This window comes from Syngnathus acus, chromosome 3 (genome assembly GCF_901709675.1).
Source record: "Syngnathus acus chromosome 3, fSynAcu1.2, whole genome shotgun sequence".
In the NCBI taxonomy this organism is placed as follows: domain Eukaryota; kingdom Metazoa; phylum Chordata; class Actinopteri; order Syngnathiformes; family Syngnathidae; genus Syngnathus; species Syngnathus acus.
In genome coordinates this window covers 12,920,197-12,992,285 of record NC_051089.1, presented here as the reverse complement: position 1 = coordinate 12,992,285, position 72,089 = coordinate 12,920,197, and the positions used below count along the sequence as shown (strand labels likewise).

The 72,089-nt window shown below is 39.6% G+C and overlaps 1 protein-coding gene across 2 annotated transcripts; it reads right to left on the bottom strand.

The window, feature by feature from the left end:
• Window positions 1-26,175: 26,175 nt before the first annotated feature.
• lrrc4cb (leucine rich repeat containing 4C, genome duplicate b) lies at window positions 26,176-66,468 on the bottom strand. 2 transcript variants are annotated; one of them, XM_037247572.1, is made up of 3 exons: window positions 65,818-66,468; window positions 65,538-65,714; window positions 26,176-30,908 (listed from the first exon to the last, which is right to left on the bottom strand). In XM_037247572.1, exon 3 carries the CDS (start codon window positions 30,879-30,881, stop codon window positions 28,986-28,988), a length of 1,896 nt encoding a protein of 631 aa, XP_037103467.1. In that variant the 5' UTR covers window positions 30,882-30,908; window positions 65,538-65,714; window positions 65,818-66,468; the 3' UTR covers window positions 26,176-28,985. The 2 variants fall into 2 exon arrangements, with proteins under 2 accessions (XP_037103467.1, XP_037103466.1); XM_037247571.1 differs by having other exon boundaries at window positions 65,538-66,468.
• Window positions 66,469-72,089: the final 5,621 nt, after the last annotated feature.

Sequence of the window (72,089 nt, the reverse complement as noted above, 5' to 3'; positions counted from 1 at the left end):
ATTCAAACTAAGGCAAGAAAACTTCTCGGAGGAATGTTGATGTATTTGATGATTAATACTATTAAGTTTGTATAGTGCTATTAATTTAATAGCACTATACAAAGCCTATCAGTGGCAGGTGTTAAATACTGGAATAACTTAACCACAGAAATAAAAATGTCTGCAACTCTGAAATTCCCTGGGAGCTGATCTGTGAGGGCGGGAATAGGCACTAGCCCTGCCGAACAATCCCTCAATGCAGGACCTTCACACAATTGATCAGACCTTCTCTCTGGCAGGCTACATAATGGATGAGTATAGCAAATGGTGTGTCTTGTGTCTTGGTGTGCTGTAAACAGAAGATGTGGAAGATGTATATGTCTTCCCTATTATCATTTTTTGGATGGCTCTCTTTGACCCTCACGGTGCTGTAAGTATACAGAAAACAGGAAAAAATAGTGACTGGTTTCCTTGGCAACGAGGATCTTCTGGCCTTGATGAAAAAGTTAAAGACTGACAATAGCGAGACCAGAGTAATGATGTCCACGCTTCATCAGGAGATATATGAACTTAAAAAGAGAATGGACAAACAATGTGTGGCAGGCATGGAGGAGGATGAGCTGTGAGCAGTTGGGGTCCTCGCAGGCCACGACTGAACCCTGAACTAAATGAACCCTTACTAATCTAGACTTCGTGACTGAAAAGACAAAAGACACTGACAATCTCATAACCTTCAAGAACATTCAATACTGGGAAAGACAAAGGAAAATCTCATCAAAGTGTTCTTATTGTGTCAGGCATTGTAAATCCTTGGATGAAATTGTGGCGGGACTAGATAAGCAGAATTGCTTCAAACTATTCCCATTTTGACAAGTCAGGTGAAAGCCATACATGAAATGAAATCATAATGAATGGTGATTATTTACTGGCAAAAATAAAAACATAAAAAAATGCAAAAATGGTTAAAAAAATCCTTCTATCAATAAATTTGAAAAAACACATGCATATTTAGCCCTTGAGGCCTAATATGTTGCCTGACTTGCAGTTAATCTATTCTTGTGACTAGATATCGAAACCCACCAGACAAGTAGATACTTAAAACTCAAACACAATCATAATCCCACATTGTAACTGAGTCAAGATACGACACCAAGTTGCATTTAATGAAGGATAGTTGTGATGTAACGTTCCCCTATAACAACGCCAGGTCTGATATTGTGCTTGGGCATCCTATTTGGAATGCCTTCCTTACAGTGCAAATAGCTTTATGTTCACTGTTGGTACATCCAGTCTTTTGATAGAAAATGAGTAGTCGTCTAGTTCACTGACATTTCATAAAAGCAGAGACCTCGCCTCCACACTGAGCCCGGTGAAAACTAGAGTGATGCCCTGGGGGATGCTTTTGGCTTTTTTTGTGATCTTGTCTCACATTCTCTGCACACAATGCCGGTAAATGTTGACGTTGGCACGCCCTTGCGAGCAACACAAACAAATGCACCAACATTTTTTTCCTCTGGTGACGGAGCACTCAAAAACGCAAGTGCTAAGATTGGAAACTCAGCGAGTAATGATCAATCTGTGTGGGACAGAGCGACTGACGCGTTTTACCAGGGGTGTCCAAACTGCGGGCAATTATGGTCCATGCAGCATACATTCCATTAGGCCATCTTTGATTCTTCTGGGGCACATTCAGCTTCTGCATAGATAAACAGCAAACAAGCTTAGTGGGTATGAAATAACAAGCACAAAAAACACACTTCCGGCGATGTTCACAAAACAACTGGTGACGTGAATATACTTTTGAGGTCAAGTGAGGGAGCCAAAATATGAGCCCAAGTATTTTAAAGTTCCATGTTGACCAGGAAATACAGTAAAAATCAATAAGTTTGTCCTTTTACTCATCCATAGCATGATAATGCGCAGTTTGATGCACTTGGTGTATATATCAATGTCCAATAAAAGAGATTTTGAATTTACTACATTTGTATGTAATTATGTGTCGGGTTATTACATTGCTTATTAAGCTCAGGTCTACTTCCAAGAGAAATCTGACTAAAGCACAAAAAAAGCTTGCCCAGGTAATTTTAAATTCACATCCTTGCAGGAAATCAGTGGTCTATCCTTAAACAAGCTGTAAAAATGCTGTATAGGCTACTGCAAATGCCCTTAAGGAGTGACTTGTATTGTATTTTTAAAAAGCTGCTGAATATGTTTACTTATATAATAAGCCATCCTGATAGAGTTGAGCCAAAAATGATTAAAAAAAACACACACACAATGTAATTGAAACCAATGGTCATTATAGGACAAAGGAGAATACGGTATCATTCAATAAATCTGTTTCATTACACAAAAGGAGATTCAAACTTGACTTAACACGACTTTGAAATTCAGGCAATGACAGTGACAATCATCCTGATAGCTATATTATGAAGTCTGATTTAAAATAACTTGATAATTCCACCTGAGGAGTTTTGTCTGCATCTCTTGTTAGTTTCCTCTTGTGTAACCTCACCGTTTCAAAAATGACAGCTACAGTATTTAGAACGAATAATTCAGCGGAATAAAATGACACCACAGAGAAAATAGCATAATAAAGGCACAAGTAAGGTTGGTGTAGTAGTTTCCTCCAGAAGCAGAAGTATAACGCTGAGTGTACAGTCCGTGTATTTAACATGACTCATGGCTGTAGAGCAGAGATGGGCAACTTAAAAGCTTCGGGGTGAGGCCCACATCCTTGCTCGAGAGGAACATGCGATCATCAGAATACCAACTCTTGCATAACCACAGTATGAATATGAATGTCGGTGTGCACAAAAGTACTAAAACAAGAAACCTAACCACTGCTTATTCTCGGCTCCAGTTGAAGGATTTGAGCAATCGCTAGTTATTAATGCCCTTCTTTGTTTGTTTGTTAGCTGGGCTGCGTCCGAACAAAGTAAACAATTTATATAAAACATGAATCCATTTGTCACTGTTTTTGCAATGCAATTGTTTGACAGTAGAATTGTGGTGGTCACACACCTTTTTTTTTTTTTTATACCCCAAAAAATTGTCGTAGGTCAAATATTCTTACCATTATAGCAACTCTGAATGAATTGCAATAAAGATGAGAACAGTAAGACGCGTGTCCATGCCAGGACACTTAGCATTCCCAGCCCCTCATATGAATATCCCTGTGCTGTCTGTCCCTCTTCATCATGAGTCGCCTGGAGATGTTTGCTGCTAAGGCTCCACGGCCACCTGGGCCCTGAGCACTCATGTTCTATTATTACTGCTGCTGTGAGTACAGGGCACTGCAGCCAAACAGTTCTTCGCTTTTCACATGTTGAAGCCTCACGCCCTTGTGACTTTTTTCCTCTCTTGGCGCATTAGTGCCCTTTGTTGTCAACTCTCTGCATCACTGTTATCTGACCCTCAAGATCGATGAACAAGAGGTTAGGCTAACGCTCGTGGGACAAATAGGCATGTTGGACTTTGTTCAGTGAAATCCCTGTGGTCTGGCCACGTTGCAGACGTAGCACTTTTGTACAGCAGTGACATCTTTTACAAGCCTTGGTCTGATGCTGAGATTTATCTGTTGTCATGGAGGACATGTAAGATGACAGAGAGGAAAGACTGGGAAGGATAGATTCTCAGGGAGTCGCTGTGGCCAAATTTATTTCAACAAAGCGTTGAGAAACCTCTCAGCCTGAAAGAAATCAAAGACTTAATTTAAAAGCACATATTTAGGCGACACGCAGCTCACATTTTGCAACCTGTCAACACTTTGTTAGCTCTCTACACGATTTATGAGTAGTTAGGACAAAAGGAAACACAGCAGTGATTGCACAAACATAGTCAAAGCCACATAGTATGTCATGGGTTCATTTCAGTGTCATTTTATATATATATATATTTGGAGCATGGTGAAATGACTGGGATGAATAATATTGCTGTTAATTGATTTTATTATGATGATCCAACGCTTTCCCTCTAGTAGGCACCATCAAACAACACACACTTATTCACTCTACGCTCCTACCCTCACCTATGGTCACAAGCTATGGGTCGTGACCGAAAGAACAAGATCCCGAATACAAGCGGTCGAAATGAGGTTCCCCGCAGGGTGTCCGGGCTCTCCCTTAGAAGTAGGGTGAGAAGCTCGGTCATCCGGGAGGGACTCGGAGTTGAGCCGCTTCTCCTCCACGTTGAGAGGATCCAGATGAGGTGGCTCGGGCATCTTATCAGGATGAATTGAATTGAATTCCTGTATTGTCACTGTTAACGCAGTGTTAAGTGTGAAAATCAGTTTGGCAGCTCCACATGCCAGGTCATGCACATACATATATATATATATATAACAGTATAAAATATAGATAAAATGCAATACAAAAATAAAATACTAAATAATAAACACTAATCAAGTCTCTACGTTTGAGCGGTCAAAGTGCAATGTGCGTGTGTGAGATCAGTACTGATGTTTCTGGCTTTCTTATTGAGTCGACCAGTGTATGCCTCCTGGACGCCTCCCCGGGGAGGTGTTCCGGGCATGTCCCACCGGCAGGAGACCCTGGGGACAACCCAGGACGCGCTTTGGGATCCTCCGGGATGAGCTGGATGAAGTGGCTGGGGAGAGGGAAGTCTGGCCGTCCCCCTTCAAGCTGCTGACCCCGCGACCCGACTCTGTTGCATTCATTGCGCTGCCTCATCTGCATGTTTGTATCTGATTAGTATTCTACACTATGACTCTGGTACTATGTGCGCTTTTATTTTAGCCAGAATACACGTTGTTATAGTTCCTTTGCTGCAGTAGTACAAAAGTGACTCCTTTTTGAGGATGATTCTAATCCTCTAACAACTCTGTGGTAGCTTCAGCTCAGTGAAGCAATTAGTGTACTTTTAACCAACAGGATCACAGGCAGAAATGCAATCCACCCACAACTAATTGCATGCTGAAAAACTCTTCAGAAAACAGCTGTTTGTGAGGAGACTTATGTACATAGCCTGCACGAACCAAGCACCATGGCCACTGCTGAAAATGGTGATGATGGAGCACTGAACTGGAAGAGGATGCTTCCCTCGGGTCACCAGCAATCCCCTTTTGCTGTGAGTTATTATAAACAACATGTGTTGTGCACATGCACTATGAAGAGTTAAGACTACAGTTAAAATAAGGCATCAGAGGTGGTTCACAACAACAGCTTATGACTCACCCGCAATATAACCCCAGGATATTAAATGGATTTTTATTTGTAGTCTTAATTCTATATTTTCTGTTTGTTCCTCTGACAGTAGGATTCATCTTCATATGTTTTAGCAGCATCGGGCCAGAAGAGACAGAATGCTTTGTTCAGTGGTTGACTATATAGCTAAGTTTGCAGCTCTAGATTTTCTTTTTCTTGTCATTGCTTCAACCAATTCTCTGTCACATGTAATGACAGGGATAGTGTGTGCAGGCAATTTTCCACCATCCATCTTCTTTTTCTCTTGTGCTTGAGAACTGTGCTGCTCCTCATTCTTACTACCCAGCAGTGATTAGTATTCAAAGATGTTACACGTTTTTGGCTGTGTGAGGAGGTTGGAAGTTTGTGGGGGAAAAAATGATTTTACAAAAATTGCACACAGAGAGGTCAGAGCTGAGATTCTAATTGAGAAAGCTCAAGCTGTGAGTTGGCGTCAAGCTTCTAACGATGTCAATTAACATGTGCATCTTTACCACTTTAAAATTATATTCGCCATAGCTGTTTAAAGCACTAGGGTAAGTGCTAAAACAAACAAAAATATTTCTTTTGAACACAGAATAGACAAACGCTAAACTACGTGTGGATTAAAAAAAAAAAAGAAGACAAGCACAAGAACACGCTTCTCAAGTATGCAAAGACAGAAAATGTTGGAGGGAAAAGTGAATCAATAAAAACACCATGAAAAACTTTGAGAGCTATTGCTGCTCATTGGCTCATTGAAAAGGGCTTTAACTCTACTAAAGAGCAAATGGATGGAGGCTGATTATGGGCTCTCTGCTTTAAAAAAGTATTTATTTATTTATCTATCAATTATTTTTTAATTTTTAATATTTAAATCAGCTCAACCTCTGCCACGCTTTTGCTCTCATATTTTTTAAAAATGTGCATCAAGTTGCGATAATCAAGCTACGATCAACATCAAAACTTTTATGTTTCCTTTGAGTAATTTAAATCCACTCAATGCAGTGGGGCGGCGGAATGTGGATTAGCATGTCCACCTCACAATTCTGAGATGGAAGGTTCTATTCCAGCCCTGGCCATCCTGTGTGGAGTTTTCATGTTCTTCCCATGCATTTCAAAAATATGCCCGGTAGTCCATGTGATTGCAAGACACGACTGATTGGCTTCACAAGCCGATGACATCATGTTTTATCAACATATCCACGTGATGATAAAATTGAGGAGCAAGCTTCTCATTTCTACAAACATTCGACCTTTCTCTCTCCTTTGTTGTTTTCCTCGACTTTGCGATGGCATCTCTGGTAAGTGGAAATAATGTGAATCGAAGACCAAGGAGCAAGGACCAAGGAGGTTGGTTGCAACAATGTTAAAAAACAAGTTCATTATTAACTACATACGGTAGCTAGTTGTAGCAATAGACACTAGTCCTTATTTTCTCTGGCATTATGATGTAAACTAGGGAGCTTTATGTCAGCCAATAAGAAGAAGAGGAAGTGAGGCTAATATCAATTTGTGGACTGATAGGGCTGCCGGAACAATTTAGAGGAAGACTCAAGCCAAATAGCAAGAGTTGTTGAAATACCTGTCACTGACAATGACAACGCTCTAACTTCAATTAATGCTGTGCTCAAATGCTAATAGCCATGCCTTCTAACGAGTAGAACATCTATTACGCAACCAAATTAGATATGTTATTCTTCTAATGTAGTGACACAATTTAATGAATGCACTGGTGAAAATACAAAATATGTAAAATATCTATTGATGGCATTTTTCAAGAGGTGTTCATTGACTTTGTACATGTAAATGGCCTACTACTCAAGGTCACTCGTAAGGTAATTCTTTCCCCCCACAAATTCCTTTGAGAAAGCACCAAAAGAAAAATAGACACACACTTGGCAAGTCTGTCACATCCATTATGGACAACCATGAAAAAGAGTAACCTACATAGTGCTAATTTGACAAGCAGCCAGTATGAGTCAGTCAGGGGTGTGAGTGAGATCATCCTTTCTCTCCTTTCTGTCAGCCCTGCTTCTTTAGTCTTCATTTCAATAAAAAAGTGTGATCAGTTCTGATGCTTTTGCAGACCCTTTGCGTACTAATTCCCTGATTGCATACGATGAGAAAGTCCTCTCTCATTTATGCCACATCTAAAGCATGTCAAGAGCTTTTGTTTGTACCTACTGAAAGGACATTGATTCACAAATCACACACGCAGTAGTGATGTGCATTCCAGTTCTTTTAAGTGAACTGAATCCTTAGAATCAGTTCACTCAAAAGATTCAAAATAACTAATCACTTTAGGAAGTCATTCGTTCACTCTTGTTCGCTGAGAAGATTCGTTCTTTTGAACGAGTCGGTAGCCAACACTACCGTCAATGTGCCCAACCGCTCGGCCATCGGTGCTTTGATTTAACTTCGTTCTATGGCTTCACATGTCCTCAGCGCTGCAAACCTTTGTGCCGGTACACCATATGACGTAAATGACGGGATTTTTTTTTTTTACCTCATCTAATATGTATCAAGCATACGAGCTGGTGTTTTAGATTAGCATAGACAGGTAAATAAAAAAAAAAAAAATAAATTGCTAAACTTCTAAGAAGTTAATGCCTTCTTTTTTTCCCTGTTGAGAGAAGAGCGCAATGCAATGCGGATTGTGCTGCGGGAAGAAGTTTGACATCAATGCTTAGCACATTTCGCAGGGGTGGGGAGTCGAACCCTAAATCTGAGGTGTTCGAGCGTAGATTTACGATTTGCCAAGGAAAGAAAGAACCACTCACTGAAACAGCACTTCTTTTATGCACGTTTTCTCCAAGTTAACCGCTAACTTTATTGCATGAAGGGATGCGCCGTTATGCAACAAGGGGGAGATTATGATTCTCTTTGGGTAATCTTGATTTTATAACACTTATAGTAGTTTTTCAATAACGTGTATGCATATATACGCCTAAATATTGTTATATATCTACTGCAATTTAACATTAGATTGATGGTTTGAAATTTACTTTTATTATTATTATTGTTATTATTATTATTATTTTAATAAACATTAAAACCTGTTAAAACTTGTCTGGTGTTTTATTCCTTGTTTTTATTTTTTTGGGCATGAAAACAAAAAAATGACATTTGGTTAACTGCTTTATATGACAATATGTATATGTGTTTTACGTTGTGTAATATGTGTGAGTGTCCCCCAAAATAAAGAGCAAGTAGTCAAATACACATTCTTGACACATACAAAAAATGCATAAAGTTATTAGGTGCACCTGAAAATGGTGGTGTACCTAATGGAGTGTCCGTGTGACGTCACAGACCAACCAGCCAATCAGGAGATGGGGGTGAGGGTGGGTGTGGTACTTTTCACTTTCAGTTCAGCTTTGGCCATGATTTTTCCCTAATGAAGTGGCCTGTTATTAGGTACACCTGAAAATGGCGGCGTACCTAAAGGAGTATCCGTGTGATGTCACAGATCAACCAGCCAATCAGAAAGTGGGGGTGAGGGCGGGTGTGGCACTTTTCACTTTCAGTTAAGCTTTGGCCATGATTTTTCCCTAATGAACTGGCCTGTTATTAGGTAAACCTGAAAATGGCGGTGTACCTAATGGAGTGTCCGAGTGATGTCACAGATCAACCAGCCAATCAGAAAGTGGGGGTGAGGGCGGGTGTGGCACTTTTCACTGAAACCAGCGGTGTCGACCTCCAGTCCTCGAGGGGCCGCGTTCCAATATGTTTTCCAAGTTACCCTCGTTAAACACACCTGCGTGAAAAGTTTTAGCTCCTTTCACGTTCCGCAGGAGCTAAAACTTTTCACGCAGGTGCACTTAACGAGGGAATCTTGGAAAACATGTTGGAATGCGGCCCCGAGGACTAGAGCTTGACACCTGTGACCTTTGACCATGATATTTCCCTAATAAAGTGGCCTGTTATTAGGTACACTTGAAAATGGCGGTGTACCTAATGGAGTGTCCAAGTGACGTCACAGATCAAACAGCCAATCAGAAAGTGGGGGTGAGGGCGGGTGTGGCACTTTTCACTTAAACCAGGGGTGTCAACCTCCAGTCCTCGAGGGGCCGCGTTCCAATATGTTTTCCAAGTTACCCTCGTTAAACACACCTGCGTGAAAAGTTCAGTTCATTTTTACGTTCTGCAGGAGCCCAACTTTTCACACAGGTGCACTTAACGAGGGAATCTTGGAAAACATGTTGGAATGCGGCCCGAGGACTAGATCTTGACACCTGTGACCTTTGACCATGATATTTCCCTAATAAAGTAGCCTGTTATTAGGTACACTTGAACATGGCGGTGTACTTCAATAGGTACACTACACGAGGTAAAAAATAAATAAATAAATACGAAAGTGTAGCGATGCACGCATACAAAGCGAAGTTTCAATTCTAAAAGCACGTTCAAGTATATGCTAGCCCCTGGGATCGAACCAGTGTCTTTCTGAGTAAGAGCCCTTGTCAATTACCAGTCGGCTATTTCGACCTGACAGACCCTTGGCCGTCTGCACTGTTTTGTACTAGTGATGTGCAATCCAAATTGAATCTTTAGAATCGCTTCACTCAAAAGATTTGTTCAAAAGAATCGTTCACCGAATCGTTCGCTACACTTTCTTATTTATTTATTTTTTGTTTGTAACAACGTAAAACACATATTGTCATATAAAGCAGTTAACCAAATGTCAGATTTTTATGTTTAAATAGGCGAATATAAAAACAAGGAATAAAACACCAGACAAGTTTTAACATAAATGTTTATTTAAAAAAAAAAAATAATAATAATAAAAGTAAATTTCAAACCAGCAATCTAATGTGAAATTGCAGTAGATATATAACAATATTTAGGCGTATATATGCATACACGTTATTGAAAAACTACGATAAGTGAAGAGAAGCATAATCTCCCAGTTGTTGCATAACGGCGCATCCCTTCATGCAATAAAGTTAGCGGTTAACTTGGAGAAAACGTGCATAAAAGAAGTGCTGTTTCAGTGAGTGATTCCTTCTTTCCTTGCCAAATCGTAAATCTACATTCTGGTTTACATAGTTCACGCCAGGAGGGAGACGCAACACGTTCACTGACTGATCCGTTAATTTACTCCTTCGGGAAAGTCACTGATCCGTTGTCGCGATGAACTGGAAATGCAAACCACTCACTCACTGACTCGTTCACTCACTGTGGCATTCAGTTGGTGAACGGGAAATGCAATTCACGACTCGTTCGTGAACGGGAAGTTACGTCATTTTCTTCTTCGTTTTGTTTTACGGCGAGGTGGCACCAGCTTCAATGCGCACTACCGACATCTACTGGTTAATGTCATATGAAATGAAAAAAGAACCAATCACTTTAGGAAGCGATTCGTTCACTCTCGTTCACTGAAAGAAATCGTTCTTTTGAACGAATCGTTCACTCACGAGCCAACACTAACACGCAGTTGAAGTATTCTTGTGAATCCAACCGCCTCAAGATTAGGAGAATAATTTCATAAGAGCTTTCATCAGTATGATTAGAGAGAGCATGAATTTACAGTGGTGCTAAGGTGCCACTCACACCTTTTCCCGCCACCAAATAATTTCTGTCAGACTCCGGCAGCAAGAGCACACAAACTTGACATTAGCGGTGTTTGATTACATCTTGTCATCAAATCACTCATGCAATTAACAATAATTAACTGCAGTTGACATCACATGCCACCAGCAACACTTGTCAATTTAATCATTCAAACAAACAATTCACTCAAAACACACGTGCACACACACGACACACAAACATACATCAGGAGCGCACTGCAGAAGGTTTTAAGACTCCGAGGAAAAACAGGATATTCTCAGAGATATGTACTATAAACCAATTAACATCTGTGACTGCAAACGCCACAAAATCTCCACTACAATTACTTACGCAGTGGTGATAACGATGCCAAAGGCAGCACTTGTGAGTGGATGTGTTAAAAGGTCATACGTTATGTGATAATGGGGAAGAAATGGGTGGAATGACATTTCTAGATAACCTGGAATTAAATAAAAATTATATTAATAATGAGCTATGATTAAAAGTTAGGAACGGTGGAAGACTCATTCGTTTAACACAATTGGTAAATACTAGTATTCACCTAAATTGTGTGGTAATATTCCCAAAAATGTAAGAAAATATATCGTCATATATTTGAAGTGTTTCAATGACAACAAATAGATGGCAGGACAAATGAAAATTAAAAGAAATAATCTAAGACAATGACTTTTTGTCATAGTAAGTTATTAATGGCTGTTCACTTTTGGAGTATTGTTTGAACAAGTGCAGTACTTAGTAGGAGGGATAAATATTATAGCCCACCAAGTTAGGTGACCTTGGCATTAGGAAAAATGATACCCATCATTACGAGCCATCATACCAACATAAGAAAGCAAGACATAAAACCAAATAAACCAAAAGTAAAACAGAAGCCAAAAACGAAACAATTGAGACACAAAGTAAAGGATGCTATTTGCAATCCTGTATGCTTAAGGTGTCTCACATATTAGGGTAAAATGGGTAAGTAAATAAATAAAGGAAATTAAATAACAGCAATGGTCAGATTTAGTAGGGCAGATAATTTCAAACTTTGCAAGCTAATGGCATGACCTTACTTTTTTTTTACTTTTGGGGGCAATGGATCAGCTGACATTGATGGGGAGGGGTTCTGCCAGTTTGTACCAGTCCATTCAAAACTGGTAATGATGCAAATTCATACTTTCATCAAACTTCAAATGAACATGGTTTAACTCAGGAATCCATTGATAAAGACAGTGAAACTACAACTGGGCCATATTTGACATTGAAGTTAGTGTTTCATACCTTTTCCTGTTTTGATTTACGTCTTTAAAAAAGCCATGTTCATTAAAATAGGAGAAAGAAATCATAGGATGAAAATCCCTGAGTAGACATGATAAATCTCTGACAAATTACACTCCAGGAAACCTTTCATTCATCCATTTTCTATAGCGCTATTCCTCATTCGGGCTGCATGCAATCTGAAATCTATCCCAGTTGATTTACCCAGTCCAAGGTCCATTCTGGACCGGTTGCCAGGCAATCGCTGTCCAGCACACCTTCTCCCCGTAAAGATATTGCATTTCAATTATAAGCCTATAAACAATACAAGCTCAAAGAGATGAAACGTGAACAGTGCATCACTTGACAAAAATGAGTCATGATGACAGTAAATCAGTCTGACGGATATGAGTAATAACACCTCAGACACATTCATCACGGCACATAACATCTTTATTAGCTTTTTCCTTAGGACATACATATGTAAAATATGTGTGCAATGAGAGTGAGAGAGAGCAGTGCACAGAAAACAGAGTGTCCCCGGGGACTGTGCTCACTCCTGCTAGAGCGACCTGTCTTAAATAAATCATTCCATTTCCATGACTAACTTCTCTATCTCCCTTTAATCCAGTGTGGGAGAGAGTGAAGCAAGATAGGGGGGGGTAAGCTGTTTGCCTTCCTATTTGCTTGTGTGTCGCTTTAAGCCTTTGGTAACTTGAGTTCTCAAACTTTTTGTGTTGACCCACTTAAATATAACAATTTGTACAGTAGCAGCAGTGGAGAGAGGTACTTTGCCAATCAGCAATGTTGTTAGTCAGTAAATCAGATAATCTCTACAGCCAAAAGGTTACCAAGGTCAATTACATAAAACTATTCTTCTTAATTGATGTGTCAACTGTCAAGATGGTGAATGTGCATTAGGATGGGCAGGTAGGTGCACATATACATTTGTTCTTTGGCATCCCCAATGAGCTCTTATGGGATACAAGTGTTGCAGGCATGGCACCCGGGTTGGGAATTACTAGGTATATTGAGTACAGAGCAATCTTTCAATGTAATTAGTATGTATAAATAACTGTGTCTCATAATTGGTGTTGTGGCAATAATTTTCTGTGTGGGTGTCTATTGTGCTTGCAATGAATTCTCCAAATGAAATGGCATTCAAATAGCTAAGTGGGTGAGACTGACGGTACTTTTTTTCCATTGGACTATGAGGAATAGGTGTATGAAATTCCAGAATCAGGGGCATTGTAGACCTGCTAGGCTGCCGTCGAACCAAACGTAAGCGAAACATTTTAATGTTAACGACAGTCAACTTTCAATAGCTGCTGGGACTGAGCAAAAGAAGTTGGATGATGGTGAGTGCATTGACCTCTTTTCAGCTGCTGAACTGTCAACAAAGATAGTCATAACACAACCACTGGTAAACAGACTGACTAATGATGTCAAATCTCTTTTTTTTCTTCTGTTGGAGAATACTCTCCTTTTCTGCGCTCCAGGCAACGCTCGAGGGATTGCATAGCAAACAAAAGCAAAGCATGCACCCGATATTTTGACTTTTCTCTATTGAGTACGCAGACAAAGTACAGTAAGAATGCCAAGTGACATTCAGGGGTCACAGGCAGGTCCTGTGAACAGTTAGGCGGTTTGCACTAATGGCACATCCTGTGTGAGTCTGCAGCATCAAAAGTGCACATACTGCATAAGACGTCAGTTGACCCTGTCAGACACTCCTCAAAACGATTGACACTGCACTCCTGGAATGCTGCACTTTTGAAGACTTTAATTAGTGCTGACAAGACAACATTTCCCGCCTGGCACAAGTTCCCCTAGCTCACAGAGCCTGGAGAGCCTTCACTCTATCATGTTGTGATCAAGTGCAGGAGATATTTGTCAAACGTGATGGATAAACTCTTCATCCCTCAGTGAACAAAACAATCTGAATCACTCTTCAGACAAAGTAGACAGGATGGAGAAAAAATGTAAATTTGATACGTTTTGCACCACTCACTCACGTGAACATAATAAATCTTGCCTTGATGGAAGCGCTCTCGACAAGTTTCTGAAGATTGGTGAGCCCTGATTGGTTGAGACCAGGCAACTGTGATGTCATTTTCAGATGACAGCAAGTGGCAAAATGGATGAAAACGGTTGGATTTTGCACTGAACCGCACAGAACATATTACAAACAAAATATCGGGGTTGACGTTCCCTCTAACATTAAGCTACTATGTGAAAGTCATATTTGATAGGATGCAGGTGGCTCCAATGACACAAAATAAATAAATAAGAGAAAATCAAGCAGCTAATCTTCTTCCAACCCAACAGATGTTGTCAGATGACCGGAACGTGTGCAATGATGAACAAGAAAACATTGGCAAACTGGCGAACAGCCTTTAAATAGACAGTGGTAATGTCGCTGCCACTCTAATTAGGCAGCAGGTATGTCTGGCTCTTCAAACTTCAACTACCTGCCAAAGGTGTTTGATATCACACTGCCACTTTGTCAATGTGCTTCCTATTACATTCTTGGAATGTCCAAACCAGTAAAACCTAATTGAGCTATTATGAGTGGTGCCAGTTCAGTTCTAGCAGAGGCAACATGCGATTGTGAAGAAACTTTAGTGGCACTACATTTGGTAAATATTCACTTAAATGAGCGTTGATGTTGAAAAGTTGTTAACTTATTACCGTATTGGCCCGAATATAAGACGACCCCCTTTTTCAAGACTCAAGTTTGAAAAAAGCCTTTGTGTAGACCCCAAATGTAAGACGACCCCACCTTTTTAAGTTTTATTTCAATGAAAAAAACCTCGTCTTATATTCGGGCCAATACGGTAATTGGAACCAATACTTATCCGACTGTAGCTGTTTCACTTACATACATGCTTGCGACTGATATTTTATTTTGATTGCAGTCTTGCTTTGGAACTAATCCCTAACACGATTCAAGGAGAGGTTAAAAAGCATTCAGGTAGCAACATTTAGGAGCTTGTCTGTCATCAATTATACAAGTGAACTGCTTACTTCAATTATGGACATGGTGACATAATTAACAACCAAGTTGGAGTGTGGCAAGAGGTTCAGGTTAGGGCAGACAGAATGATCAAAAAGTTTATGTTTGAATATTGTTGAAAGTCTCCTTGTACATAATTAACTTAAACAAGCATTTTAAATAAATACATTCATTATGAAATCAGTGTTAAATAATACAGAAGACATTAACTGTGACAACATGTATTATTTATTTATTTATTTATTTTTTTTTCAGAGATGGGAGCCCGTTCTGTTCGGGTCATGACCATCTGTCCATCTGGCTTTAAAACAACAACAAAAACGCTCAACTCACTCTTTCGTCGTGTTTCAGTTTAATGCTACTCATGAGAATTTCAGCTCGCACAAACATTCTATTTTTATTTTTCACCTTTAGTGAGGTGAGCTGCTGCCTAATGTTTGCTTCTTTTAGAGTACACATTTTTCCATCGCACTCAATATTGTCTTGTACTTTTGTAAATGTCAAGACAGTGCTCATTTACATTGGACATATTGCGCACCAAATGCAAATATTCTTTACTTTGCTTCCAGCTATTAGAAACAAAATATATATTTTGTGCCACTTTAAGATGAAAAAGTGCTGCAGAGGGATGAGGTTTATGTTGGAGAAGCCGTGTGATGTAATCACACCATGGATATGTACACGTATGCTACATGTAACACATGCTACGAAATATTAATATTCACAATCTCGAGTAAGATAGCCTCAATAACATCATTGATACATTTTCTTGTAAATTTTGTGTGTCCTTTCTAAAGCGTCTTCCCTTATGTTGAAAAGAAATGCCATCAAATAGCAAACATTCCTGATTTTACTACAAACTAAAGTCCTCATTCACCTGGTGCACCACGGTTCTCAAAAATCAACGTGTTTGCGAATTGCAAACCAGGTTAGCGTTAATTTATAAAAGACTCAATTGTGACTTTTCCAACCAGATAAATGACTGAAACGAGGCTAGCTTTAATTTATATGATCCAGAGTTATTCAGGGTGAAATTCATTATTTGTTCAAATGTTTTATGCATCTTAGTGTCTCACCAGTTCATGATGTGTGTGGTTCAGAGAGCACAATAAATAAAATAGAAAAGTACTTTGCAGAGTCTTGTGGATAGTTTTATAGGACTGCGCCACATCTAATAAATTTCAACAAACCTCTGGGTATTATTTAATGCAACGACAACAACAACAAAAGTATCAAGAATGCATTACTTCCTTGCAGTTAAATATTTACAGATGATGTTCTTACAACGGTAAATAAAGCAGTAAATGACTCTGACAAACACATCTGGACATCTTGTTTTTATCACACGCATAGGCCAAGTCAGTAAAACACTATAACATTCAATAGTTTATTTACAGAGATGCCTTAATGAAACTTGTTTAGTTCTTGGTGGAGAACCAACAGGGACATACAATCTGAATAAGTACACATGACGAGCTTTTAAAAACAAGGACAGGAGACTCAACTCTACTACCATAACTCAATGTGATTTAGAACATCTTAATTTTAGTTATAGATGTGTGGTGGAATATAATGAGCAGAGATTTGAGAAAAACAACAACACATTTGTTAGTTGTATGTGTTGGTGTGTATGGAAGGCTTTTCACTAGCTGTGGTCCTTTGTGCATTATTTCATCTGAAAGTCATTCCAAAAAATCGATTTTGGACAGGGAGCCTTTATTTACTGCTATTCAAGTCTCTATTTGTATACACACTTAATTATAAAACCCTAAAGGGGATAAACAGTTGAATTGGGAATCTCATTAATGGCCACAAAGAGTCCAAAAACAAATATTAGAAGAACAAAAATAAATAAAACGTACTTGCCAGTCTTGCTGCTGGCAAGAAAATGTAATTATCCTTGTCTACAGTTTATTATTTCGATTCTTCGCACATCAGCAGGAAAACAGCGTGTGAGATTGTTTTAGTTACACCAACGATATGACCCCTGATGTGTGCAGCATGCTAAGAAATAATTATCTCACTAAGAAGGCTTTAAACTCCATTGTATTCACCATCATTTTTAGGAAAATTAGCATCCAAATAATCTTTAAACAGGCCACTTTGCCACTGATCTACAATAACTGGATAACAACTGTTGGCCAACGTATCTTAAATTACATTTGGTGCGCCACTGTGCGCAGCGCACATGCCGTCCACATGTCAATGTAATGCGAAACAGATTAAACTGCTGAACCTGCACGCACCTTCATCTAATACAAGCACACACATGTCCAATCATTTTCTGCAGTCCAATATTAAGTGCAGAACACTGGTCTGTTAGCTGAGTCCAACACCTCGTTATGTGAAGGCTATCTTGTGCAGCGTGGTGGAATATCTGATTGATGGTGGTGGGAGGGGTGGGCTTAGAAGACCAGATCCAAGTCTCTTAATTAAATGGCAGCATCATCCAGACCAAACAGAGCCTTCTTTCGGTCAAGCACGTGGCGTCTATTTTCCAAATTTCAGACAAACTCCAAACAAAAAGAGACCCTTAAGACATTGCAACTACTGGAGGAAATCAAACGAGTGCACTAAAACCACAATTTGTTACCCTCATACAGTAATGGAAACATGGCTGAATTCTATTTTAGGAAACGTTAATGGCTGCACAGATAATATTTTGCTTCTAGGCTTGGCCCAGATGTAAGAGTAGTGCTGTGAGTACATTGGCGATCTTAGGAAAGCGTCAGCTGGTATTTCATTTGCCAGGGAACAAACCTACTAAGAAAGCAAGGGAGATGCAATTTTTTTCCCCATGAATACAAGTGTCAAAATGTCAAGGCATGTAATCCTTTTAATAGGTGAGACGGTCTTTGGCTAGAGTTTGGCAGGACTCCAGAATCTAAAGCAAGGAAAGTGCTTACTTCAAGTTCTGGAGGTGAATGCTGAGTTCTGATCCCACTCTCCTCCTCCGTTACTGCGGCTCTCCGGTATACTCACTCTCCTTCTATCTGCCCCACGTAGAGGATTATCGTGGTATCAGTATGGATTTGCAGCACTGTACACTATATCCTCAGTGGCATGTTCCATTTTACTTAATGCAGCACACTTTAAAGCACGTTGCCAAGGGTGTCGAGGGGGCAGAGGGTGTAATTAAGAACAAAAGCATCTTAAGGTGACTACAAATCCTCACTCAGCCCTATCCCTGGTGATGTATTTCCGCTCTAATAAAAGCCATCCCATTCACATAGGCCAGGGCATCCAAATTTGTGGTCCACAGATATGTGGACTTGTGTGGTCTTTTTGTGAGATGAAAAATTGAAATTACATGAGACAGACAGACAGACCGACAGACCGACCGACAGACCGACAGACAGACAGACAGACAGACCGACAGACCGACAGACAGACAGACAGACAGACAGACAGACAGACAGACAGACAGACAGACAGACAGACAGACAGACAGACAGACAGACAGACAGACAGACAGACAGACAGACAGACAGAGATGGGTTCACTAAAGACAAGTTGTTGCTTGTGTTTGTTTGCACTGCTGACTTACAATAAAATCAGGCCATAGAGAATTGGCAAGCCCTACTTTTCTTGGATTTGCTGTAAGTCTTTAAATTCATTCCATGAAGTCGATGGGTCAAGAAATAAATGTGACTCAAAACAACAACCTCTGGTGCTCTTTCAAGAACCACTCCAAAATCGTTATGTTCTCCCCAGGCTATATAAAGCCCCTTTTCCATTGTACCAGTTCTACTTCAAATTGCTTTTCCATTAAACTGTTTGAGGCCATGTGGTTACAACTTTTCCTCACAACCAGGTTTAGGTTGTATTTAGAATAACATGCAGGACAAAGTGAGTAATATTAAAATTTTGAGTGGAATAATTCTCGTGAAAAAATGCACAAAACAGAGTGAGTTCTTGCACTTAATGTTGGGTCGCTGTTCAAAGGCTCTGTATTCTTTGTGAATGGTAATTTATGATTTATGGTTTTTTGCTTCTAAACCTTTGTTGTTGGATATCTTTTATATGTGCAATGATTTTTATACCTGCTTTAGGAACTGTATTTGGAAAAATAAAATATATTAAATGCACTCATTTATTTTAAATTTTTGTCATACATCTGGTCAAGTTGGCGAATAGCCTTGATGAAAAATGGAGGCATCGTCCATCATTTAAATTCCCTTTGGTGGACTATAATTTGTGACGTTGCTGCAAAACCAGTGGCTGAGACTTGGCCATTCGTGGACTCTTGTGACAGACCCCAGCACAGTGTGAGTGTTCAGTGGAGGCTCGAAGGGTTCATTTGATTCCGCCCCAAATGATGGATGGATGGATGTCAAATCTTCTATTATCTTATCTTAATATTTTAATTAGCAGAATATCAGTGTGATAGAGGTGGTATTAAGAAGTTGATTGGGTCAATGAAGGCCAAGGTCTGAAATGCACCACTAACCTTTTTTTCTAATTTTATTATTATAATATGCATCGATTTTTTATTTTTGTATTGAATTTATAAAAATGTTCCATTGTATCATGTTAACATTGGCCAGCTAAACATTATTCATCATCATTGTTGTATCCTTAGCACATGCAAAAATGGTGAAATCGCCCTCAGGACTACTGACTAATGCACTTATGTACTTCAGACTTCAGAGTACTTTTCATGCCTTTCATTTTACATCCATCTTATCATTTTCTAAAACAAAACCAATGTTGTTAGCCGTGTAAAAAAATACAGGAAGAAATATAATGTGCTTAATATTGCATAGATTCCATCCATGTACTTTAAAAAGAAAAACTGTTCAACAGATGTTCTCCATTACTTCCTCCACTCACACCATGTGTTGCTAGGCAACAGCTCATTTCTGAATCAGAATATTAGTATTCACATAAAAACCATTTTCTATACAGTGTTTTTTGTAGGATTTCTCCCCAACTCGTTTCTGTAACATACTGGTTAGAGTTGTTTTCTAGGTTTTAAGTCAGATCTCAGTTGACATTAGAAGCTACAGTCGATTAAGCTAAAAGCTGTCGCTGCCAATTTATGTTTTTAAACAGCAAGGATGCACCACTGCAAGGATGAATTCTGCTTTTCACTGTTGAACTTCCGATCAGGCTTTATTTAATCTTGTCTTCCTTAATCCTCTGTTCATCATCCCACCTGCTGTGGTATGACTTAAAACTAAAGAATTCACGCTAAATGCATCATATTACCATTCTACACTAAATCACCTTTTGTGCAGGTGCCAGCAAGTTTTAAGATGATTTTGTAGATTACTTTTGCTGTTCTTTGCAAGAAAATACTTGAATCACTGAAATTGCAAAGGATGTTAAAAGATTAAGACACAACATATTTATGTCATTGTTGTTTCTTTGTATGCCTTTATAATAATAATACATTTCACTTGATGGCGCCTTTCTAACACTCAAGGTTAACTTACATGGGTTAATATAAAACAATATAGCAATAAAATAAGAACATTGGGAGATCGTATAAAATAAAACAAGATCAAATAAAATAAAATGAAGGTGAATAAACATTTGTTATTTGTTTGGAGACCCGAATTAAATGTAAAATAGCGTCAGAATTTCTTAAATCAGGAGGTAGTGCATTCCATCTAGAGCCACTGAGCGCCCGACCCCCCCATGGTACTAAGGGTGTGACGGGAACAGACAGGTGTATGGAGGCAGATGGGTCTCAGTGATCGTGAGTGAGAAGTGATATTGATAAGGTCTGATATATATGGTTATGACTTGCTTTGAAAGTGAGGAGTGAAATTTTCTACTGTATGCATGGCTTAACCAGGAGCCAATGCAGACTTTCTAGTAGGTAGGGCGATCATGGGTCATGTCAAATCCAAGGCCGGTTCTAAGCTGGCATACGTGAGGGGGCAGGCGAAAATGTGAAGGGGGCATCATGCTACCATTTTGTTGTTGTTAATGATTCTTCATGAGAGGGGGTTGTTAGTGGTGCCAAACACAAAGAAACTAAGCAAATTGGCAAAAGCCCACAAATAGCCTTCGCCATTAGATGAATTTATCCTTTCAGAGTATTGGGCATCATTTTAATGATGTTTTTAAATTACAAAAACATGCAAAACATTGTGATGCCAGAATCAGTGTGGCCTCATTATACCATTCTCATTTGAGTTAGGGTTAGAAAAAGGTTGGATATGATGGGTCAAATCAAACTACAGCAGCTATTTTGTTATCATCTTGAGAACAAACAAGTCTACTGAATTCACGAGAATGTGTAGCAATAATTAAATTTTGATTGATTACAATATATATCATGCCTTTTCACTCCATTTCAGTAGTCCCAAAGAACAAGAGTGACTCAAATGCAGGCATCATCAAGTGAAGCAGCCTACTTTTTGAGCCAGTCAACAGAAAAGTGGTGTTAAAAAATGCAAAGAGAATGTGATTGGAGTGCTTCACTGTTTCAATCATTCTCTCTGAAATCTTCCATGTGATGCCATGATCCCTTTTTACCGCGCTAATAGTTTTGCATTCATTATGCATGCAAGTGCAGTAGTGCTGATCGATAATTCATTCAGGCTTTGCCATCATGATCACATCAACAATCAAAATGATCTGCAAGTTATTGCTTGCTAAACTGGAGCTCTCGCATAAAATAGGCTAGTCTGCTACTGCTATTGCAGTTCCTCGCCTGCCAGCTCATCAAAGCCAAGAAAGGGGCAGAGCAGACTGCTGCCACTGCCAAGCATGGCTGCCAACGCAGGTAGCCACCTGTTTAGCAAAAGACACGCTAGTGGATCTGAGCTCACAGTGGATATCGCTACAGCAAAATAACACTCCTACAAGCTGTGCATGGTGCGGTATAATACACAGTCGATCTATAACACTGGTCTGTTTGAACCTTTGCCAGCATGGAATAATTATCTTTTTTTTATTTATGCAATAGCCTTAACTCCACATCTGAGTTCATGAGTTTCATATAATTTTTAAAACATTTACAAACAGAAATTTACATACACTTTTTAATTAAAATTACAGTAAATATTGAATCATTAAATGATGCCCTACTTTTAGCGCATTTTATCTAGTTGATATCATTGCATTTTATTTGCTCATCATGTTAGTTGAGACGAATAGAACTGATTGTGTTTCTTGTTTACCAACCACACAGGCCATCACTGAGGAAGTAAAACAGTGAGCTGCTCTCGCCTAAAGGGCAACATTAGCTGACGTCAGCATGTTGTTTTTAAGCATCATCTATTGTAAGAACAGTTTTCTACAGCTGCTGTTGCCATTTAGTCCATATTGCACATATTAGTCGAGTACTCTCTAATGTGTACATCTTTCAGGCAAGACCAGCAGCCTCTGTTTGTGTCAAGGCGACATGTAGTGTGTATGTTTTATGGAACTGCAGGCTACTTCTATATTGGTCTCTTGTACTTGGCCGTTTATAGTTAAGAGTGTTCTGTCCTTGAGCATTATAGTAGAGCGATCAGCAGCTGCAAAGATTGCTTTATGACTGAATGTGTTGAGCTCTTAGCTTCAACATTTCAAATCCAATCAAACTCTTAGGCATGCACACAGCCAAAAGGTTGGCACGACTGCATCACAGTTCTGAGGTTTGACGCTCCAATCCAGAGGGGTCACCAACTATATTTGCTTTATAAACTCTTTGTTAGACACCGTTAATCTGACATATGGACTCCACCATTTTAATCAAATTTGGTTTTTCATCTGTTGGACTATGACTTGTTTTTATGGATTGACGATGGAGGGACGGATTGATGACGGAAGTGATGACAGAAGCGATGACGGACGTGATGGCGGAAGTGATGACAGAAGCGCTTATAAAAAAAAAAAACACAGGGAGGGATGATTACACTACGAATAAGGACGGACCAACAATGACGGAATGGTGCCCAGGTCGTGGGTGGAGGATGAAAGATGGACAAGCAAAAATTGGTAAATTGCTCACCTCTGATTAGAACTGTGCCGAGCCATGGGGTCGATTACAACATTCCACGTCTAGTATGTCAGATTACATCATGTGCTATCTGTTTGTGTTCCACGGGCATTTTCCACTCCATTTATTAGTAGACACTTGAAGCTAGTTTTCATAGCAGTTTGAACACCCTAGGTCAAAGAGCTCAAAGTTAGAGATAGAAATGTCAAAAATATTACAGTTTTTCCCAGTCTCCCACACTCAAAAACAACCGTTCTGTCAAGTTGAATTTTGTGTTCATACGTGGAAGAGTGCTTTCCCCCCTCCTGCTCCTTTTAAATGTCCACAAACCTTTCTACAAAGAGAAAAACAGAACTTAAATGTGTCGATCAAACTGCAATTTGAATTCATGTCCTCTGGTTTAATTCATAGAGCGTTACATTTTGCAAACAGCCTGAGACAGCCACTTGAATGCTTCTCAAGTTGCAAACAGAGGTCTTGCAGTAATTTTAGGTTGGCACAGATGATGACGCGCATCATAGCTGTTCTGTTTTAAAGCCCATCCATCCATTTTCTATAATGCAGCCGTGACATTCTTAAGGACAAGTGAGTGGTATAGAAAAACTGATGGATGGATCTTACATTTGCTTTTGGACTGGTTAATTTGACTATTCACCTGTACAGAGTGCAAGAGCAAAGAAAGCATTTGACAACCACATATGTCTAATTGATGTGGGAATTCCCAATGATTCACATGCTTTTTCTTGTGACAGTCCTCTTTCTCACTGACCTGGTACTCACAAAAACTACTGCTTCGGACAGTTCCATCAAGACCTGGTGTGATGAGCTACTATTACAATAAGACCTTGAAAAACTGAACATTTAGCAGCACGCTACTAAAATAACATTCCTTTTCGCTTTGTGGAATCATTTATGGATGAGAGAGGTGTTACACCAAAATGCAATGCAAATCCGAAGAAAACATTCCTTTTCCCTTTATGGAATCATTTATGGATGAGAGAAGTGTTACACCAAAATGCAATCAACATGAAAAAAATTCATTTGTCCCTTTGGCAACTGTACCGCCAGCAGAGTTTAGGTCTATGCTTGAATAGTCAAAAAACATTAAGCCCGCTCGGTGGTGCACTGGTTAGCACATCCGCCTCACAGTTAAGAGGGTGCCCGTTTGATTCCACCTCGGGCCCTCCCTGTGTGGAGTTTGCATGTTCTCCCCGTGCCTGCGTGGGTTTTCTCCGGGCACTCCGGTTTCCTCCCACATCCCAAAAACTTGCTTGGTAGGCCGATTGAGCATTCCAAATTGCCCCTAGGTGTGAGTGCGAGTGCGGATGGTTATTCGTCTCTGTGTGCCCTGTGATTGGCTGGCAACCGGTTCAGGGTGTCCCCCGCCTTCTGCCCGATGATCACTGGGATAGGCTCCAGCACGCCCGCAACCCCCGTGGGGACAAAGCGGTACAGAAAATGGATAGATTAAGCCCATGTCTTTTCCTAACCACCTCAGTTGAAAACATGATGTGGTCAAGAAAAATGAGAATTCATGAAGAATTAAGACGACGACTCTGAAATTGTAAGAACCGGGCTCCACTCACAAGAAGTAATTTAGAGACTTGGGATATTTTTTGTAAAGAGTCTGCTGTCATGAAAAAACGATTTTCCTATATGACCTAATGCATTATTTCTATGTCCATGTAACCCAAGAGGATATTAGCAAAGCATGTAATTAAAGTATAATTAGAATTTCTGTCAAAATTGTGCCAGTAAAATTTTTTATTGGATGACGATCATGTCACGGTTTATACAGCTGCATGTATGGAATTGATTCTCAGTCATTCCCATTCAAAATTGACCTGCAATCATTTCACATTATAGTCCACTTTCAATTAATAATCCCTCTTGTGGCTTGTTGTCAATATGTAGAAAGTGAGTGGCTGGTGATCGGACAGGTGGTACCTTACTTCTCACCCACAGTCAGTTGTGAGAGCCTCAAACTCATCTGCAACCCAAATGAGGATAAGTGGTATAGAAATTGTGTAGGAGGATTATTTCAACGTCGTAAATGATCAATTACGATTGCAAGTATTCATTCGGCTCAAATATGGCTGCCAGTCTTTCATTTACTGTGGCAGGAATCTTCTTCGAAAATACTCCGTTTGATCACAAGGTTTGATATTTTCGGACGACGCTCTATTTTAAGATGCTCCCATCTCTCTGTCCACCTTTCATGTGTAACAGGTGTTATTAGAACCGTGATTATGGACAACAACTGTCATGTGGCAAACCATCTGTTTCACAGTTTGCCGATGATCCATTCCACCTGGCAGTCTCCTCTTGGAACCAAGCTGCCCCCGAGCAGAGATTTTCTTAAAGGGGACATTCATTTTACAAAAATGAATTTTATTCTTTTTTGCTGCATTTATGTCACTTTTTTTTTTTTAACTTCGTAGCACTCCAGTGATTACAAAATAGTATCTGTTTGAATCTGTTCGAAGCAACAGTGTTTAAGAGGGCGCAAACCATCAGTTGGAAGATTTTGAATTGCCTCAAATCATATACAAAATCAGAACTGAAACTAAGAATATCAGTTCCCATGAAAATTGTGTGTGGCTGCTGAAGAATGCCAATATCAGAAATGAATAGAAAACCTCTCTAGAACGCATGGAAATAGATCAGAGTGTAATTATAATTATCCTGCTCCTAGGCACTGTTCCAGAATGGGGATGACATCAGAGCCATCTGATAGGATGCTTAAATACCATTAGTGAGGCTTATTTTCAAATCTCAACAGTCCAAACAGAGTAGCATTTTTGCTTATTGCAGATGATGTATATTATATATATATACATATATATTGAGCATATGCTGAGTGGTGGCACAGATTTATTTCCCATAACAACAGGTACCTTTATTTTGTTTTATAATAACAATGTTCCTTAAGGTTTTCTTATTAGTACTTCAATGTAAACACTGATTTTATTTTGTTTCCAACTGTGATTTGCTATTCATTCAAGCTTTCCAAAGTAGGGATTAAACAATGTCTACTGATATGTGACAAGAGAAATAGCACTTTTTTTTGCCTCTCACAAGAAGAGAATTGTGAAGCTATAAGTCTCTTCAAAGTGTACTCATCTGAATGATGTAGTCTGCACACTATTTCTTCTTGCTTGAATATTTATACCCACGCGTTCATCAAAAAATAGAATAAAGAGAACAAAATACTGACATCATGACGATTTGCTCTGTGAACGCTATTAGGAAAAAAATGCATTTTATTCATATTCATGTACAGTATGAACTACAATCTCAGGTATCAATAAGTGGACTTCATCTGCAGAGAAATTAGCTGGACTTATTACAAGCACAGTCTCTTGCTGTTCTTTTATGACACCCATTTTTTTCCTTCTGCATTTTTCAAACAATTGAAGCACATGTAAAATTATGAGCTTAATTTTTTTTCTTGCAATATGTTTTTGAAAATATTTATTTATTTTTTTGTAGAAACGTAACCATTTGATAGTTGCTCTCTCCAAAAATGAGAGCGAATATTCCTACATCCAATACCCTTTCCCATACATACACAGTTGGCAGAATAACACACACGAATTATATCTTGGCTTGGATTTTGCACAAAATTCAAGCACACGCTGCTGGTATTTCATGTCCAACATTCTACACAGCAGTCTTAGTTGTGTCCCAAAACAGCCTTCAACTTTGGGCCGGTTTACTCATGTACATAATACTACCAATGCAGAGAAAAAAAAAATCCATTAACTCTGGAAAAAAGAAGCATCTCAACCTCCATTCTCAAATACATACAAATATAAAATCCCAACTGTTTTAATTATAGCCAGCATCAACACTGAATCAATAAATCACAAAAAGCAGTGAAAAGAAACTGAGCACCAAAACAGAAAACTGGAAAAGGGAAAGAATGGTTCACATTTAATGTTATTATTGATGCCCACATCATTCATAACTCCAGCAGAACGGCAGACATTTCTAATCCATTTCTGCAGTGTGCATCCACACATTGGTCTCCTAATGTATATTTTGCTCCCATCACATTTGTTATTGAGGACTAATGAAAAAAAATGCGGGTGACTAACTGATCAGACGCAGATGAGTTTTTGAGTGATGGGCCTTTATTATATTCCTCCATGGTTGCCGTCCTTACTGAATATGAATTCAAGAAAGGAAGGGGCAATGGAAATATAAACTGGTCCCATTTTCAAATCAGGCACCACTTTATTTCATTTAAAAACATGAAGCTCCAGAGTGCTCTGCAATGATGATGTCACATGTTGCTCAAAATTCTATTATTCCAGCTGTAAATGCCCACCACATTATTTCAACTTCAGAAATAATCGCTGGTATCTGCACAATCTTTACCAGGAAATCAAAACAAGCTTGTTGAACAGACGACCATTATAGACAAGTGAAAGGCATATCTACCACATCTTACTTTCTGCACAAGGTCACCGTTTCCATGGCGACAGACCGATGGCTAGTTTTGCCTCCTTATAGCTTATCTATTTTTTATTCCTCTTCCTTCATATCTTCCAGATTTCTGTTTGAAGACCCCATGTGACCGTTGTGGGTTTATCCTTTCTCCACACACCTACTCTTCTTTTTTTACCATTCCAAAAAATGAATGAAATCAGCAGCAGACTCCTAAAACAATGTTTTGATGGGCATTTCTCTTGTGATCTGACATCAATGACACCAAGCTGAAAGTTCTCAACCCCCGCTATGCTCGGCATATGGATGGTGAAAAAGTCTAATGCTGTTTGGTTATCACTTTTGCTCTCTTGGTCTGCAAATGAAGTGCTGATGCAGTTTAATGAGACGTAACCTATCTCCCTTTTTTTGTGCCAGGTCCCTTGCTGCTTCACCGAGTCTGTTAGCCCTGTCTGCATTGGTCCGACAGGGTCACACTACATTACAAAGCTGCCTCATTTGCCTCTTTATCTGTACCAACAGATGGACTATCAGCACATGAGCTTGTGTGACCCCAGGGTGATGGCGAGGTAACGCCACACTGCATGGACATACATCATAACTGGGTTAAAAGGGAGGGTACTGACTGCAGCCTTATGCTCCCCTTCATTTTCTCAAGCAGTATTCTGCCATCGTGCGACACATGCCGACGGCTAAAGCGAGACAAATGAGACATGGCAAGGGGTGGGTAATGTCCCTGAATTAAGCAGCAGAGACAATCAAAGAAGGACAAGCATGGGGACACGGAGTAAACGAGAAGGGGGGGAAGCTACAGGGGGCCTTGATCAACATGAAAAACAGGAGAAACGAATTGAGATAACAGGAAACAATATTTATAGGAGAAACTAATTAAGCAATGACTTGTAAATAATGGGTAAATGGAGGTCTTACTCGTTATACTACAATGAATAGTATATGGGCGCTTTAAGGTGCCTCTAATGCACGTACTAATTTGACTGCTTTTGTCTTCAGACACGCAGGCTTCCCTTTGATATCAGCAAGAGCTTTTCCCTCAAAAGGTTCTCCTGAATGGCAGCAAGTACTGCGGGATTATGAAAATTAACTCATCTTATGCTGAAGTAGTATAGACAGCTGCCTCAATGTGGAGTGGATGCCGTACACTGAACAACAAGCAAATGAAGGCTTGTATACACTAAAACAATGCCCCTCACAAAACCATAACAGTTGAGACCAAACACTAAATTGAATGAAATTGTATTTCTTTCAGTACAAGACCTACATTCCATATTCACGTTTGGCGAACCATTCTTTTCCTTGTGCAACATTACAGAGAGAGAGCGCGAGAGATAAAAGAAAAAGGAAAACGAGCTAAAAAGCTATCACAATTAGTTTTTGTCTTTAGTCACCAGACAGTTTTTAAATAAATAAGCTTTGTTTTTGTAAAGACACTTAATAAAGTATCATTGGTGGTCCCTTTGCCAAATGTTGATTTAGCACTGTCGTTGACATTGGAGTCTCCTTGGAGTATTTTTCTTCTTCTTCTTCTTTGCGGTGTCCTAACACCGCTCGTGTTGAATATTACTGTATGCGAAATGTAGGCTCAGATTTGGGTCTCTTGTACATTGTCTTTTGAACAAGCTTGAATCAGTAAATGTTCCTGTGTGGTTGAGCTGTGTATGGTACTGAGCATTGAGGGGTGATGATAAGTGCTCTTGTAGGTGTTGTAGTGGTTGTAGTGCTCCAGTGGGGGCAGCGATAGGTGTCTGTCAATTGCAGCAACACCTGCAAGCTCTTCTTCAACTGTAATGACTTCCATAGAGGATGCCGGGCCGTCAGGATCCTGTTGGTTATGCTGCTTCCTCATTTTGTAGAAAATAACAAGTAGAACAGCAGCCATGAGCGTGATGGCCACAAAGCAGCCAATGATAATCTTGGTTGTTTTCATCACCTCATCCAAGCCGTTGAGGGCTCCCTCTCCATCCAGATCGAGAACCGGAATGGTGTAAGTCCTCTCCGTGGTCCTCGTTGAAACCGGGGTCGTTTTTGTGGTCGAGGAGGACACCCAACCGAACGGCGGGAGCGGCGTGTGGCTATCGTCACCCGGGCTCTCAATGGTCTCCACAGTGACTGTCGTGAAATAGGTCACCCCGCTGTTTTCCACAGAAGTGACATTGAGCACAGCCGAGGCGGAGATGTTGCCCGCAGTGTTGCTGACCATACAGGTGTACGTCCCGGTGTCTTGCATGGTGACGCTGGTGAAGTTAAGCGTGCCATCGTTGAGTACCGACAGTCGCACCTTATACGCCCCGTGCGTCACCAGGGAGCCATTTGGTGTGAGCCAGCTGATGGATGTCAAGGAGCTTGTACGACATTTGAGCTCTGCACCCATCCCCTCTGTCACATTCAAGTCAGAGGGTGGCTCTATTATGACAGGAACATCGCACTGGAAGTAGCTATGATCCAATTCACCAATGTAGCGACCTTTAAAGAGCGTAGGGGTATGGCAACGGGCACAGCAACTCGTATTGGCGGGCACGGATTCCTTGAGCCACCAACTGAGCCACAAGATATCGCAGTTGCAATTCCAAGGGTTGTGATGAAGGTGGACCCGTTCCATACGATGCAGAGGTGTGAAGAGGTCATGTGGAAGAAAAGTCAGGTTGTTGTGAGCAAGGTTTAGCTCCACCAACGACTGCAAGTCGTCAAAGGAATTCCTCTCAATGGTTTGGATCTGGGCGTGCATCATCCACAGCTTCTGGAGGTTGACTAATCCTGTGAAGGAGCTCGGCTTGACAATAGTCAGCTGATTTCCAGACATTTCCAGTTCTTCCAGTCTTACCAGTGGTAAGATGTTGGGGATCTCCTTCAGGTTGCACATTCCCAAATTCAAATAGCGCAAATTGCTCAAGTCCTTGAAGGCTCCATCTGAAATGTAGGAGAGACGTTTGAGCTCGCCCAAGTCCAACCTTCGAAGCGAGGGGACTCGGTTGAAGGCATAGGATGGTATACTTTCGATAGGGTTGTTCCGAAGCCACAGTTCCTTTAACTTGGACAAATACTCAAATGCTCCATTGGGGATTGTCGTGAGTCGGTTATCAAAGAGCTCCAAGGTGTTTAGGCTTGCCAGTCCATTAAAAGCGCCGATTTCAATGCTGCGAATGTGATTCTTGCTCAGCTGCAGAATCTCCAAGTGGCGCAGATGTTTGAAACTGTCCACCTTGATAACCTGTATGAGGTTGTCCTGAAGGTTTAAGTAACGGGTGTTGGTCGAAATACCATCAGGCACGTCCCGTAGACTGCGACGGGTGCATATGACTTTGCTGAACTGGTTACTACACGAGCAGACAGAAGGACAGGTCTGAGCACGAACTAGCCCGGCCACCACCAAGATCTGAAGGGCCAAGAGTAGCACAAAGAGGGGGTTGGATAGCGCCCCCTTTAGCCTACGACTTCTCATTGTCTGGCGCTGGAAGGAGGAGATCATTTTGTTCAGCATTCATAGTTCATCTGCTGTTTGAGTTTTCTGCAACACAAAAACAAAGCAAAACAAGACAAAAAAAACTCAGTGAGAAACACAAATCAGCATTTGGACATTGCACTGTAATTTGGAGGACTGAGAGCACACATGGCACGTACTTTTGAATATCTAGTTGTCTAGTTCATCTAGTTTTAAATAACCCGATGCAAGACTGTTTGCATGCTGCCCCATTTTAAGTCACATATGACCTTTTTTAGCACTCAAGCATTTCATTGTGTTCTCATCTGTATGTAATGGCAATTTGATTTCTCAATACAGATACCAGGAAAATTATCTATGAATTATGCCATGAAAACAAACATGCAAATTATGATAAAATGCCTTTGGCTGCCCCTGCATACTCAAAAATCCTATAAAAAAGCGGTATTATTTTATCCTACAAAACTAATAAAGCCTGCTTTTAGATTTGTGTTGCACTGCATGGGTTTGCATGTGATTATAGAAATGGATGTATCAAGAGAAACATTTATTTCAATAAGAAATGAAATCAAATGAGCAAGCTATGACCTTAATCGTTGCATGAAAATGAACTTCAATTCCTTTATTTATTCTAGACAAAGGAGAAGCTGTCCAATACATTTTTAATGTGATGAGTACTGTTGCCTACCTGGCATTTGTCTGGCATTTGGCAATGACCCATTTACATTTAATTACAGTCCAATTCAACACGAAAACCAACAGCCAAAGAGTGAGTTAAGAGTGAAGAAGACTCATACGCTACATCTGAGAACACTAACTTTACAATTATCTTCCTTCTTTTCACAGAATAAGCTTTCTTTAGACTGGATGAATGAATGAAGGAAAAATTCTAATTAATTAACTGATTAATCAATCGTCATATGAACATGACTGGTAAAAATAAGATGAACAAGACAATGTACACATCACTGCTTACAAAGGAGGAGGATGAAATGATCCGGCCCTAACCCTTTCCATCACTTCTGAGAAAATTCATAGATACTTAAATTATATAACAATTTCCACCTTTTCAATCCTACTTAGAAAACAGAAAAAGAAATCATATCAGCCTCCACAATGTCGCAAAAGTAGAAAGATCAAAAACACCAGCTCGATATCCATTCAAGGTGTGAGTGTTCAGGAATTTGCTGCCTTGCAGAGCACCAAAAATAGACCAGGACATTCAAATAACAAATACAACGTACAACAGCAGGCATCTAGTTTATACAGCATGATTGATGCGTTTAGTACCCCTTATTATGTTGTGCCCTAGAAGCAACCAGCGTCAACACACAACACAGTATACCAAACATTTCACACGCAATATGCTGAGCAGATACAGTAAAATAGGTCACCGTTTATTCTTGACTTGTTTTATTTCAAATTCACTCATTTCTGGTTTTGCTATTGCATCTTTCCAATCTGAAATCCTAACTTGTTTGTTAATCATCTAAAGGCAAGGTATATGGATATTATGACTTATGTTTGCTACACCACTGGAAAAATTGTCAGCTCAGGTGGAACTGTTCTTTTGCTTGTAAGACAGAGTGGCTGGATGAATCAATATAAAAGGTACATGTGGCTTGTTTTCTCTCCAGCCAAGCTGCCATGCTACTGCAGCATTGGGAGGCTGCAGAGGGAAAAGTCTCTGTTGAAGAATGAGATGGAATGAGGCCTCCCACTGGCAAAGGCTCATTTTATCTGTCCGGAATCACAAACACTCTGCACTACCACCTAAACACAGTTTAGTGTTGAACGTAGCAAAAACACAGCAAGAATGATTGGTCGATAAAATATCTCTGGTTCCATTTTACTGCAATGTTTATGAAAAGTGCTTAAGTGATGATTGTGTTTTGTTCAGAGGCAGCAATTATACAGAGGACTTGGATATATGCCTTTCTCCTTTTCCCCTCCATCTGCTCGGATTTAAACATGACAATCCCTTTGCACATAAAGAGAATACAAAAAAAGAAAATAGATTCGATCCAACATTCTCATAATTGAATCTCGACAGCTCAAAATGTATTTAGAGCCGCTGAAAGCAGTTTGCTGTTCACATCTAAAATCCTGGCTTCAACATAAACATACACCCACATTTACTTTTGTGCCAGCAGCCACTGGCATTATGGCTGATGTTACTGAGATTTATCGATTCATTTCTTAGAACAAGTTTGACACAAAGGTGTTGTAGTGACAATTGCCCTGCTGAAGCCTGACCAAAGTAAATGTACTGATCATATCGTAATTCCAAACCCCCCAGGAGCTGTTTTTACATCTTGCTTCTCATGTGTTTTGGTAATGCGTAATGGGTACGAAGACACGTTTTCTATTTGTCTGCTAAACTACGTTGAAATAAGTGTACACTAGTACAAAAAATATCGTACTACGAAAGATGCATCCTCTCTCTGTCTGTTTCTCTCTCTCTCTCTCCCTCCCTCTCCCTCTCTCTCTCTCTCTACCTATACAAACCTGCTACATTTTAGCATTGACCGCATTCCAAATGACAAGTACTTATAGAACTGTAGCATGACGATGAAGCCCAATTCAAAGATGAATTACTATAAGACTACTTCCAAATGTTGCTCGTTTGTTTTTTAATAAATATTACATTGTAATTCATACAGCTGCCGTTTTGTGTTCATATAAGATGTGGAGGTAAATGTATTTTAAGGCTGCACGCTCAGAGGTGGGCTAAACAAGTGACACGAATACTAAGCCTGCCCTCATCTTCAGCCATGTGGGCATCCTGCCTTAATCTCTCTGCAGAGAGGAGAACAACATGCATGGAAGTCCCTTGACAGTGATTTAGCCCATGCAATTATCATAATGGAGGCAGCATAAGTTAATGTCTGATTAGGAATTGAATTATCACTTGATGGGTGTCACTAAACCACTCACTTGCTTTCCCTCTTTCCCTGTATTGGTGAAACATTCCAACCCTCCCCCATATCAATCAAACGTTGGCACATGCCGTTTTGTGATCTAGAGAAAATACCACATTAAAAAAGGTCAATATAATGTAACCAAAAGAGAACAGGTCAGTAAAGTGCTGTCGAATTTTGCAAAACTGCAATAACTTAAACTAGTCATATTGTTAAAATAATATCCCTCTGACAGCGTTAACAAATGCACATCTTTGTACAAACCACATTTTAAATATATAACCTTTGATGGATGTGGCTAAATATGCATGTTTGCACATCAACAGAAATAAATAGGTATGTACTATCATTAGTAAATAACCCACATGTTTTTTAGGTCACGATCAAGCTTGCACTTGTTCACAAAGAATTAAATTACAATATACCTATCTGTGTGCGCTAACTCTTAAAGTGCCCACACAATGTCAACATATTAGAACCTTTTTTTTTTTTTTTTTTTACATTTTCATAATCTTAATGATTTCAAAAGTATTTTAGTCAATATACTAGAAGAATTTCAAAACCAGTGATGGGTGTATTGGTACAAGTACAAACTACTTTGTTTATATTACAGTTCAAGTGAATATAGCAGAGTGGGTAGTAGCAATTAGTGGCGGTAGTTTATTTTTTTTGGTCCTTGCAGCAATTGTCAGTTTGACCATAATTCCAGATGGCGATTTGATTGCTCTCAGTTCAGTGCCTGTTTTAATTTAATATCCTCCAGCCTATGGACACATGTGATGACACACATCACATGGAAGGGAAAATGGGACCAGTCACCAGGAATTGTGATCAATTTCAATAAGATTGTCCTATCTGCCCTATGGGCACAGCAGGAGTTAAACTCTGGTCATAAAGGTCAAGTGTAACACCTCATTGTGCATTGTTCATCATGAAAAACATCTGTTCCCTTTTCTCTTTCTGCAAACAAGCTTGTTCGCTAACTGTCATTTATCAGAACCATTGCAACATTCTAGCTCATAAATTAGTCGAGGCATTTCCCCTCAACCCCCTGAGCCCGTGCACATGATAAACGGTTTGGATTCTATGACAATGGCCTATTCTGAGTGTAAAGTATGCCATTGTTTCACTGAAAACCATAAACCTATTATTTTGTACATTTGAGGGCATCGGGCATACATCATATTGACACTGTAATGCTAAGGCTCATGGTCCAAAGCATATTACACATAAATATGAAAAGTGTTTCATTGTAACTACTTGAATATTGCATACACTGTGTGCAGAAAAAGAAGAAGCAATCATACATTAGTAGAGCACAATGTCCAAAAAAAACCCCGAGAGCGTGTTTCATTTGACATCGCAAGATCATGAATATTGTATCGACCTAGATTATGACTAGGTGCGTTTACGTGCATTTAAACGTGCATGACATTTGAAAGACTTGCAAAACCATTCTATTTGTCCATCCTCAAACTTAGTGTGTGAGAACCTTCTCCATATCCATATGGCTTGCGAAGTGAAACATTTACACACAAACAAGGTTCAGAGGACACACGCAGTGAAAATTTGCGAATGTTATGAATCGGTAATGTGTGAAATGGATAGACTAAATAGCATTCAGCTCAGCAGTAGGTCTGTAAGTGGTAACATGAGGAGAGACTTGTCAGATTTCACATCACTGAAATGATTTCACACAGACTTCTCCTCCAACTAATAACTTTACTAACAACAGGCTTTTAATTTTCCTCAAATACTATATATCTTCAAGCAGGAGGTGGCAGGAGACCCCCGTGAGGTAAAGTGATTCAAATGAATTGATTCACCTGTTTATATGTGCATGTAAAGATGTAAACAACAGCAGATTCATCCCAAGGGAGGTAAGTGTTCCTTTCAATAAAATGGCTACTACAAATATTAGTCCTACTTACACAAAACGTGTTTTGATATGTTTACATTGAGTTATTAATTGCATCTGTAAATTATTCGAGGAGCAGTGCATTGGTAATACCTGTTGCATTGCGAATGCAATGCCTCTTAAAGATGCTGAGATTCAATCGTGTCACATGGAGAATGACACAACCGCCATGAAGCTTCAATGGCCGAGTATTGGCAGAGTGGCCTCCATGCAAACAGTGCTCAGTCACAGCTATTCTTGTAAAGCTATTCTCTGCAAATTGACTGAATGCAAGAGTGTGCTCTCTGGGGCTTTGGTGTGCACATTAGGGTGAAAAAATACTGGCAAAACTTATCATCATAGCGCCCACGCTTCAGTCTTTTGCACTTGTCTTTTTTTTCTGCCAACACACCGGGAATAATGATAATATTTAGTGGTACCTTGAAGTACGGCCACAGTCTGTATGTTACAATAGACTTTGGCTTGAGTTTAAACTTTCATCAGCATAAAATGTATGTATAGCTTTTTTCATTTATTTTGGGCATCAAGAATCGTGTGGAGCCAGACATTCCAGATCACTGAGAATCATTCAGATTTAAAAATGTTAGCACAAAATTTCGATGTAGAATCGAATTGAAGAATCGGAATCAGAACTGGAATCGTCCACATTAAAAAAAATGCCCGATCCTACTTTTTATATTGTCATCAAGTACAAGCAGATGATAAGTCTAAGATGATTAATTAAATAACATAAAACACAAGTCACTTTTTTTTCCCCAAACTTAATTCAGGAAGATTCTCCTGTTGCACGTTACACGTCTGATTCTTTAGCACCAACTGGCACACAATGAGAATAGTTCCACGTTTATCATGATCCTACAGCTATAGAGGAAAATTAGGTAGCAAGGAAATATTTATTAAATTACATTTTATAATGCCGCACTTACACTATAATGACACAATCAATGTATGCTTGTGAGGTATTTGTATAATTTCTGTCCACTTTGAGTCACCATCCTTCTACACACTACTGACTGTGAATGTGCTTATGGATGCCTTGTCCAATTTTACTAAATACTTAATCATAGATTATATACAGATTTTGCACTTTGTGTACAATTTTATGTTCAGTTGGTCCTTTCTTATTGTCACTGTTCATACCTTTTGAATTGCACCTTGGGGATAAATATGGTGTTTTGATTACCAAATCACATTCTATTCTCAAAAGTGATGCACTCAGGGCTAGGATTACTCCGCCTACTTGCTTATCATTGCTTTTCAGTGTGTGCTATATTATTATTTTCAATAATTATTTTCAGTGAATCGTGTTTCCCAGGCCATCCATCCATTCTCATCACTGCTTATCCTGTCATGAGGGGTGCTCGAGGCTATTCCAGCTGACGTCATACACCGTGAAGTGGTCGCCAGCCAGTCGTAGGGAACATATAGAAACAAACAACCAGTCACACCCACATGCACACCGCCACTGAGCAGGAATCGATCCCACGCTGCCCGCACACAAGCCAGGCGAGTGTACCCCTACACCATCAGCGGCTTGATGCCAAAGCCTTGAAACAATATTTCTTTCCTCCTCCATTGTCGATGAGGCTGTCTCAACATCATTTCGCCAAACTCCAAATTGTACATCAGTGGGCACACTCATAATTTAAAATACCTCTGTAATCACTTAACAAAACAAGGTGCGTGTTAATACTTCACTTTACAAACTGAAGGCCAAATGTCATAATTTGGACATGCATCATCCATCCGTTTTCTGTACCGCTTTGTCCCCACGGAGGTAGCGGGCGTGCTGGAGCCTATCCCAGCTGTCATTGGGCAGTAGGCGGGGTACAACCTGAACTGGTTGCCAGCCAATCGCAGGGCACACAGAGACTAACAACCATCCGCACTCGCACTCACACCTAGGGGCAATTTGGAGTGCTCAGTCAGCCTACCAAGCATGTTTTTGGGATGTGGGAAGAAACCGGAGTGCCCGGAGAAAACCCACGCGGACACGGGGAGAACATGCAAACTCCAGACAGGGAGGGTGGAATCGAACCTGCACCCTCCTAACTGTGAGGCGGACGTGCTAACCAGTGCGTCACCGAGCCACCCTGGACACGCATCATTACAGGGTAAATCAGACATCCTTAGATAAGAATCGGGCCTTATGCAAATGTGAATAAAAATATAATAAGTATTGGAAATCTGCAGTGTAAATGCGTCGGATTGTCCCAGTCAATGCAGTCCTGACGCCATCGATCGAAGTACACTGATCTACTATATCACTTACAATTGCCAAGACAATGCAAATAAAAGAAAACTTATCTTTAAATATATCATACAGTAGAATCAAATATAGATAATAAAATCATATCTAAAAAATGTGATTAGATGCGAGTTAATCATTAAATAAAGAAAACTGCCAACTGCCATCCCACTCTTTGCCCAGTGTCTTAAATAGTTTCTGTAGACACATTACATACACAAAGTATGAAAAATTACAGTTAACACCCACTGGTGAAACTTAAATTGAAATTTCTCCATTTTGAGGTGGCGGTTCTGTCTCAGGCATGCATCTATATTTCAGCTAAACCTGGCTGCTGCCAACCACTGAAAGGTAACGCTAGAACGCCAGACAGGCCCTAGATAATCATTTCACCCCATCTATTCCCAGGACTAATGCACTGAAAAGAACAGCAATGTACCGAACACTTTCATACTGAAATCATTTTATATTTCCCCCCATTGTTCCAGTTAAACCACAAAACTTTAAAAGAAAACTAAAAAAAAAAAAGCAATAACTGGAAAAGAAATTACAATTGATGTCATATGAATTGGTGGCCCCTGGTTTAGGTGGAGAACTGAACCCATGTTGATTTTATTTTGTAAAGAATTTGTCTGTATTTTTTGTGACGCACCCCAGGAAGAATAGTCTTCACCATGGTGAAAACAATAATTCATAATCAATAAATCGTTGACCCATCAAAACAGAGAGACTAGATTGTTACTGGGAGTTTCAAATTCAGCTCAAGAGATTTTCTCATTCTTACAAATTATGTGGACACCCTCACAAGATTGATTCATGATTAAATATCCAAGAAAAACCTTCTGCAGTTATCTATAAGCATCTGATGATCAAGGATAAAATTACACACCACTCATTGGTGCTTTCTGCTCCCACAAAAGGCTTGGAATGCACCCCTATGAGACCATAAGTACAGTGTTGAGGGATAATTACAGTAAGTCTTAACATAAACAACAAGAAATACATGTAAAACCTTAAAAGCTTAACTGCTTCAGTAAATGTTATAATTTACCCCAGGGATATGAGTTGTTTACCCTAAGATAACATCAGTGCTGCAAGATGGATTCATATCCTTTCCAGGAAAATGATTGCACTTATATTCAAGTTAATGGCTTTAACGGTTCAGTATAAGTTGAAACCCAACTATACTATAATTCTTGATTATTTGCACATCCACTACATTAGATATTTAAGTGATCAATTTGTATGTATTTGTACAATATAAAGGTAAGTCCACATTTTTACCATTGCATGCATTAAGTGCAGTTACCATGTTGTGATGCAACATGCTGCCAGCACTGAGTTCGACTGTAAGATGTGCAGGATGATAGAAAAAGAGGAAGAAGAGCAAGAGGAAAAACCAACGGAAAATGAAGCCCAGCATTTTAAGTCCAGTAATATTCCTTTTTCCCATGTAACAGAGAGGAACTATGCCTGTGACTCAATGCGAGTTCAATTAAGTTATATGATGTGGTTAAAAAAATAAATGCACTGCCAAATTCCCAACTCTCTGCATTTCAGTTCAATTTTTCAAAAGGTGAGTTATTAAGTTGAGGCTACTTTGCTTAATGTTACAATGATCTGACAGTTTAAATTAGCTTATGAATATTTAGCACGGAAGACTTTGAATGTTGTTTATTATTTATCGTCTCAAGTGTGAATTTGAGAAAATTCTCATATTTATTGGGCCAGGTAAAGTCCTTAAAAGCCTTTTTCATATGGCAAAAGCGTTACAGTATTTGGCCAGCCTGTGGGTAATTCATCAACATTCTCAATTTCTCACATAAGCACAAAATTAAGTGAGATGATTCACAAATCATATAAGCCACATATTTCGGTCGACGAGTAAAGCAAGCAGACCATTCCCTTTTTTTTTTTTTCTAAATCTGCAAGCAGCTCGATAAGGTTGTGAGGATGTGGTTTCTTTATTGATCCCTGTGGAGGAATTCTCTTTACACTTGCTCTCTCAAGGGAGGTCACAAAAGGGCATCTTCATTCCCAATGATTGTGGCCAAGAATCAGCAGGGAGACACTGTCGCTCAAGGGCAGGGCACAATATTGCACCAACTTAATTGAACTAAAGTCCATTATTTTATCATGGAAAGCGGTTGGGCAAATTTGCATTGCACCTTCAAGCAACTGCTACAGCAATGTACATGGCATACCATTACACAGAGTCACAGCCGTATATCCTCTCTGTTATGTGGAAACAAGGATTATTACTGGACTGGTAATACTTTACTAGAAACATCATCCTAATTACGGGGTTTTTCAAAAGGAAAATCTCGTTCCACTATGAAACCCAGACATACAGTAGTTTTAAGTGAACCTTAAGCAAATACCTTTTCCTCTGCCTATGCCGAGTAGAATGCTCATAACTATTCATCCGAAACATATCCTTGCCATTATCTCCTAAGGTTTCCTGGTGAGTCATGTGCTAATTAGCGACTCAAAGATACAAAGGTAGATATTGAACAATGTTCTAACACTGCAATTGCACTCGACGCTCTCAATTCGAGGACACCGAACATTCCTTCACCTAAGCCAGCTAGTCCATTGCACAGCAACAATTTATCGCTGGGAAAATTAAATTCTCTCCAACCAGATTACTGTAATTATCAAACTCACAATGAAGGAGGAGCAGAGGATTAAGGTCTGTTTAAAAATAACCACCATCAAATATATTTGGACTCAATAACGGAGGGAGTGGGCATTTTCTCACTACGGGACTTTGATTCCCCCTACCTCTGTTCTTTTCGCTCTGTTAAGCTGCTTTGATCAACCGGCGGAGGATGCATGGCGCTTGGTGGTAGAGCATCTTAAAGTCAAAGCAGAGGAAATGCAATTGTTCAAGTGGCAGTAAACTATTTTGCAAAAGATGGATGCAAGCTGCATACACAGTGTCTGAAAAAGGCTGGGAGCTACCCAGAGCCTCACAAATCATCACCATGAGCCAGATTATTGTTCTGCCTCCGCAAGGTCATTTGCTACACCTGCATTTCTGTTGTTGTTCTTATTGGACTACTTTTGCCCTACGAACATTACATGCATTCCTAACTTTTGTACTATCGCACTTATGGCGATAACAATGGAGGCGGGAAAGTTATGCTGTTTTGTTTTATAGCTCGAGTGTTTTCTTATCTCCGACGGCAGACGCTGCGCAGACTTGTCTGTTGTTATATGTGAGTTTTGTTGCTAGCGATAGATGATTGATTGCGTGTAGCTTGCATTGACAGCCTACGGTAGGCAGTCCATCATGTTTTTTCTTTCATTATTTCTTCATGGTGAGAAGTCTCAGCTGGCATGCTAATAAGCTGTTAAAGGCTGGTGGTGCGCCAATATATGCATCCCTGTCAATCTGTCCTTAATGTGTCATTGTAATGCATTTTTGTTTTCTAGTTCATACGGAATAGCATGTAATGATAGAAGCTAATTAAATAGCGTGTTTGTCACATTCATGCAAAAAACATTGGTTAAAGTGGTTCATAATTCATTATAAACAAACCTTATCATGCTATATATATATATATATATATATATATATATATATATATAAAACAATATGCAGCAACGTTTAATTGATTATATTTCTGGTGGACCACCTCCCAATACTCTGATAGGATCGGTGTGATTTTTTTCTGTAAGCTTTGTAGCACGCTAAAATGAGACAAAAGACATTTTTCAAAAGCAGGTTATACAAGGCACTATTTGTCCTACCTGGTCAGCCTTGGTTCAAAGTATGACTTTTATTCTCGTTGCCTTGAGTCTCCTCACAAATAAAACGTATCTCCTGACCGTGGCCGACAGTCACATGCCACAAAGTAAATAAGACCATCGTTGGACTTAACTGTTGCTGTTTCATTGCTGCCTTTGATGCAGTAAAGGTTTTGCACGTTCATGGAGTCCTTTTTGGAATTGGAAGACTAACCTTCCCACCATATATTCATAACAAACTACCATGGCTTCTTTTGTGACCATTTTGCCTGTTACAATTTAAATTGGAACAATTTAGAGTCCAGCTCAAGGACACTTTGACATGGTTGCCAGGGATGAGGATTGAACTCACAACCTGCAAGTTGGGAGACAAACACTACCACTGAGCACACCGCCCAATAATAATCAATTCTACTTTAAGAATTTGTCAAAATGAAACAACATTTCTCAAAGATTCATTTTAATGTAACTTTGTGCTGGGTAGGACATTCTCTGTAGATGTTCATTTTCAGTGGCTATTGCATTAATTTTAATGACAACATTTCGCTGTCCACTATGATGGCGTTGTGCCATTTTGGACATCTGCAATTTGAGGGCCATTCTTAGTCCAGATTCTGTTGTCAGTAACAGTGGTGACATCTGGATACAACTGTACTCTGAATGACGTTGAACTTTGACACTGTTGATAGTGCAGTTCCAAGCAGAGTAAACATCACGCTACATTAATTGTTCACGCTGTTAAATATAATCTCAGGCTAACACTACTACGGGTTATCTTTTCATGTCTGACACTGTTTCCATTTAATTGAATCCCAGTTAGCCTGAGGCCTAACTCTCCAGTGACTGGCAAGTTGATGTTGTGGTGAAGTTGATTGTGATTTTGGGCCACCTTGTATGCACAAGTGAGAGCCTGCCCGATCGGGTCGGCAGTTGGTGCTAACACATATCAACAGACAAACACATTCACACCTACAGGCACTTTAAAGTCTCCACTTTACTTGTCATGCCTGTCTTTGCAAAACAGAGTAAAACTGGAGCAGCTGTGAAGGGAAAAAAAAAAAAAGATTGAGATGAGGAAAAGGCAAAAACTCCGTGGAGAATTTCTCTGCTTGGTGTGTTTAAACCCTCTGAAACCTTCTAGTTCTATTACTATGACATGTATGTTCCTCTATTTGTACAAGGGTGACAATTCTTATCTGTTTTAATGGAATTTGAAGTTATGCACACAGTCACTGCCTTTGTGACTTATGTCTAGAGCTACAAAAGCACCTTAATCCTCAAGGTTTTTTCCACTCACTTTCCTCGAAGCACCATTTTGCTTCTCCCTCATTCCCTTAGGAACCACTATCTGTCCTTTGCTATCCTGGAGTCTTGCTCTGTTGCTGTCTAATCCTCTACTCTCATCACTAAATAATTCCTCACTGAGAAAAATCTAATCAAATCTGAGTGAGAAAAGCAAAGATGGGACGGAATTGTGTGTGTGTGTCTGCATGTGTGCGTGCGAGCGTGTGTGTGTGTGTGTGTGCAAACTTGTGCATCAGGCCCGGGGCGGGAGCGGGTGTTAGCGAGGGGGAAAAAGGCAGCATCAAAACGCGACATTGGCGGTGTGTGAAGGGGTTGCAGAGTAGGAGAAGTGCAAGTGCATTTGCAGTCTGAGCACTTACTGTGGGGAATCCATTCATTATTCATTAGCTAATTCACCATGTATAGTAATTAAAATCAGGGCTTTCTCTAAAATGGAAAGAGCTATTATACACAGGTTTTCGATGCACAATACTTAAGAGGGCTTTTTGAATTTGTGAATCATGTTTGTGATTTTTAAGGATGCACCTTCTAGTGCAGTGGCAACAATACAAGGACAGACATATTAAATTAAAAAATAAATGCAAACGTCCCCCAACACCTATGAATATGACATGTAAGACTGTCTATTCATTATGCTGTATAAGCAAAGTCATCAATCAAACAATGGAGTTGGAATTTGTCACAACATACAAAAGATTTGTTGTATGCATACATTAACATATGTGTTCTATCGAATATTAAATAAAAGTATGACATTGCTGTTTTATCTTCCCTGAGCTTATTTAAATGAGAAACATGTTACATATGTTTGTAATGTGCACATTTATCCCTGACAAAGTTCAGCCCATGAAACGTCTAAAATAATATCATACTGTTAGTCAAGCTGATTTTCCAACCTGTTCCTGAGTTATTGTGATGTGCGTACATAATCAACTTTGAATATTACAGAACATCACAGATGGAATTTACAGTTATGTATTGCTATTTTCTTGTTTGAGCCCAACTAAAATAAAAGCTTCAACTCGTAATTCTATCTTCTCCCAGTAAGCTCTTTTTTTTTTTTCTTATTTGCGCAACGCCTTCATGCTCGCTACTGTCGTCATTGCCACTTGTTGCAAAACGTGGTATGCTGGAATTTTCTCACATGCAGAAAAGCAATCACCTTTGTATGCTGCGCAATAGACGGTTATTTATCTTGTGTTGATAGGTTACGGCTGAAAGACATCAGGCGCGTATGAAGGGGACATGCTTGTCATGACAGAGATCTTCCATAATAATCAACTAAAGCTGCCACACTGACCATGAGAGATCACTGTTTTCGCTTGTTCTCTTTTCTGACGACAAGGTCTAGGCAAGCAAGCTGCAGGTTTTCTTTGGATGGATACTCCAGCTTCCTTCCATATTAAAACAACATGCTTCATAGCTCAATTGAATGCCTTAAATTGTCTGGAGCTGTGATTGGCTGCCAACCAGTACTCAAAGTCATCTGGTATTGACTCCAGGTTAGCCGTGACCTTACAGTTTAGTAAGGATGGATAATAACTTGAAAAATATGGTAATTAGAAAACACAATAAATGTCTCTCATGTACCAGAGGCGATGCAGAGGCTCATTAGGTTGAAAGCATTAATCTCATCAAGAGCACCAATCATTGAAAGCCATTCAGACCACAAGGATGACTACGAGACAGAGCATCATTGCCTCTAATGTAAATCCGTCCATCTTTGAGACACACAGAGCCAAAAGTGTAATTTAGCATTTATAAAATTTACTTTTTTTTTTTTTTGGTCATTCTTTTACGCAAAGTCAGCTGCGATAGGCTCCGGCCCAAGCACGAGCGTGAACAGGATAAGCAATATGGAGAACGGATGGGATGTTACACTGAATTATATGAAATCTGGTTTGCAAGTAGCTGAAAAACAAATCTTTGGTGAAGATCATATCCCAACAACACTGGAATATATTTGCACTACGTGCAATAGTAAGACTGATTTGTTACTCAGCCTTGATTGAATCTTCATTCATACTCAATTGAATTTCAGTCAAATACTCCATTTCTAAAATACAATGCCTTATAAAGAATGTTTTTTTTGTATGTTTAAACCAAAACAGTTTGTTAGTTACACCAGTATTTATTAAGTATAACATGGTATACATTTGAGCAGTCATCTCCAAATGATCAGAATGCCTTTCTGTACAGTGGTTACGTTTAAATGGACACCATTTTTCCATCGTGATCAGAGTTTGGATTAAAATTATAATCACTTGCACTGTTGGACACTAAAAATATTGATCGGTTTAGGACTTGTGTGTTCATAAATCACTCTTTCGATCATAAAAAAATATTTTGACATATGCAGATTGACCAAATGTAACTTAATGATTGTAGAAGAAGAAGCCGTAGCAGCTTTCGTGTCAGCAAAACTTTGCTCCATCCATTTCTAACAGTTAACGTAACACTTCTGAACGGAGCTGCAATGTGCCAGACAAGACCAGGTCAATCTTGCATATGCAATCATGTTTTTCGCTAACTCTGCTTCTACCAGCATCAGGAATAACAGAAACACATAATGACAGCACGGACATGCAGTAAAAACAATTTGGTCCGAAATTTTGAATTAAGTCACAGTTCTGCATAAAGCTCAGTGTCGTGTAGAAACACTTTTAAAGACTTATTTTTCCTTTGGGTTGATTCACTAATCAAACCTCTGCATATAACTCTGTTTTACGTTTGATCCTCAATCTAACCAAGGCAGCGCCAGCAGAGACTGTCAGATACATCTGTAATTCTAATGCTTCTAGTGGCTTCAAACAGATTAATGAGAGGTAGGTTAACAACATGTTTCTCACATAAATGTTCATTTTCTGTGGATCCGTCATCCTTATTTGCTGCTGACTTTCAATTTTTTCCACATGCCTTGTCTGAAGCAACAGTCTACATACTAGTACAAATGGAGGACACAAATATTCCATTGGGTGATATCATATTGTCCGTCCGTCCGTCCGTCCATCTATCAATCCATCCATCCATCCATTATTTGTATCGCTTGTCCCCACAGGGGTCACAGGCATGGAATGACTAGCAGCCAGTTCAGGGTGTCCCCCAACTACAGCCCAAAGACCGCTGGGATAGGCTCCAGCACCTTGTGAGGATAACCCGTGCAGAAAATGGATGGTTGCATGTATTACACAGCTCAACCCATTCATTTCTAAAGCTCCTTTTTTCATACCTCCTGCAAATGTGCATGACAAAACTTGTGGCAGGTGTTAACAAATGATTTGATCTTAGTTTTCTTGCAATAGTGAATTGTTTTCTAATTAACAATTCCAAGCATGTGGCATGATGCTAAATGAATGAAAGTGACTGGCAAATGACTGAAAGGACGATAAAAGGGAAGCGACAGATGTTGGTTGCAGTCTATCTTTCTCCGTCCGTCTCTCGATCTCTCCCTCTCCCTCTCTCTCTCTCTCTCTCTCTCCCTCCCTCCCTCTCTCTCTCTCTCCGCCCTGCTGTAAAAATGAATGCTCATCCCCTGAATACGAATGGCATTACACGAGCAATCCTCTAAATGGCTGTGACACACTAACATGCTGGTGTCTGCAATGGCCCGCATCAATCTCCAGCGCTTTGCAAATGCCAAACACCTTTTGTTAATTGCACAGCCAAGAGCCGAAGGATTGGGTGCAGAAGAGGTTTCATATAACGTTTCAATCGCACACAGTTTTCTGTTGCATTTGTTTCCCTGTTTACTGCTGCCAATGAGACACAGGGACAAGCAGTAACTTTTGTAGAAAATCGGAGCGTCTTGGAAGGTTCCCTAAGGATGTCTGAAGTGAGGCCTTTGTGTAATGAAAAATACTGCTTGAGCAAACAGTCATCTTATTTCAAGGGTGTGTCTCCCCTGGTCCTCTCCTTCGCGTAACTTGAAACAATTGACCAAAGGCATCACATTAAAAAGTAGAAGAAGCAGACCTCACAATTACTATAAATTAAATTTAATTAAAGTTTAATTAAATAAAACCAAATTAAATTTAATTGAAGTTTAATTCAATTTAATTAAATTGAACAACATATGACAACAATGATGTACAGTACATGCAGGAAATGCCAAAGATATTTGGTGGAGTTGCATTTGTTTTTCCTGCACTAAAAATATTTCATTAATCTCACAAGCCTCTGCTGGTGTCTAAACAGCAGTGGCAGAACTTCCAGCCTCAGTTTGAGTTGAGAAATAACTGTAAACTAGCTCAACCAAAGGGCGGCTAGGTGGCGCACTGGTTAGCACGTCCGCCCTCACAATTAGGAGGGTGCAAGTTTGATTCCACTGCCAGCCCTCCCTGTGTGGAATTTGCATTTTCTCCCCATGCCCGCGTGGGTTTTCTCCAGGCATAGGAATAGGCTCCAGCAAGCCCGCGACCCCCGTGGCGACAAGCGGTATAGAAAATCGCTGGATAGCTCCACCAAAGCAATATGAGAGGAGAGAAAAGGCTACAGAATGCTGATTCACAGATTTTAATAGCGTCTGTCCTTACAATGGTTGCAAATTGCATACATCGCATATCAACTTAAATTAGGTGTACAGTTGGCACTGGATGGAAAGTTGAAAGGAATAGACCTTGCATCAGTCAGCAAAATGCATTTCAATATATTAAGCAGTCTCCAAGCTCTCAATAAGGTTTCTGATTGTCACCTCGATTTAGATGCGCTTAAGTTGTTACTCTGAATAAGATGCTGCCATGTAGACTGCTTTTTCTTATTACCTTAAACCTGGAGCGGTCATAGTCAGCATAAGCAATAGCTGAAAGAAGACTAATGCAATATTACCATCTTAGTAGCATTATGTGCAGACCGTCATATCAGTACAAAATGTTTTGTGTGATGCATATATAAACAAAGGATAAACTTTTGCAATGTGATCATAATGAGAGGCTTAGGCCATTAGCTGGAAGATTTAGAATGGAATAAAAATAAACAACTCATACAACACTAGTTCAGATCAACAGTGACTGACTCTAACTCTAATTAAAATATTGCATAATGTCACAGACTATCTTCTGATGCCTCGCACTACATCATTTGTACAGTTATTTGTGACTTGTCAGTGGCACTAAAAGTGCTTTTTCTTTTAAATCCCAAATTGCATTACTGAATCACAGCACAAGGTCATATAAATAAAATAAAATCTCTGCCCGAGCAACAGTAGCTCAGATTGTAAACAATTGGTTGCTGAGCAGATAGTCGTCAGGTCAAGTCCCACTGTGGATCGAAATATGGAAACGGCAACGGGTCACTGGAGAGCTGCCAGTTAACTTCCTGAGCTTGACTGAGGACCTATCAAGCAAGGCAATGATCAATTCTTGGTGTGCAAGTCAGACATCTGCCCTCTATGTTACATATTTGATGTACAGCAAATGAGTGTTAACATTTCACTACCCCTCAAGCAACTCATTAAGGGCTGTATTTTTTAAACTTATGGAAATTACAACTGTTTTCCAAGCAGCAACGTTCAAAAATTATTCCAAACCTTCAGGTCAGGAGTTAATTACCAAAGGAATCTGCATCAACTATTACTATGTCAGATGCAAATTAAATAAACCTCTCTTTCATTGAACATTTAATTACTAAGTTATAGCTGCAGGTTGAAACTGTATTTGACACCGATAAGCTGTGCTCTGAAATACTAAGCTGTGTTTAAGTTTGAATTCGAGAGTCAAACCATTAAAGAAATTTTAAAACTATCCAGTGAGACAAATCTCTGAGAAATGAGATTGAAGATGGAGGTGTGCATTTCTGTTCATGTTTAGATGGATAATTTGGAAAAAATACTGAACTCCAATACAGTTACAAGTGCACCCATAAAGACAGGGATTGCATTTCATCACCTAGCGATGGAATTACTCTTGTGAATTAATGAGTAGAACCTTTTATTGACAGTGGCACATGCAGTGGACATGTAAACCATTATAGTTTTTGGCTATGCCTTGAATAGGAGAATTAAAGAGAATTAAATTAAATGCTTCAAGCCAAAATTCATACTATATAAACACAATAGCAATCTCTGGTATAAAAGGAAAGAAAAAAGATTCTCCATCATTTATATCTGCTTATTGTGATTACCGTATTTTCTGGACTATAAGGCGCACCTAAAAACCTCATATTTTCCCAAAAGTGCGCCTTATAGTCTGGTGCGCCTTATAGTCAGGAGAATATGGTATTTCGGTGTTTCTGTAGAAACAGGTGATATTGGGACTACAGTAGCTGAAAGTGAAGAATTGGATATGCCCACATCAAGTCAGAAAATGCTGTATGGATGTCAACAACGAACTAGTCTTTTTCAATCCAGACACATTTTTTTTCCTGCTATTATAGCCAAAAACAAGCTGTTCCTCCTTTGCTCAGGGAAGCATGTTATTAGAAAAAAATCTACTTAATGTTAAATGGATTTTGTCAGAAATGATCATCCTTCACTTACTTATGAGCAAGCTGAACTAGCATGTTTTTTTTCCCCCTTGACTATCATAGTGCTACCGTGTTGATCCCACCAGCATTATAGCTTCTCGCTCGTGAAATTTGGGTGCGTGTGCTATGCTAACATCCATTAGCTTAGACAACGGCCTGTTCTGGTTGAGTGCACTACTTTTTTTTTGATAGTGTGTGAAATATAAATTATTAGGACGTCATACCTTCCTAACTATTGTTTTTACTCAAGCAATTAGATCTCTTTTTACTTGCATAGGTCACAGTGATTCTTCTTTTTTTTCTGTTTAAACTTTTTTTTCTCAATCCTACTTGCTTTTGCTGCTTCATCTAGGCACTGATTTCTCTGATTTAAAAAAAAAAATACAGTGCTCGATATTTCCGGTATCCATTCCAAATTAGTGCTGAGCCCGATTGAAGGCATGTTCCTGCCAAGCTTTTGTGGTGACATTTACACGTTTCCAGCCATCGTGTGTTCGGTGGATCTTTCATCTTTCCCCTAGCTAGTCGTGGGTAGCAATATTTGCAGTGGGGGCAGTATTATTTATGTAAATTAGTCATTTTGAAATGTTACAATCAGGCCAAAATATTGCAACTAAAACCATTTCTTTCTACCCCCAAAAGATGTTGGCTGTCTAATATCACGCTTGACGAATAGGCAGCCACTGCAGTAAGGTTACCACCGATTATAATTATTTCCACCAATGGTGCGAATTTAACAGAAATATGCAATGCCAAAGTCCAAGAAGAAAACTTTGGCCACTCTCTAGTAATTTCAGATTTTCAAATCATCTGAATTTGCTTTCTTTAATTTGGGTATTCAGAACGAAAGAGTGATTCAGAGAGAAGTCTATAGTTCAATTATGAATACCTTCCTTGACAAATCGCTCATGGTGTCAAGCTAAATTGATTAGCTTGAGCAAGGCAAAACTGCAGCTGGAATGAAGAAAGCACAGCACTGCAATACAACAATTAAAATCATAATGGCTATAGTAATACTGACTCTTCTGAATCTTCATCAATTTAACGTTAATGTCATTTTCAAGTTTAGCTCTGAGCTTTTTCATGATACTTCCACATTATGCAACATTCTTTATTCAGAAGAAACATTTATTCATTTTCAGAGAAATAAAGTTTTCATATTTTGGTCAAGAGGATCTATTCGATTAACAGATTAGATCCACAAGGGTACAAAACATTTTTATTACCTAATGGACAAAATGGACTATAAATCCACACCATTACAGTGATTGACCAAATGCACTGCGGTCTCAAAATACAGAGAACGAGGCTTTGCTAAATCTAAATGAGTTGAATATTAAGTCAATTGTTGATTGGTTGTAAAGTTAATTTTCATGTCCTATCATTATTCATTTGAAAATATGTATAGTTTGCTGTCTCTCTAATGACCTTCCATATTTCCATTGGCAAAAATAACAAATAATCACACAGCGCAGACACCAATACTGTATACTGTTGGTGGCTCCTGAGACTTTTTGGAGACCGATTGGACACACTTCTGTTTTTGCTACCTCCTGACAGCTCTTAAAAATACATGAACAAACACTTCTCTGGGAACACGACATCTACATTACAACAAACAAGTAAAAATGAGTTTTCTTGTCTGCAGATCTGCCAAAAGGAAAAAAATGGGCCAGCAGTTGACAAGGCTCCTTAGAAAACATAACACACAAAGTGTTTGTCCTCCCAGAAAAGGACAATGAACAGACTAAACTATGTTTTATCAATTTTAGGCTAAATGGCCTTGTAAAAACTGTCCAAGTAATTATGGGAAAATGTTACCCTTAAGGATGAAAGATCATGAAAGGGGACGCATTCCTGAAGCCTCTGACTATAACACAAATAAAAACGTAGCTAAAATTAAATTGGCTCACACTTGTATCTAGCATCCCACATTGTGACTCAATAAAATACATAGACGATTCAAATATTATTTTTTATATATAAAAATAAAAACTACAGCGAACACAAGCATTATGGAGGTTGTCATATATACGTATATATCAGAGAAGATGCAAAGACGAGAAGAATTTGCAACTGGCCACCTTAAATACCCGTAACTGGAGATGTTTTGTAAAGAAGAATGTTCACAATACCTTCAACCACAATCCAGACTCTCAGTGGAAGCTACAGGAAGCGTTTGGAGGCGATTATTTCTGCAAAAGGAGAATCTTTCTGTTGGGGTGCCCAAATTCATGCACCTGCCTAATGATTGCACACTTTCTGTAAATCCTATGAACTTCATTTCACTTCTCAAATATCTGTCACGGATCGGAATGGAGCAGGGCGACCAAATGCAGCTTGGACCAGGGTTTATCGGGGGAAAAGTTAGTTGGAAGGGAGGATGAGGGGACAAACCAACAGAACCGGCAAACTAACATAACTTCCTAACCAAACCAACAACAGGACTGACCGACAGACTGGATAACAGAAACGGAACTGACCGACAAAGACGTGAGACAAAAAGACATCAACAGGAAGTGACACGCAGACAGGACTTAAATACAAGACAGGTAATGAGAGGCAGGTGACTGTGATTAGTACATAGACTGAGAGTAGACACAGGAAGGGAGGGGCAAGCACACAGACACTGGCAGAACTAATGACAACCTACACATAATACAACCGGGGACGAGTCGTGACAATATCACTGCGTTTGTCTGCTATATGATATATTTAACTGAAATTGCTGATCCGAACAATCAATGATTTATAAAGGAAAATAATGAAAATGATCAGGGTGCCCAAACTTTTGCACACGACTGTATATATATATATATGTATATACACGTATATTTATATAATTATCCACATCACAGATTGTGTGCCAGGTTCAATTCTCACTCAGTGATGGTGTGAATGTGAGTGTGAATGCTTTGTCTGTCTCTCCCTCCTGTGAATGCCTGGCGACCAGTCCAGGTTATCGCAGCCTATCCCACCCGGTGGGGAGAGACGGAGCTGGGATTGGCTCGATCTACCCTGAAGACTCTTAGGTAAACTGCGAAAAACAACTCTGAATGTTGTCATACATAAAATCCAGTCACAAAATCAGCAGCTCATGACAAAAGAGATGTTTGGGTTTTTTTTTGCTTGGTTTTTTTCAGTGACTTAAAGATGGCACTTTCAAGTGTTATTTGTTTTATTTAATTGTTTCCATCTTTCAAATATGTTCGAAATAATGATATATCATATCCCACCTCCCAGCCAGTCAGATGGGATCGGTTCCAGTTTACCTGTGAACCTAAGAAGGAGAAGAGCTGGAGAAAATGGAAGGTTGAAACAGGAAAATCGGTTTTCAAGAAACTACGTGTAATCCAATGTATACAACTCTACTCACAGTGGTGTTTTGAACGTCTAATTTGTTCATGAATATTACAACGTGCACCATTTGGCTCATGAATATGAAATAGATGGAACGGCAGTCTCCTGCCGTAATCAACAGTCGACACACACAGTCCATCGTCAGCTGCGCTCTGCTGCAACGTTGTCTCTGCTTTATTTAGCCAATCACAGATAGCCTGAGCAGAATGTTGGTGTTAGAACAAATCGTCCATAAAAAAAACGTGTGAATATAACGGCTTTTGTCACCCAGGATAATTTAGTATGACTTGGGCAGTCTCCATCGCCTGCGTTCTCTTTTCTCTCCAGCTCACATCAACACATTTATCCATTGAAAAAACTGCTTTCTGTGTTACAACCACAATTCTCTCTATCTAGACAGAAACACAAACCTAACTGGCATGTTACAAGACAGTGTCAGTAGGGTTACCAACCATCCCTTGAAAAACCAAAACGTTTCGTATTTAGAAATATAAGTCCCGTATTGCACTTTGTCCTGTAATACCGTGAGAATTAAAAACAAGCTAAAACATGTCGATGGAATGAACAACAGTGGCCTTTATATGACACATTCGGACAATGCTTCTTAATTATTTTCTGTTATGCCCCCCTCCGGGAAGAAGAAAATATTTCACCCCCCCGCAACTCTTGTCACTGACTACAAATAGTATGATTCCAGGGGTGGACACATATAGAATAGAAGGCACAACAAAACTTGGGACATAGACACATTTGTTGTCAGCCAAGCAACAACGCCAATGATACATATGTTTTATAAAAAATGATTTTTTTTAACCCTCTGATGAAGGTTTTTACAAGAATGTCAAATGAATGTCAGCATTGTATAAGTCCAATTGATTGACAAGTACGTTCTTCAGTATCTTTTGTCCTCAGCATCCCCTCTTCCACCAGGTTTGTGGAGAGGGTTTTCTCTTTTATAAAGAGTAAGTAGACAGATGTGTGAAACAAATGCTCCACTGAACAAATTAAAGGTGCCTCAAATGTCATGTCTTGCACAGAATTTTACTCTGCAGTAGTCAAAGACAAACCGCTCCTCACAGCAGCAAGATCTCAGAGGAAATATAAATGAAAACAAATAGGCTGTCTTCACATTTTGTGCCTTTGAGCTGTTCATACCTTACACTGTAAGGTAAGGCGTACAGGATGGATGTTCTGCTCATTATTTGTTGTTTTATACTAATTTCTACAGTTTTAAATTAAGCACGAAAGGTTTCGATATCTTATATTACTAATACACAGCCAAGAAATAATCACACGTCACATATATTTTACCATGGGCCGGGATTTCTGCTGCTATTGCTTCCTGTCTAGCTCAAGTTCAATATTTTTCCTACATATCGCTTAGTGTTAAAATGTAAATTCTCATGTGTAGTTTGAAATCAGCATTTATTACTCACAAGCAATGCCTAATTGATGTAATTTATTTCCAAGCTACTGTGGGAATTAGCTATGAAGGCCGACAGGCTTGTATTTGTTACCTGGCAAAAAAATGGTCAGAAGCTAAAGAGGTCAATTAAAATAATTTTACAGCACGGACAAAGCCCAAACTGTTAACAGCAGTGCCAGACTCAATATTGTAATCAACATTAGGAGCCAGATTTTTATACTACACATTGCTTTTAAAAAAAAACAAGGAATCATAAAAGAATCATGATTTCATGATCATACAAATGTATGTACAGTATGTGTGCTTTGTACACATTCATATTCATACATATTTAATCGGCAGACAATTCCTGCTGGGAAGTAGGCAAAGAAGCATACTAGTGGATACAATGGATTAATCAGAACTATTGTTCTGAACAGGCTAGTCATGATCATTTCCAAAAACGTGTAAATAACACAATATAGGTAGGTGTAAATGACAAAGATTAGAGACTCCCCCACCGTTTGTATCGTTATTCCCTGCTTGGATAATTAAAGTCCAAACAGCAGGTGTTATTTAGATGGGCTTTCAAAATTCAACTTAAGCAGTGCATCCACAGAGCCATTACAGTGAAATGCACAATGTTTACTGAGTGTAACAAATGTATGCAGTGCACGAAATAATTAAGACTGGAGGATTTACCACTAGCATTTGACGAGCAGAAGGAATCTGATAAAACGTACAGTGGAACCTTGATTTAATAGACTAGGAACCAATGGACTTTGGATTTAACAGACAGAAAATAGTAGCCACGCAACCAAACCTGAAGAAAAATTACAGATGGACATATTTACATCCATTTTCTATAACATTTGTCTTTCTGTGTCAGAGTACACCTGCACTGGTCACCAGTGAGTCGGACGGCATATACAGGCACACATTTATTCAGATATATTATAGTGTAGCTACAGTATGTACCTGGACATGATTTATTCAGACTAAAACTCAACACCAGCACGTGCAAAAAAAAAATCCCAATTAAAGATTAGTGCTTATTTCCCGCAATACAAACTGCTGTAACGCCACGCTCTTCTTTAAAATACTGATACTGCCATGTTTGGAAAGTGTCAGCAGTTATTAATCCCAACACTAATCCATATTTCAAAGCACATGCTGTTGACTTGCATTTTTAATTTCTGATGATTTAAGGGGAAATAACATTTCATCTAAATTGTCCCATTTTTGTGATGTCAAATCCTTCCGGAAGTACAAACAATTGACGGAACTGTCAACAGTCATGTTTGAGTATGTACAGTATAAAACCAAGAACAAAAAAAAATCTACAAAAGGTGCAAGACCCCCAGCGAATACAAAAGGGCATTACTTACAGGCACGATTTGGTTAGTGCGTAGCCTAATACATCTCACTGCAAAATAAGAGCCAGTTTTCTCTATTATTGATGATACAAGACAAATTGAATTGGATCACAGGAGGATTTATTTCTGGTTTTCTTTGAATTTGAGTGACAAAATCCTCTCGTGGCAAACAACAACGAGGTTCACCAATAATGTATTAGTACATGGCAACAAGGGAACAATATGTTCTAACAGCCTTGTTCAGTCACAGAAAACAGTAGTTGAAAGAAAGCTGTTGTCATAAAAGGTGGCAAACTAAGGAGAGGCAATGCAGATCCACACACTATTGAGGCAATGTTGTCAGCCATAAAGATTCCCTTTTTGTTTCGGCTGTGTTTGACTCGGGGCCAGATACTCAAATACTATTCCTGCCAAATAAGTCTGCATTCAGTGAGCTACAATCTGTGTAAAGCAGTTATATATCAGTTAACATAATTCTCTTAATGTGAGTTAGTTACTCCTTTCTCTGTAGTATGAATGGCCATGTTGTAGTATGGCACTAAATACAAATAGCACAGTCGTTAATGACCTTTTGTTTAAATGAACCTTCTAGAGATATATTGCGTAGTTATGTGAGAACTGGAACACGAATAGGGAAGTGAATCGAGAGGAAGTCAAAAAATAAAAGCAAAAGGAGTGTCATTGAACATTGAGGGGGCAAAAAAGTCTCATCATGACAGTCATCACTTCAGCTATTATCCCAAATTCTCTCAGGGAATATCTCAGTAAGGCAAAGTAAATTTGAGGCTGATAAGCAGACAATGAGATTTGCTAGGGCTTTGAGGAAAAGCCCTTCCAATGACTCGCTTTCACCTCAACTGGGTTCAAACTTGACACATCAAATGAAAAATAAATAGGCTGACTTTGCTGTTGGTTGGCCTTGATTGTGAAGTTTGAACTGCAGCTCTGGTCAAAGAGTTCTGACATATTATATCACATAGTTGTTGGTTTGGTTGCGTTCACTTTCAACACTGTTTTTGATCATTCATTTTTATTATTTGCCTACCAGTTAAACTGCTGACGAAAGATGATTCATCTTCAACCCACATAGTATTTTGACTCATTTCTATCAGCATTGTTCATCAGTCTTGGCCAGGGCATGATATACTTTTGGTAATTTGATGTGGGAAACATTGGCTTCTGATTTGAATGGTCAAGTCTTGGCCGAGGCATTATATACTCTTGGTATTTTGATATGGGACACATTGGCTTCTGATTTTAATTGTCTTTCAACATTTCACCACTCTCTCGTTGAATACCTAGTTAATTACTACCTGTCTACCTGTTGATAATTTTTACCCAGCAGTCTTCATTCACCCTGTCAAGTTCCCTTTTGTTCCCCAGCCAGTCGGCTCCCCACCTGCCAGCTGTCTCTTGTTGTGTGCAAACTTTCCGCATAGTTCTGGTGTTTACTTCTTTCACTGTCAGATCTTCCGTTAGCCTGGGATTTGTATCATGCAGACGGATTTGAGGATTAGTGGGGTAACTTTTTGTTCACAACTGATATGGGCTGTTCAGTCCCTGTACGACCGAGTGTCAGGGTTTGGTCCACATTGCCGGCGGCAAGTCGATTTAATTTCCAGTGGATGTTGGACTCTGTCAAGGTTGCCCTTTGTCATCGACTGGTCATACGCTTTGGTGACAGAATCTCTAGGCACAACCAAGGCATTGAAGAGGCCTGGTTTGGTGACCACAGTATTAAACTTTGCAGATGATGTGGTACTACTGACTTCATCAAGCTGGTATCTTCATCTCTCACTGGAGCGGGCCAAATGTGAAGCAGTCGCGATTGGGAATCCACACTTCCACATCTGAGACCTGAGAAAGGGTGAAGTGCCATCTGCAAGATCGGCATAAGATATTGCCTCAAATGAGCAGTTTGAATATCTTGAGGTCTTGTTCACGAGAGAGGGAAGAATGAAGTGGGAGATTAGCAGGCTGATCAGTATCTGCAGTGATGAGGTCTCTCCATTGGTCTGTCGTGGTGAAGAAAGAGCTGAGCCAAAAGGCAAAGCTCTTGATTTACTCGCCAATGTACAATCCTTTCCTTACAGGTTGTGAGTCTTGACCGAAGAAACAAGAGTGCAGATACACATGGGCAACATGAGTTGCCTCTGCAGAGTATCTGGGCTCCCTTAGAGATAAAGTGAGAAATCTGGTCCTCTGGGAGCCATTGCTCCTCCACATCAAGAAGAGCCAGTTTATCTAGCTCGGGCACCTTGTTAGGATGCTTCTGAACACCGACCTCGTGAGGTGTTCAGGGCAGGGCCCACTGGGAGGAGACACAGGGTACGACCTGGGACACACCCGAGAGACTATATCTTCCAGATGGCCTGGGAACGCCTTATAACGGCTGGGAAGAGGGATTTTTGGGGTTTCCTGCGTTATGCTGCTGCTCTCTTGACCTGACCCTGGGTTAATGGATGGATGGATGGATGGATGGATGGATGGATGGATGGATGGATGGATGGATGGATGGATGGATGGATGGATGGATGGATGGATGGATGGATGGATGGATGGATGGATGGATGGATGGATGGATGGATGGATGGACGGACGGATGGATGGACGGATTCTTCAAACTGCCATATTTGGTGTCATGAAGATGGTACATTTTTCAATCTAACAATTGGGTTATGAAGTGCCAGATAGCAACTGAAACCAAAGTTCTTATTTAATGGAGGAGGGGAGATTCACGCTGCACTAGAAATTACGCCATGAAGCACAGTTTCCTATAAAAATCAGGAAAAACCGAAGGGGTGAAAAATAATTCAATGCTACAGCTACAGCTTCTTAAATTGCAATGAAAGGAAAGTTGTCAACTCTGTGGCACACGAACGCACATACACACAATGTACACTTGTAAACATTCATTTCTAAAGGTAGTTTCCCTTATATAATTTTCTTCTCAGTTTTTACATGTGTCTTCAGAGACAACAACAAATCTTACTTCAATTAAATGTAATTGCATAAATGTAACATGTTTCTGCCCATCACTGTTCATCATATATTCGTCCGTGACTATTGGTGAAGAGAGACTACTAAGTACAATTGATGTCTGCAGTTAACCTAATAGACATGTTTGTGAAATAAAAGTGGAAGCTGGGGAAAAGCCACTCAAAGTAGTCGAGAAAAACATCCAAACTCCACACAGGAAGGCTGGAGTTAAATCCTGAACTTCTGAACTGTGAGGCTAACGTATTCGCAATTAGTCATAATTTGAATTTTGCCACTCATATGCATAATATATACGTACATAAGTCAAGATGAGCCTGCGACCTATTTTAAGTGTGACGTCAATGCTGTTTGTAAATTGGATGAAATACCCGTTAAAAGGCAAAAGGCTTGCAAAATGCTTGGATTTGAATTTGTGGCCATTTCAACATAGGTTGCTGTAATCAACTCGGGAAAAATCACGACAACGTAAAGACTTGCACAGTATGAGGGAGGAAGATATAAATATAATATATATATATATATATATATATATATATATATATATATATATATATATATATATATATAATATATATATATAATATATATTTAAAAAATAGACCAGCCCCCAAAGAAATATTTTCCAACTATGTGGTGACGGTGCATGACTGCACAGCTATACAGCAGGCAATCTGAGAGGAACAGAGAAGCGTGAACAAAGCCCTTTCCCAACTGCTTTTCAACGTTTATTCTTTAAATACCGGTATACCTTCATGTTGACCTCGCACAACCACGCAGCTGGGGCGTTTAAAACCTTGAAATGTTTTTAGTAGTGTATGTGTGAAAGGAGGTTGACTTTAAAAAGGCATCCTCTATATAATGGGCCAAACACAACACAATTCTTGCCCACAGAACTCTAACAGAGCCAACAAAATGGAGAGAGCCCACAGAGCTGGCACTAATTAATCAGAGAAAAGCTGATTTTCTATCAGCAGTGATGAGAAAATGAAGCTTCAAATTTGCTACATGTTGTATTTTCGACTCCTCTTGTCAAAGATTATGGAATAATTTAATAAAACTAACAGGGGAAATAAACACTTTTGTATCACCTTCATATTTAAATAAGTTGCCTGACTGCTTTCTATGTTTTGAGGCTCTTTACCTACAACTTGTTTTTTGAAACCACATCCAAGTATTCCATCTTAAAATAGTCATGAGAAACCTGATCTCATTTACAATAACACAACAATAAGAATGTCATTTGTAAGAACACATTTAATCCATTTAATGTTGGTGCACAGTAAATCATAATTACATTTCCCCGCATAATTTAAAGACATTTTTCAAATAAAGAACCATGACTCTTAAAATGAAATTGAATAGCAAATTGCATGTTATGTAACCAGTGCCGAAAAGCTAAAAGTATAACAGCAAGACGCAAATATAATACTTTAGATTTTTTTTTTTGTAGCTTGAGTATGTGATTTTTACAGCTGACTCTTATTATTATTATTAGCTATCTATTAGCTTGTATTTTTTTTATCTTTTTATTCTATTTATTCTATTTATTTTTTATTTTATGCACTGATCGGTTGGCACTTTTTAAATTTCGTTGTACATGTGTGACAATGACAATAAAGATCTATTCCATATTCTATTACAAGCATACTGATTATAATTGGCACACAACATTTTTTGTTGTGATTGCATGTTTCAAAGTAGTGTGTGACACACTATACTTGATACTTCAAGTTGTTGACTTGGACTTGAGCCTTACAGCTCAAAGTTGTATGAAATTTGCCAAGGACTCAATATGAGACATTTGAATGTGCTGAAAAGAGACAAATGGCAGTGTACCTAAAAGCTTGAGCGTAGCTTTCCAATTACAGGGCCTTACGAGTGGTGAGAAAGAGAGATAAAACATTTAGAGGGCTTCAGTCAAAACAGTGAATGTGTCATCATGACATTAACAGTGTCACTCTCCATAAGACGCACTGGTTTGTAAATGAAGAGTCAAGGGAACTTCCTTCTTTAGTCATCACCACATCAACATTAGTTGACTGACGCTTTCGAATGACACAGAGCAGGATTCGCTGAATAATCCTCTTTCTGGTGTACAAAGGCACAACTTAATATGCAAGATTGGATTCTAAATCTCTCTTGGCTGCAATATATTGGATTTAGGGTATTTCTTACCCAAGCAGTCCAAGACATTCAAATTGGAATGTCTCTCGACCTGACACAAACACATGTTGTTTGGAGACTCGGGTGGAAAGGTTCAGGGAACTGTCGATCAAAGATGAGCTGGCTTCAAGTCAAGCTAATCTCAAACTGCATCCGATTCACTTATCTATGTCACCCAGACATTCTTAGTCTACTTCGTCATACACAATTTCATCATCATCATCTTTTTTATAACTTAAAACAAACATGCCTGGAAGCACTGGGTGCCTTTCCACTTTATCTAGACAGTGCCGCAGACATAAATTATCACCGCTCCCATCACCAATTTTAATGTCACAGGAAAAAAAAAAATGCAGAAGGCCAATATGATAATAACAAGTGATGAAACAAAACGGTGCGCCGTATTAGAATGCAAAAGCGACAAAAATGCTGACACTCACCATCAATTACAAGATGCGGCGGGGCTATTAGAAAATGAAATTTTGGTTGTTGACAGGTTGAAATGTACACTTCAACCCAATTACTCCATCAACAAATGGGATAGATGTTTTTTTTCTCCAACACGTTAATGCAAAGTCCTTTAAATACATTGCTTTTTTTTAAACACACAATTGATGTACAGGAAAAATAGTAGTTCAAGAATTCTGGTAGTGATGCACCAGACACGTTCAGATATGAATTACCCTTGAAAACAGCTTGCCAAAAGAGGAGAAAGCTACAGTGCAGGGACCATTTGGACTGTCTACCACCTCTTAACTGCTTTGAGAGCAAAGAACACTAGGTATACTAAGCCTGGGCTTCTGGTTAGAAGTTAGAACCCAGCTAGCGTGCTACAGCTTTCAGAGGGGTCAGGGAGTGAGGTTGGAGATGTATTTGGCCCAGTGTATGCCCATCACGCGCCTAGGGGTGAGACTTGCTCTTCTTAGCTGTGAGGCACATTTTCTTCGGGAACTACAGAACTTAGCTCATGTAATATCCTCTGCTTTTTTTTCGGCTCTTTCGCCAGAAAGCAGCATCACTTCTGACATCAGTACTCCACTGACAGCCTGCCTTTTTTAAATTCCTCCTCCACCTTCAACACCGTCATCCCACAGAAGTGGTAAAAAAAGAAGAATATTCTTGTGCTGAGTCTATCGCTCGGGAACCGGGTTCTGGACTTCCTGAACAACAACACCGCCTCCTTCATTACCCTCAGCGCTAGCTCCCCCCATGGCTGTGTTCTGAGCCCCCTCCTGTTCACACTACTGACCTATGACTGTTCTGTGAACTTGCAGAGCTTTTTGAATGTCATTGGTTAATTGAACACAGCCACATCCGCATTTATGAGTGAGCGCACATAAAACCCTCATTATTTTAATTGTTTTTGTTTTCCTTCCCCTCTCAAAAAACTTTTTTCCTCCAGTTACGTTGTACGCGTTATTCAACACATGATGGACAAGGTCTTTAAAACTAAAACGCATTTGAATAGGAGTGAACAATAAAAGATGTTTTAAAAACACTTTCAATATATATTCCATACAACAGATTTTCTTATCTAATCTAAAATGCCATAAACAGTCAAAGTGTCACAAGTAATGACTTTTCTGCGCTCTTGTGATTAAAAATCTAAATTAAAGATGTGATTAAAGATTAAAGATGTGTGCCACAAATCTACGTGCTACATTGTCAATCAGCTATGCTTCATGTAAAGCGCATCACTTCAAGGTACGAAAAATTAAAGATCATAATTCACTTTACAGGTTATTTAAGAAGCTCAGGGTAAACACTTCTTTTCTGAGTATCAGTGGTCCTTGAAATTGCTCAGCAATTAGCATCCCACCATGCTTAGTGTAGTGAAATAAAACGTTGGGTGCGGCCTGCTCTCATTATTTTATTTCCTGTGGTTCGAACAAGGAATCTCCGACTTTAATAAAAAGCTGACTCTTGTGGTTGGTGCATGTGCTGCTGCTGCTTCTGCTACAATTTTCAATGTTCAACCTCTAATGTTGGATCTTGAACGACGTGGCTTAGGTGGGTGGCGATGACAGAACAATGCTCGACAGAGACACAATCACTCGGGAATATATAAATAGCGCTTTACTCTGTTGTCGAGTTCACCATGAATGTCTGTGTTTAAAATGGCAGCTTGTCACCAGACATTTTAAGAGCCAACGAAGAACTGAGTCCCATCAAGCCTCAATTAGACAAAGCTTTTTGTCTTTCTCGTCAGCAATTTGTGCAAGGAAAAACGAGAGAAGGAAAAGATACAAAATGAGCCGCTGTTCACTGAGGTGAGCCAGTGGTTGACTACATGCGTGCCATGCATGAAGAGGTACAGTATATGTTTTGACCAGGATCTTGTTTCCCATGGTGAAAGCATCTGTCAAAGGTGATGTAGCGACTGGGCCTGGCAAGCTTTGCAGCGATTTGGTTCTTTAGCAGGTGAAGGTAAATGCCAAAAGCTACAATTGCTTTCAATTTGATCGAATTTCTTCAGTTGTGCTGACAAACCCAAATCCACACTATACGACGGGTCGCTCACCGCTTCAATACACATGAGAAAAATGTCCATCATGATAGTATTGAGCAGTGCTTTTCCCAGCAGGATGTTGACTTTCTAACCCAGATGGCTCAACGTGACGAAAGCCATAACATTAACGAAAACAACACAAATCTAGGGGTTCCAACACAACAGGTCAATCAAATAATTCACCTAAAAGACCACCATTATATCATTTGTTACTTTTTTCTAGGTTACCTTAGAGAAAATATTATGAATTATGGCTCTCAATCTTATCAGAGATAGTACAAAACAATCGGCCGATGTCCCACCTGTTCAACGAATCAATGTAGATGATAACAAATAACAAACAATCAATCATACACTCTGTGTGGTACATTTATTTTACAATATGTGTTTAATAATGTGATTATCTTTTCCCCCTCTCAAATACACTGAATAAGGAAGCCAAGTGTATGATTAATGAAACAGATGCCTAACACTCCTTAATTTCTAAAAAAAAAAAAAGTTTTCAATAATACCATTATTATGTTCCTTTGATTTTCCTGTCAAATGCTTTACAGAAAAATAGTAAATTTTTATTTTGTGGGCTCAGTGTCTACCAACTCAAAGGTTGTGGGTTTGATCATCAACCCTGGTGACCATGTCAAAGTGTACCTGAGCAAGACATTCAACCCTTATTTGCTTAGTGAGCCCTGGGAGCGCCTTACATGACAGCAGCCCCACACTGGTGTATGAATGTGTTCATGAATGGGTGAATGTGAGTGAGGCGTTGTAAAGCGCTTTGGATACCATACGGCATATAGATAAAGCGTTATATAAATGCAGTCCATTTACCACTGGATATTAAGATGTCAATTATACATATTTGCATGATGGAATAATGAATATATAGGTATATTTTTGTGGCTGAATGTTCTGACTGCTGTTTTGTGCTTTGGAATGGTCAAATGGTTGCCGGAGCAACATCGACTAATCGAAGAATATGATGGGTACCTGGCATTTGCACGAGCAAATGGTACACAGCCAGGCGATGCAAAATACAAAAGCCCCTGTTTCCCCTGATGCTGTGCCATCAGTGCGTCAATGATCTTAATTTCCCTCCATGGTGGCATCATTGAGGGAATGTTAATGTGATTGGCTGCATGAGGCCCCAAAAGATATTTGATTACTGTACATGAGATAGCAGCAACATAAAAATACGTCATCATGCCACACAAGAAGGCCATTAATTATTGTTTTTCATTTGATTGTTTCATATTTATGGTGCCAAATTGTTTTTATACACATTTAGGATTTCCGAGAAGCTGTTTTATTGTGTCAAAGTGTTCCGTATGTGGAATGCATATTGTTCGCTGTAATGAAATAAAAGGATGTGAATTTTGTGTCCACTCGAGGACAAAGTCATGCAGGTTTATTGTGAGATGCTTATTCCTAATGCAGCTCCTTCACACCAAACTACAAACAATAATTTTTAAACATTTTTAGCGTCCACAATGCTGATAAATTGTTTCTATTCAGATTCTAATTTTATTTGAATATTGGCTAAACAACCTGGATATTTCACAAATCCGTTGTGTGTCACAGTGTTAAGTATGAGACAGGAGCTTTATTTCTGCTTGAGTTGCACCACCCCATAGGGAGAGGGCATGCAGGGAGAAAACAGGACACATAGGGGGGCATAGACATACTGTACAAACAGGCATTTGCCTGTGTAGATTCAGTGAAAATAAACCTCAAGCTTAAGCTTTTACGAGATGTCTCACACACACACACACTCCTGTTCCAGAACCCCTCCACGTCTGGCCCATTCCCTGCGCTCTTTTTGTGCTGCAAACGTGTATGCTGAGAATACCTGAACAGAATTTGAATTACCATATGACGTACGTCTCTTCGAGCAGTGATGTCCTGCTGGCAACAGGGAGTCTCACACATCAGTACAGCCTCCAGCAAGCGCTCAAACCAGCAATTTGTTGCATAGCCCCGCTTCCACACCGATCCTATCTACATTTATCCACAGTGAAGATAATCTATCGTTCCGAATGGGATGCATTCACATACGCACACACAAATGGATGCGGCAGATATAAAAAGCACACAGGGGTGAAAATGGACGTAGCAAGGCATTTAAAAAAAAAAAAAAAAAAAAGTATAATACCATTCATTCCGTGCAAATGAAGTGCCCCGTTTTCCGCATTGCAACCGGTCAATGTGAGCTATATGACACGATCTCTGCAGATCACACCGGACGTGGGCTGAATCTGAGTGAATGCAATCAAGTACTTACGCATTTTATCGAGTGAATACAAACTGGCAGCGTTGAAGGAAAAATCATCAGGGCCCTGGTCCCCGTTTTGGAAGATTTGCGGTGCGAGCGAGGCGCAAATTTCCATATGAGGAGAGCTTTTTTGGGGAGGCTGCTCCAGTCCGAGTCTCCCTCTCGATCACAAGTCAGAATGCTCGCCTGCGAAAAATGCCAAACATTGAAAAAAAGAGTTGCGCGGATCTGCGATGCACGCCACCCGTTCCCATGGATAGTGATGAGCCAGTCTGTGGAGCGCCGGCACCAGCACTGTTAGCGGGACCACGACCTGAAGATATTCCGATCTGGACCGAGACTGGGAAGATCCTGTAGAGTTTCTGATTATGCTGGGGGGGATCGAGTCTGTGATGGCGCCCCCTTACCAAAATCAGTCAAAGCCAAAATTGACTCCCACCGACAGGTTCCTCGGTGGGAAAAAAAAACGACAAGCATACAAGCGCAACCCTCCACGCGCAAACAAAAACAGGACTCTTTAGGTTTTGGCCGTTTTCCTCCAATCACCCTCCACTTTGGTTCATATAAACGAGACAGTTAACTCTTGAAGGCATTGATGGGAGCAAAGCAGGAGGAGGAGGAGGGGGGGGGGGGTCAGAACACCTATTGGATACAATTAAAGATCCTATATATTGAGCATCACACGTCTGGGACAGGATGAATAGGCTGCCGTCTACGCTGCTTCAAAAATTACACAGCATGTTGTCAAACTATATTTTCAATCAAACAAAATGTTGCGAGTCCCCTGCATGGCGCTATCCTCACCGCCCAAAGCAATTCGATGTATTGATCGTATAAGCCCAGCTATTAGTAATAATTCCGCAGGTACGAAGTGGCGGCAGCAGCATCCGTGCGGTGCAAGCGAAGCAGCTTAGACCACCGACTTCCCCCACCTCCTGCACACTTGGGGAGCGTGCATGTGCGCGCGACCATGTGCTCAGCTTTTGTACGCGTACGGGAAAAATCGTGTGAGTCGCTCAAGCAAACTGGAAGTGTGCGTCTCGCCAAGGGACCATTTTAACTTGGACCACTTTGCCTGCGCGTCCATCTGCCCGTTTAAATCACACAGCGGTCGTCAATTATCAGGGATCAATGGCATTAACGCATCAAGCCGATATGCGCACACGCGTGTGTGCGTGAGCGCGCGCGAGCACGCGTATACGATTGAGTACTTGATGAGGGATGGTTGCCACCTACAGGCGTTTTAGTCTAAAAATCAGGCATCTAAAATGTCATCCATGCATTCAGCATGTTGGACAGAGTGTTACTTTAAAAATGTATTCTAATAGGCTCGGTTAGTTATGATGTAAAATGTAGCTAATATCGTAAACCTAGTGCCACAATTACAGTCATGTAATTAAATTGATTCATTATAATTACTTTTGGATTACGCCAATACTAAATCCAATAAAAGACAATAAAAAAATTCTAATACGACATATATTCTTTGTCTGGTCTCTTCTGTGTTCTTCATGATTTATATTTATGGTTTTGAAATCCGGTAGGAAGACTGAATGGCTGGAATTCTAAACCAAAGCAAAAGCACTATGAGGCAGGCATGCTGCAGAGGTAGACAGACGGTTTGAAAAAGAAAAAAAAACTTATTTCATTCCTGGTGACAATTTTGGCAGATGATATTAGTCTTATGCAAACTTGGGTGATGCCTGATTATCTCCAGACCTCTTAAATCTGGAAATCACTTGAGCTTTTTGAGAAAATTAAAGGGACATTTGAGTGATCTGAGCAGTAGCACTAATAGTCACTAATAATAGTCATGATGTCAGCACTAAAATTCAGGCAAATAAAAAAATCTGCAGTGATTTTGTTCTGCACAATATTTTGGTTTTCAGATGTGAGCTCATACGAGTAAAACCCTCTATCACCCCCACAAAATCAAAAATATTGCTTGTTGTTTTTTTAATTATTCTTACATCTTTAAGTGGACAATAATAATAATGTGAATATGAATTTTGGTGGCAATTAGTCGTAGTTTTTGGACATTTAGCAACGCTGAAGTAGTTGCAGCTCCACAAGCAGACAGACAGTTCACTTTTGATAGCTAAACAGAAACGATTAGCGCAATTTCAGCTTCTTACAAGCCTGACATGGGGCTCTGTGTCGCATACACACTTCAAGGCAGACAAAATGCTCCGTGCCTGCCGATGACCTTGTTAGCCACTGCCAGAGAGGCAGCCAGGAGCACCTTGTTCGCCAGACCTCCCACCCGCGTCACCCATCAATGGAGCCAAGAAAACCTCCATGTTATAAGGTAAATGTATGCAAGTTAATTTTCACCTAATACAAGGTACTAATACAGTTGGTACTGTATCTATTTGAAAATTTGTTTGGGATGATGATAAAACACTGGCATTTGCATGACAACATCCCGGACAGACTCCCATTTTGCTGCCGAAGGGCAAGGGACGGCAAAGTTAATAAAAGTACCGACTGAGGACGGACGGAAGTGGTTTTCCATCTGTCCAGTCGTGTAATTGTCCCTTTCCGGGTCAAGCTCTCAGACGGACCATTTCGGCACACCAACATGGAAGTGTGCAAAAGATTATGTTTTCCGTTTCCGCCTGAAACAGAAACACCCTCTTTTGTCTTGCTTGTGTAATCCGCCAATTCACTATATTCAGAGCGAATATGAATGTTGACCTAGAAATGGGTGCCCGTAAATTAAGTGGATGTGAATATTAAATTAGCCAGATATTGAGCATTAATTGTTAATTATTTCGAATTAAGAAACCTCTACCGTTAGCCTCTCTCACGTTGTGATCATGGCAAAAAATTATAGCAGAGAAAGTCTGTTCAGTTTTTGGATGCCACTGATGGCTGCCGGATGGTATTTTGTATGACACCGCGATAACCAACTTGGATTGAATTCTGCCTTTGGCTGCAATACAGAGTGGGATCCTGGTTAAAGTAAATACAGATGTGCGAGAGGAAGAAGTTGAGTGCATGCGGGTATGAACTTGGAGCGGAAAACAACAAACGAGTGAATATTGACTCGAGTGTAAGAAACAAGAGGAAAAGGAGTGCCAAATAAGATAGGACTCTCTCTGCAGTGTGTGTGTGTTATTGGGCCGCTGGACTTTTCCTGTGTGACTGCGTAGGCAACTTTGGCCTTGGAGAAAGGTATCCCCTGCATATCGTTGGGCGGCAAGTAGGAATGGATAAAATAAGTGTATGTGTGGCTTTGGAAAGCTCTTTGCCAGGCACCGCATGGTGTAGATACTCTGATATATGCACTCCATAATTTTAATCAAATTGGATTATGGACTATGACTTTTCTTCTAACATGGACTGACGATGGACTCAGCAACAGACCGGTGACAGAAGCCCCTTGAAAACGATTAACAGTTATAAGTATGGACAGACAGACGAGGACAATAAGGGTGCCCAGGTTGTAGATGAAGGACCAGCAAAATCTGGTAAAGTGCACTTTCTGCTCAAAGTGGTGTAGTCATAGGATGGAAGTCAAAGGATGTTTTTGAGGTCGGGATCTTGTTGTGAGAGATGTTTCCATATACAAGCAGACTGACTATGGGCCTTAAGTGCCGGATTTCTCAACATTATTTCAAACAATGACAGAATAATCTAGCAATTGAACAAAAAGGCATATGATGGTTGCTGTCTCCTTACATCTGGTGTAAATGTAATACAGCTTTTCAGAAAAAGAATATCATAGCAAGAGGCAGACATAGTCTGAGTGGTGTGACAGTTTGCGACTGCTTTTTACTTCAGGACCTGGTCGAATTGCTATGATTGCTAGACCTGTGAATTCGGCTCTTTCCCCAAACATCCTGAGAGAGAATGTTGGTCCATTAGTTTGTGACTCAAGCTGAAGTGCAATTGGATTCTGCAGCAAGACAATGATCCCCAAAACTCCAGCAAGTCAACTTCCACTTGACCTTAAAAAGGTTCATGTTCCAAAAACCTCTACTGTGGCTGTATTAAGATAAATCTACACAGAAAGGTGGTAACTAGTAAGTAGGTAGGTAGCGAGAGAGAGAGAGAGAGATTAAATTAATAATTAAATACATAAATAAACAGTTAGACAATATAAACATCAGACAGGACAAAAACGACAAACGAAACGAGTGAGGGGAATAGATCCGCCGTAGATGCAAAAGATATCCGTGACTGAATAAACAAACAACAGCAGACGAACGTGTCAATGTATAAATAAACAAGATTAAATAAATACACAATAGACAGCAGACGAAAGTGTCGATATATTCTTCGTTTGATAAAAAAAATCAAGATTTAAGAATTACACTTTGTTAACTTCTGTTATGTTTGTTAGATATTTAAGATAAATATTTATCAGATATTAAAATTGATCTTCCACATCAGAGGTAAAACTTCCCCAAAAAATCAGAATGAGAAGAGGGAAAATATTTTTCACAGGGCTGGAATAGTTGTTCGATGTGGACATATGCCGGCATCATTAGGAGCCTTTACAAAGTGGTCGACTGAGCCTGTTGTGCATTATTTAAATCTCCAGGAACTCTGTTTTTTGGTGTATCACATGGTAGTCACACGGTAGAATTACAACGTTCCAAAATTTCAACCTTGGTTTTTATCGAGCCACCGCATCGTGTTGTTTTGCGTAATATAGCAGGGCTTCATTCTTTTTCTTTGGGGGAAAAAAAAGCCGACCGTCTTGTCACCCTACCCCATCGTCCAGATATATATGTATTAAAAAGTCAATACCTGCCAGAAATTCCTGCATCTCCTTCAACATTGCTGTCGGGCTCTTGGCATCCTCCCTGACCAATTTTCTTCTCTTCTGTTCATAAATCTTGGCGGAACACCCAGTTCTTGGGAAGTCACTGTTATGCTATATTTCTCCACTTGATGGTGACTGTCCGCACTGTGTTCCATGGTATATTTAATGGCTTGAAAATGCTTTTGTACCCCTCTCCTGACTGAAACCTAAGGAAGCTCTCTCTTTCTGTGCTATCAGATACTAAAATTGACAAGCACGCTATGATTGCAAAACTACAATTTCTGCACCCCTGTTGTTTTTGAAGCACTCTAAAAATAGAGATGAGTTGAGAGTTGACTATCCAGTTATAAGGTGTTATGCACAGGTGCAACCACATTATCCTAGTTGCCTATTTTTTCAGGTTTTCTCTGTCAAAATAATAATTACATTTTGCCTTGAGTTGTACAGGTCATTATTTTTAATGATTAATACTGGCCTAATATTTTATTCGCAAAAACCTGGCATTTTAACAGGTGTGTGTGGACTTTGTCTTGACTTTAGTACAATAATACGGATTGGCACAAATACAGACTATTATTTGGTTATACTTTCCATTGGGAGTTTAATTTTAACGAAATACTTTTTGTAGTCATCAACTATCTTCTGTCAGTTGTTGGCACACTCCACACATATTTAACACTAGCAAAAGACATTTAAACTTCTGAAGCAAATCACTGACATTGTTTATTCCTCCCACTCTGGAAAAAGAACATTAAAATACATAATTTAACCCCCAAAATGTGCATTTATGTCTATGATGAATTTATGTAAACTTCTCATCAACTGGTAGTATGTGTGTGTGCGTGTGCGTGTGTGTGTGCATGTTACACACGGTGTTCTATAGATGAATCATTGTATCGACTCTGAAATAAGAAAATCTGATGTCCACACAATTACATGCAAAGTCAGTTGCCCGGTCACTTATTCTGCTGAACGTGTACCATGTCTTGCACGGGCCTCACAGTTAAAGGAGCAGGATGAGCAGTGGCTCATTTGTATGAGAGGGGCCCAACCTCCTCAAAACAGGCTAATCTCGAATAAAAGTCTTGCAAACATCACGTTACTCTAGTCTAGAGCGACCAAATGGGCTATGTGATCCATGATTTCCTTACAAGGTACACTGACATGATGAGCAAAATGTTTTATATTCATTTTACTAAATTAATTCTGATGGGGAAAAAAAACCATGGAAAAAAGAACGTAGAAAAATACCTTTTTAATGAGCACTTTAAAATTGTTCCTCCGTCATTTGACTTGACAGCCTTGGTTTTATCTGTCATTTTAATCAAAATGAAAAGCTTTGTTTTGTTATTAAAGCGAAAGTCAACCCTAAGGAATTTTTAAAAGAAAAATGGCACCTCCCACAGGTGAATAAATGTCGTGCTTTGAATGTTACATTTATTTATTAGAATAACAGATTAAACAAGAGGTTTTGACATATCGGGTTGACTTCCACTTCGAAAATGTCAAAGAAAGATGAAGGATTGAGTCACTTATTTTATGCCTCCTTTAGGTCACTCGCCACTTGTCTGTCAAAACGTCTACTGTGAAGTTACTCCATTTTCCTTCTTTCTATCTCTTTCCAGCATTCCACTGGGATTCTTGCTTGCACTGCTCTGCTTGCACAAGTCCCAGACTGCTTTCTGGGACAAACTTCAAGTAGCTAGACTGGAAAAGCGAAGGAAGGGGAAAGATGGTGGCGACAGAGAGTGTAAAGAAGAGAGAGCATCCTCCAGCGCCATGGAGTC

Coding starts and splice junctions, on each gene's coding strand:
- lrrc4cb (XM_037247571.1), bottom strand. CDS start 30,881: ATGCTGAACAAAATGATCTCCTCCTTCCAGCGCCAGACAATGAGAAGT.